Raw genomic sequence first — 72,089 nt, 5'->3', positions numbered from 1 at the left:
TCCCAATTGATCATCTTCGACCCTGATTTTCGATTGGTACCGATTGTGTATATCCGCCCAAGTTATTGCAGGGTATTCGATCAAGCTTTGTTTCAGCCGACGTGATGTTGTCGAACTCAGTCCGTTCAACCCTTGGGTGAAAGCTTGTACGGCCTAGTCGTCTGTGACTGGTGGCAAATCCATGCGTTCCATTTGAAACCGGGATACGAATTCCCTCAGTATTTCGTCACCCCTTTGTGTTACTTTGAATAGATCCGATTTCCTCGTTGCGACCTTTACGGCACCAGCATGTGCTTTTACGAACGAATCTGCTAACATAGCAAAAGAATCGATAGAATTCGGTGGCAAGTTATGATACCAGATCATTGCTCCTTTAGCGAGGGTCTCTCCGAACTTTTTCAATAATACGGACTCGATCTCATCGTCTTCCAAATCATTGCCTTTGATGGCACATGTATAGGAGGTGAGATGTTCGTTAGGATCGGTCGTACCGTTATATTTGGGAATTACGGGCATACGGAGCTTTTTTGGGATCGGTTTTGGGGCCACGCTCGATGGAAAAGGCTTTTGTATGAATTTCTTCGAATCCAGCCCTTTCATCATGGGCGGAGCCCCCGGGATCTGATCGATCCTAGCATCATATGTTTCGAATTTTTTGTCGTTGGCTTCGACTCGCTTTGTGAGCTCCTCGAGCAGTTTAGCGATTTCAGGAGCGGTTCCTGATTTTTGCTCGTTCGGTTTCACTGTGTCGGGCTCCGTTCTGGGGGTTACTTCTCGAAGAAGCGGATTGGAGTTTGGATTACTTCGCATATGAGTTTGGCTCTGCAACTGAGCTATCGCTACTTGTTGGGCTTGTAGCATTTCGAAAATCATGCGCAAGTTGACCCCGATTTTTCCCGTGTTGTGGGTGTCTCGGGCTATGGGTCGAGCGCCACCCTGAACGCTTTTTTCCTGCTCGGAGCGTTGATTCGCTTCTAGAGCTATTCGTGAATTGATATCTACTGGTACTTCGGCTCGAATTTCGGGTTCCTCGATTCGAGCCTCGTTGACATTGTTGGGTAGCCTTTCGGCCCCGGGCACCAAGTTGGTGGTTTCATCCTGAAGGCCGGCTTCGAGGTCGATTGGCAGAGCCATTGCTGACATGAAGTTGTAAGCTGGAGTGTGCTATATATTTGTATCAAATAATCACTTGTTATCCTTAGCCCCACGGTGGGGGCCAAACTGTTTACCCGAAAAATCGGATAAAGTTGAATTTATGTATGGTTCTAAGGGCAAGTAGATTCTTCTGATATGAAAATAACAATGCACGTATTTATGGTGCAAAAATAGAAGATGATGAACAAAGATATTAGGTGAGCTTTAGAAAGATAAACACAATGAATTCTTAATCCCAGTGAAAAGTGTGTTCTATTACAAACTCTCCTGCTCTTTATAGCCAAGGATTGCTACTTTATCTAAAGCAACATGATGGAATAAATACTCCTAGTGGAGGACCCATGATAGTATGTCTCCTCCTTAATTCCCGAAGAGATTCTCTCCTTTGGTGCGGTTGTAACAGCTTTTGTCTGTGAACTCGATACCGACTCTAGCTCGGTACCGAATCGGAACCTCGGCCTTGATTTCGAGCTAGGTGATCACTTTCGGGCATCGATGTTCGGGACCTGTATCGACCGATGTTACCTCGGTCGATTCGAACGTCCGGGCTCGACGCCCCCATCTCGGAATTCGCTCAGGGTCTCCATGAAGGTACCCCTCAATTGAAATTCCATCCTTGATCGGTCTTCACGACTGAGAATCGGTTTTAACCGTATACAGTTTCATAAAAATGGTCTGTTTAGTTTGGACAAGTTGAAACTCCATTTCAACTTAATTATTTGAAACTGTCCATTGTCATAAAGAAACTATTGCCCCTTATGCACCTGAACAAGTAAATGTTCTTGATGGAAGAACAATATAAAGGGAGAAGCCATGAGTTAGCTCCCTAAGCACAGAAAAACCTTCTTAATTACTACTCCATCTAGTGAGGATTTCTGAAATGCTTAGAAGACTCACCGGAAAAGAGACGCCGGAGAAACAGACACCAACGACACCGTAACAATAGTCGGAGGTATGTCCGATCTATATTTCCGATGCGCTCTTCTCTAACACCCAAATCCAAATATGAGTAGAAATAGAAGCGAGAAGTAGTGGTATTCGACCAAAGTTTAAATACTTTGCAAATGCTAGATATGTCTAAATAACAACAATAAAAGTGGATGTTGGTGCACTTTTCCCTTCATCTTTTTCTTGAGAAACTTTAACTGTTATATTATAAATTTATTTACCTTTGCTAATGAGATTATCACTTAATTAATTAATTATATTAGCATATATAAGTTACCATTTATATACAAAATAATGTATTAAACTTCATTTTTACCCATTTCAGACTTCATTCTTCTCTCTCTCATGCCTTTCTCTCTCACTTTCGTTCATCAATAGTTTATTTATTTCAGCTTTTATTTATTTTTTATAAGTATGGGTTGTGGGTTTTTTATTTGCAATTCTTTGATCGTCTCTGTTGAGAAGTTAAGATGGCCAAGCAATTCAAGAGCGCGGTCAGGGTTTGTGATTTGTTTTGAGTTCCTAGCTAAATAAGGTAAATATTATCCTAATACTTGAACCACAAAAAAGTTAAATTAGACAGAAACATACTTGAACCACAATTCCTTTATTTCCATGTAAGGTCATGTTCATAACACATGGGCTAAGGCCTAAATTTGCAACCAAATTGATGCAATTATTTTTGGCCAGTTCGTTTTTAATAGAAGATTTTATTTGATTATTTTAGTTATACAATCATTTCACAAGAGACCAATAAAAATAAAACATGAAACTTGTAATAAAATGCATGAGCTCTTCGTAGATTTATTTTCTACTACTCAAATTATAAGTGGATATACGAGATCATTTTCTCGTTTGTTAGCCTTAATCAAATTACATACATTGAAATAAGGCTCAGGCTCCTAAAGAACAGATCATCAACAACAAATACAACGAGAATTGAGAGAGAAAATGAATTTAAACAAACTAAGTAATCTGCTAATACAAGAAGTTGCTCCTTTTATTTGATTGGCAGTAAAGTGACAAGCACCACAAACTAGATGTTGTACCTTAGGAATAAATTGCAATACGCTAATCATTTTATATAAGTCTACCACATTACAGCTAAAACGAGATATATAATAGCACCATTTTTGTTTTTCCTTTTTGATACTACATTTTAAATTTTTAATGTAGCAAAGTCTACCACGTTACCGCTATAATAGGCCCAATTGTCCCCGTAATCGTCATAACAATTTCAGTCTTTTTTATATGGATAAAAATCTAATATATCTGCTATTATATGTGACGACGAATGAAGAGAGTGTAGATTCTAGAACGATAGCTTGTGTTTGTGCTACAATGAGCAGAGTTTTAACTATCGCCGCCGCCGCCGCGGTGGTTCCGTTCACCCACTACCCCAACTCTGTCCTTCCACGTCACGTACGCCTCTCGAATCTGCCTTCCTCTCTCACTGTAACAACCCACACTCTTACGTTTCGTGGACGATTCTTCTCGCCGTACAGTTCCCGAGCCGTTCCCGGTCCTGCCGACGCCGGTTTAACAGGTGGTTTTGATGCTATCATTGGAGATGGTGGCTCAATGCTACAGGATGCGGGAGCCACGGCTTTGGTCATCGCTGGTGCTTACGCCCTTGTTTCCACTTTCGATTTCTTATCCGAGCGCAAGCTCATTCAACAGGTTCCCTCTCTCTCTCTCTCTCTCTCTCACACACACACACACATGCACACCCTCTTATATGTGTGTGCGTATATGTATGCGTAGCCGTGTAGGTTATATGTAGCTGTAAATATCAATGTACAGAGACTCGTAATCAACAAAAATTGACAATCTTATCAAATCTCAGTGGAGGCAAAAAGTATTAGGTGATTTCTCCCCATCACCTAAGCCTTTGTTCACAAAGACGGGCGCGAGCCAGGATTTTCACCTCGGGAGTCCAAATATAAAAAAGTAAATACGCTAAGAAAGTCAGAGATTCCGGTGAAGGGGAAAATTTGACACCCCTTGGACAAAGGTGGCTTTGCCAATGCCCTCGAATGCTTGCCATTGCTCATAGTTACCCAATACCTGTGTTGGTGGGAGATTGGGAGGTAATAGGGTATCCGGTGGAGTAGTCGCCAGACACCACCGTCATAAAAAGGTTTGACAATCTTATTGTTTCATGAAAAATTGACAACCTTTTTCATGAAAACCTTATGCAATTTTTTCTTACCTGGAATCAGGATCCCTTAATAGCTCATTTAAACTTGTGGTGATTGAAACTATTTATAGAGAGGAAATCAGTTAATGCTGAGATTTCTAGAAATTGACTCTTCAAAATTTGGCTTATTTCAGATGTAGTAACTTGGTATCCATAAATAAACTGCCCATGTTCTTTTAAAGTGAAAGAGCATTACTGGTCTTTCTACGACACTCCACTTTCTTATTTTTAGCCATTCCTATTATTATTATTATTATTATTATTATTATTATTATTATTATTATTATTTATTTATTTTAGATATTAAACGAAAGCTCACAGAATTACAACATGCTCTGAATACTTAAAAACCTTCTTTCTGGGAAGGGGGAGGAAGAAAGAAAAAAAGGTAGAAGGATTGTGATCTTGTGAGACGTCAAACATTACAGGTTCTTATAACATATTATAATGGCCGTGTGATCTCTTGATTTTTAGCAGCTTTTGTTTCTTGGGATATTTATTTTCCTCTTCATTCATTGAAACAGAATTTAAGCAGAAAGCTGGTCCACATATTGTCTGGTCTGCTTTTTATGGCTTCCTGGCCAATTTTCAGGTATTATTTTGTCTTACGTAGGCAAAACCATATTTGAATGTTCTCACTGATGATTTAGATCTTAGATTAGTGCATCAAGATGGGCACGCTACTTTGCTTCTGTAGTTCCACTTACAAACTGTTTGAGACTTGTGATTCATGGCCTTTCTTTGGCTACTGATGAGGGACTTCTAAAATCTGTTACTCGGGAAGGAAAGCCAGAGTAAGTTCCAGAATCCCTTTCTACCTCTTTCAACGTATACATGGTATTGTTCATCTCTTATATTTCCGCCTTTTCCTTGCAGAGAATTGCTTAGAGGGCCTCTATATTATGTTCTAGTGTTAATTTTGAGTGCACTTCTCTTTTGGCGTGAGTCACCAGTTGGAGTAATTTCATTAGCAATGATGTGTGGTGGTGATGGTAACAGCTGAAGCTCATATTACTTAGTCTATGATTAGTTCCTTTTGTACTTTTTTCTGACTTTGTTCTATGTAGGAATTGCTGATATTGTTGGAAGAAGGTTTGGGTCCATAAAAATCCCTTATAATAAACAGAAAAGTTTGGCTGGTAGCCTCTCCATGTTTGTTCTCGGTTTCCTGGTGTCCATTGGGTAGGTTTTTGTCCCTTTTCTGTTTATGTTTAGAGATTTTGTTGTAAACTTTATGCTGATGCTAGACTTTTTCATATGGTTAAAGGATGCTCTATTACTTCTCGGCCTTGGGATATCTTCACTTGGACTGGGTTTCAACTGTAGAAAGAGTAGCTGTGGTGTCATTCATAGCAACTATGGTGGAGTCTCTCCCTATTACTCCAACGGTAGACGATAACATTTCTGTTCCTTTGGTAAGCATGGTTGTAGCATCGTTAGCTTTTGATTTATTAGCTTAGAATGCCCTCATCTTCCCAGCATTATGCTGTCCTGATAAAATTGCATTGTAAAGTGATGATTCCTGCTTTATCTTCTTGTGGTGCCTTTATCTGTATCCTCAAGTGGTTCCTTGATGCCCAAACATGTCAACTGGTAAAGATCTCACTGCATCATTTTTTATATTCATAAGTCAACAACTCATTGTGTCTCAATGTCACCCCCTCCCCCTTCTATCTGTTTTCCTCGTCAATACTGGTCACTTAATGGATCAATCAAGAACCACATTATCATCTATGGATGAATGCCATAGGAAGTCTTCTTTTGTAGCTAATGGTTCGTATTTCATTAAAGCAATTTATTGTTTAGCATACTATCCACCATCATCTTTTATGTTGGAATTAGATCTACAAAGACATTTATGTTGTATCTATTGAACTATAACTTGTGTAATGTTGAGCTCTGTTTCTATATACCCTTTTCTTCTGAAAATTTGTCTTTAAAGTTAAAGCGGTTCCACAGTACAAAGTTACACAGGTGTCACATTCACTGTTATGTCATTGCATTCACATGCATACTCCGCACTGGTCCATTGAAAGAGTGTTGTAAACAGAGATTTGACTGAAGAGTTTGAAGAAAACTAGCCGAGAGAATTGCCAAGAGAAGTAGTCTAAGTTCGAATTCATTAGATAAACCTTCTTCAAAGAGTGTTTACAACTTATAATAGCTAGAAAAGTGGAGAGAGAAGCAGGTGTGGGACATGCTCTGCTGATCTCACCCTGTAACCACTTGACAGGGACCAAATGGGAAGGACTTTAACAAGTGGGACTAAAGTGCGACAATTGAAAGTGCTGCTTAAAATTAAGCTCGACCAAATTGTAACTTTTAATATCTAAAACCCAACTAACTTGAGAATAACTTATTGTTCACGTCTCACTCCTCAAGCCTCATGTGCCACTACTCTTCAAAGCTTAAAATTCCTTCTGCACATTTCAAATTCCACTTGTTACATTCCATGCTCTCCAAAATTTCTTGTCCCCAAAGAAATAGTGATGAAAATCGACTGCACGTTAGTTAATAATCCTCCTAGGTTACCTGCTTTGGAGCTGCATCCATCTACTGAACAAGAACTTGAGTAGCAGCTTTGTTTCCACGCTTAATCATTTGTCTAGCTAGGATGGTGTAAGCATCTGCACAATAGGGACTGAAAATATCAACTACTGGATGGACGACCTTGGAATGAACCTCGTAGCAAGGGTTGGACTGAGACTTGGAATGTGGGGTGCACAATAACATGGTCAAGTAAAGAAAGTCTGTAGGTAACATGTCCAATTTTCTGAGGCTAGTTTGGTAGGGGGCATGATACTCGGAGGCGGATCCGAGATTTTAGGTTTAGTTTTTTTTGCGTATTAAGTTCTGAAATAATTATTTATATATAGTAAGTCGATTTCTTAATACAAGTATAAGGTTTGGGCAAAGCTATTGGGTTCTACCGAACCGATAACTTCAACAGTGATTCGCCCCTGATAGTACTTAGCCTGCTAGTTTTGTGTAGTGGTGGACAATCTTTTTAACTCTGAGGTTGTGTTGTTAAACTACTTGTATGCAAATGCAAGCTCTTCCAGGACACTCGAATATGCGAAACCTGCATGGGCAATCGATACTGCAAAATTTTGTTGGTGTTTCAATTAGCCGGAATATGCACACTCACTATGGTTTCAGAAGCAGTTATAATCCAAAACTTTTCAGAACCTTACAGTAGCATAGCCAATAGAAATTCAGAATTTAGCAGCCGGAAGATCGTTGGCATGTATAGCTAGGAGAAATTCTGAAGGCAGGTTCCGGTAGTTTTCTCTCTTTTTTCCCCTGTTGGTATAATATTGCCTATTTGATTTATCAGCTTTTTAACTCCCCCATTGTAAATTTTGCGTTGGGGATTTTATACCATTTCAAAATATTGTTTTTTTGTTGCTTTTGGGATGACTCCGAATATGAAAAGATTTTTCAGTCAAATGCACAATATTTTAGATACACAAGTTGGTAGTTTTTTTGCTATCCTTTTCTCACCTATCCAAGACATACTTTTACCAAAAAAAAAAATTACTTGAATGCTTATTATGTGCTTCTTTATGCAAAAGTTTTTGAAGCCTTATACTTTTTCTTTACTTCAATGTCTTGAAATTTTCCATGTAGACTTAATCTGCTATGTTGTCTTGAGGGATGTACCTCCAATCTTTTGTATGGCATTTGAGACTACAATTTACTCTCCAATAGTTAATAATCTTGGGAGGCAACGAGTTACTAGTTAACTGAAGTAATTACTCTAAAGTTTATGAACAAACTTGCAAATGGTTTGGGTAATTCTAGAATTCATAGCATATGTAACAGCAAGCTATACTGGGACACAGGATAAGAAAATTAGTATAAGGATTTAGGAAGAGTTGATTTGGGAGATGTACGCTTTATGTGTGCATACATATGGGACCTCAATGTTGCTCCAAAAGCCACACCCATAAATCATAATCCCTTTCGACAGCACATTGATATGATTCCTTTTGCGGACTTGCAGTAATCTAAGAGGGATGGATAACGATACTCTGCAATTAAGTTTTCTTTTTCCTACTTTTCTGTTTGTTTCTTTTCTCCTTGGCTTATCCAAAATGTTTCGCTTACTTTTCATTCACTCGTCTGCAAGTAAGTTTCAATGCACAATACTCACGCTATGCAAGTCTTTTTTTCCTTCCTTTTTCGTTCTGGAGAAACTTTCTACCAGTTTTTGTGATATCGATATTGAATTTTAACTTATTTCGTTCCAAAGAAACTCTTCTTCAGCTCTATCACATAGTTTAAATTAAATAAAAGATTACTCGCTGGTGATCATTGGTCAAATCATTGTGTGGTTAAAGTGAGCAACGGTCTATCTTTGGTGTATCAATGGAAGAACAGCCGCAGGTATGAGATTTTGGACCTTAGCCTATTAGCCTTGAACGATACAATTATCAAATTTCATTATTAAAGCTAAATGAAACAATATGGGAGCAGTTTGTATTATTGGTATATCAGATGTAATGCTCCATTTAATCTTTTAATACGGATCCTCATCTCTTCAACTTTGCGAGGAGTACAATAAGACATCGTCCCTTTCTTTCAGAGAAACTTTCTCCAAACAGAAAACAGCTCCTTTTTGCACGCCGTGGTCCGCAACCTAGGAGGCTAGGACTAGCTATGGGTTTACCCTCGGTCTTCAAAGCATACACTACTTATTCGACAAATAACCTTTCCTACCCCCAAAGGATGTGGATTAGAAATAGCCAGATTTACAATTGATAATTGAAAAATAGTTACAGTTTCAAAAGTAATTGAGATTTGGCTATTTTTTTTATGTAAAGATAAAATCTGAACAAAAACACCATTAAAAATTCGGAAAAGTTTATATTCAGGATTTTCATAATCCAGCATATTATGTTGGAATTTTTCGTGTTTCAGCAAAATAGTGGCTATTTTTCAATGACTTTACAAACGTTGGTTATTTTTCAATTACCAGTGCGAAAACTAGGTAGACCATCACAAAATATGGATTGAACTAGAGGTGTCTAAGGGGTCGGGTCGACTCGGTAAAAGATCGAACCGGTCCAGCCGGTAAATAGGGTGGAGATGAGCTATTCATCTCTTAACCGAGGAATGTACCGTTTAAATTTTGGTTACCGGATCACCGAAACCGGTAAACCTGGTAAGAAATTACAGTTCCTTATCGGGTTTCCCGTCCGAAACGGCATGATTCAATGGTAATTTTTTTTTTTGAATTTTACATTGTTGGCAGTGGTCAAAATTTGATTTGACAGTTGCCCAACGGCTATTTTTCTCAAAGTCGATTATTTTGGCCTCCAAAATTAAAAGAGCTCTCACCCTTAAAAATTACAAACTTACCTATTTGAAAACTATAAATAGTCCCCTCTTCATTTTTTTCCACCACTCAATTCTAGTTATTCGCTATATTTCTCTTCAATTGCTATCAACTATTAGCTCTCAATTGCTAGTTTAATTTTATTTATGGTAGTAACTACCAAGTACCAATTACCAAATGTAAGTGTGCTATTGTGCGAGTTTATTTTCAAAATTTATTTTCAAGTATTCAAATTAGTTTGGCATTTTGGTACACTCACTCCATCTCTTTTAATTCTCCTTTATTTTATTTTGTTATTTTGATTTATATAATTTAGTTATGTTTAGAGCAGCTAAACGAGCTTTTACTAGTAGGATAGTAAGGATAGAAAAATAAGAGGTTCTACTTGTAGTACTAATAATGCAAATAGTTATACACATATTTTTGAAATGTTACCTGATATAAATTTAGACTAGGAAGAAGATTATGGTATAGATGATGATTTAGATAATATTGATAATGTTGATAATACTTAGACACGGCCTCAGTGGCGGAGCCAGAATTTTCGATAAGGGGTGTCAATTTCTATTAGTTAATACAGCATACAACAACAACAACAACAACAACCCAGTATAATCCCACTAGTGGGGTCTGGGGAGGATAGTGTGTACGCAGACCTTACCCCTACCCTGGGGTAGAGAGGCTGTTTCCAAATGACCCTCAGCATCCTTCCCTCCAAGAACTCCCCACCTTGCTCTTGGGGTGACTCGAACTCACAACCTCTTGGTTGGAAGTGGAGGGTGCTTACAATCAGAGCAACCCACCTTGTCACTTAAAAATAAACATATCAGGAAATTAAGGAGAATCAATACATAATATATTTACATATAATTTTTTTTACCTAGTTACACATTATATTTTTCCCGTAAAGGGGTGTTATTTGACACTCCTTTGTATAAGGTGGCTCCGCCACTACACGGCCTGTTATACCTAAGAGGAACCGTAGAAAGAGAAGTAAGTGTTAGAATTTTTTTTAAGTCAATCGTAGATACTAATAGGGCGAATGTGATATTTGTGGAGATGATTTTAAGCATGTCTTAGTTAAGAAGGGATGAGTTCACTTAATAGATAAATTCCGTTCAACCCGAAAACTGGCAGGTTTCATTGTAAATATGAGATCGGGAAGAACGTAGAGCTTCTCTCTTTCGGTACACATTAGCTTCCACGAGCTTATCGTGCGCCCACCATGGGTAGGACTGTAGGAGACTAGGAGGGCGAAACCACCAGCGAAGACGGATCCTACGACACAGAAGACATACAGAACTAAGGCTACTGCTCATACTGTTGGACGATTGATTGATGAGATTAGTGAAGGGGAAATTGAAATCGGGTGAGTAGATGAAATTATCCATTCTACAAAAAAGGAACGTAGCCAATCATGGGCTGACGAGGTCGAACAACAAGAGAAATCCTCATGTCGAGCTTCTGTATGGGATAACTACGATATAACTAAAATATCTTTAAGCTAGGGTATGTGAATCCAGAAGTTAGTGGGAATCATCAAATTAGGAAAATCGAGACTAAAATGGAATACCAGAAAACAACATTAGTTTGTTATATATTGGGGGCTCATCCCCCATTTCGGTCCTGAATGGATTTATTCAAAGGATGAGGGATAAGATTGATATTGCGATAATGAAGAATGGAATTATGTTGGTGCATTTTGAGTATGAAGAAGGAAGGAATGAGATGCTTCAAGGGTAAGCCTTGAATCATGACATGGAGTTCTCAAGAGAGAAATTGTATTCAACCCCCATTTGGGTGAGGTTGCCTGGCCTAGACTTTAAATATTGGAGCGCTCAGAGGCTTAGCAAAATTGGGAGTTTGGTAGACAACCCACTCATGGTGGATAAAAATACTGAAAGAAAAATTTTACTCTTGGTGAAAGTGAAGATAGGCGCAACACACCTATAAGTGATTTATTTTAAGAATTAAAGGCGCAATATTATCGACCAAAAGTTCACTTATAAGTCCTGCAAACCATCTTTGTGTACCATACTTCAGAAATGCGGGCATATTGATGATGTCTGTAGAAAGAACAATGTGAAACAAAGAGAGGAGACTAATGAAGATGAAATGGTCCAACTTGCTAAAGGAAATTTCTTAGGAAATTGAAACCACTGTCAACACTATTCCAGTTGTAATGTAGTATCACAAGGTCAAGGGCCTAACAATGGAAATATGGGGGCAGGTCCTTCTAAAGTGACTTCTCAACAGATCATGAAGCAAGATGCAATCATAGGGGCAACAAGAGGGGAGGATGCATGCGGTTGGATTTAACCTGCAAAAACTGGGTGGTCAAAGAGGTAATACCAGTGACTAATACCTTACATGAATTGGGCAAGGATGGTAAGACAGGGGGTGGTGGTTAGAAAACAAATGAAGTCTGAAAAAGAGATGGTACTTTGGTACTATCCTCTAGTAATAGTTAATATCCTTAGCTGGAATATGAGGGGCCTAAATGGCCCTAGTAAATAGAAAGAGATTAAACTCCTCTGCAATAAATATGATTGTGGACCTTGTGGGACTCTTAGAAACTAAGATCAAGCAAAATATGATACATTCTATAGCACAAAACTTGTTTTGGAGGGGAGATACGTTATAAATTATGCTTACCGTTATAATGGTAGAATCAAGATAACTTTGAGATGGATCTTTATGAAGTGGAGTAGATTATGAGCTCTGCTCAAGCATGTAAGCAATTACATGCCTGATAAGTTCATTCTCCTGCAACTAGAATTTTTCACTATTATCTATATTTTGAGAGGAAAAATTTATGAGAATTTCTGACACAGTTTCGTGTGAGATGTTCTATGCCATGGTTGGTTCTAGGAGATTTCAACACTGTGTTGAGAATGGAGGATACAATGGGGGGCATCCAGTTGTATACTCTGAGGCTATTGACTTCTTTGACTGCTTGCAAGGATGTGAGTTGAATAAACTACCTAGTACATGATGCCAACATACTTGGAGTGATAAGTATAATACTAACATGATATTCTTAAAAATTGATTGGGCGTTTATAAATGGAGATTGGTTGGATAAAGTTGATCGTTGCTTAGAAATTTTCTTACCAGAAGGTGTTAGTGACCACTGCCCATTGAGAATGGCATTAACACAAAAATAGAGGTGGAGTAAAACAACATTCAGGTACTGCAATATTTTGGGGGAGCATTCTTCTTTAAAGCAGATTTTGCAAGGGGTATGGATGTTCCAGTGGAGGGATATATAATGCAGAGAGTTGTGAGAAAACTTAAAATGCTCAAACAGAAGCTTTTATCTTCTAATAACTAACTTCGAACGCGACGAATCGTACGTAGACAACTCGAAATGGAATCAAATCTCAAAGACAAGTCCGATATGACAATACGAACCTATAACCAGGCTCAAAATTCCTAATGGGATCCGACATCACCAAAGTCCACTTCAAATTCAAACTTAGCGAACTATAAAACCTTCAAAATGCCAATTTTCAACAATAAGCGACGAATCACTCATGCATCGCCCAAAACTCGATCCGAACATACATCAAGTCTAAATCATCATACGAACCTATATGGACCTTCAAATTCTAATTCCGAGATAGTTTACTCAAAGTGTTGACTTAAGTCAAAGTTGGCCACCTTAGACCACTATAATGGAATAAAGTATTCCGAATTTAACCCGAACCTATCCAAAATCAAACCAATATCGTTCAAGAAAATCGATCAAAATCGGTCGAAAATATAGGAAAACCGACCGATTTTCGACCGTTTTAATTCGTCAAAACAATAGTGGTCGCTAAGGTGTGGTGACCGAAGACGGTCACAATTTTCGACCGAAGTCGGTCGGTTAATTCAACCAAAGTTTGACAACTATATCTGACATTTTTTATTGGAAAAATAAATACACCGACCGAAATCGGTCAGTAATATGTAAATTGTTTTTTATTTATTTTTCAAAATAGCAACCGATTTCGGTCAAAATTATAATTATTTGATAATTTTGCATTTCTTTTTAAATTTTAACAGATCGACCGAAATCGGTCGGAATCATTAAAAAATAAATAAATAAAAAAGGTTATTTTCGACCGACATCGGTCGGTAATTTCAAATTTCTACAGATTGCACATTGAAATTACCGACCGAAGTCGGTCGGAAATTATGAATTTCTAGGTTTAAATATGAGAATTCCGACCGAAATCGGTCGGAAGTCGGTCGGTTTTCTGGGTAAAAACCTAGCAGAATATGGTTGTTTTTAAGCTACACCACCTGCCAATTACAACCAATAATCATCCTATAATGGCAGCATTACATTGCTGCCATTCAACCACAATTAACCAACCCTGTAGCGCCGAAATGATCTCTCTGGAAGGCCGTATGCTATCTCCTTTTTAAGACCATCGACAACATCCAACCATATTTTTTGCGCTTTTTCGTCGGAAATGGATGGTCACTTGCCTTGCTCATTCGGTGGCAAGCTCTGAGTGTACTCCTCCACATTAATCTTGTAGCGACCATTTATTTAGAAGATAGAAAATTATTAACTATATAGTATTATAAACATTAATTTCAAGTTATAGTAGTTATGAAACTTACATATGTAGTCTCCGCCCGGTCCTCGACCCATCTAGTTGGATCTGTCGGTGCCTTCTTCTTCCGGATGTGAGTCTCCATGAAGAACTCATCATGAGTCATCTTCCTCCCATATTTTTTTTCCTACAAATATAATAAAGTTCGATAAAAATTGAATTAAATATTTTAAGAAATTACCAGTAGTTTTCTCGCAATCCCCATGCTCATTGCACCCACACAGTGCAAGGAGCCACCCTTCTAAGAGGCTCGGGCCTTCTTTCCCTGTTCATTCCTCTTCTTGAATCTCTCAGTAGTCCACCGCCTTAGTCCACCGCCTCAGCAAATCCTCTCATATGTGCGGTAGAACCCATGAAGGCTTCTTGCTCTTCTTCCGAGCAGAACAGAAGGAATCAGATAGTCTCTTACGGTATTTGAACTCAAAATTTACAAGAATGGTACTGTTATGCCGGTCCTCCCAGGCACACTTAGTCTGCAAATGAAGTGTGTAACATTAGATAAAATTATTATTAATATGATGCTTAAATAGATAAGAATTGTATTAAAACCTTAAATTGATTGAAAATTGCTTCACGAGCTCCGGTGGAAATTCACTCCAAGTCGCATAAGGTGCATCATGTAACCGGCCAAGAGCTTCAGTAATTATCTTTGTAGTATGATGACTAGGTATGAACCTGCAATATAGCAATTACATTATATAAACAAGACTAGCTATTATAATTCAGCAAAAACAAAGAAGTAATAAATAAATCTTACTCATTACCCTCAGGCCTGATGATCATCCTATGATAACGATCATACCGCACTTCCTCTGGATCATCATCCTCCGAGGAATCTGAAGCGTGCTTAGAAGGGGAGGCATTTGGCTCAGCGCTACTATCCCGGAGGTGAAGTCTAGAAATGCTAAGAGACGAACTCGGTGGAGAGGGGGACGAGGTCGCTGATGAAGATGGATGCGATCTAGACCCCTACTGCGATCCAGACCACTGTTGCGATCTGGGTGGCTGAAATCTAGATGGATGCGATCCAGCTGGTGGTGAAGCAAATGGAGCAGATGACGGGCGTATCACCACATGGCCCTGTGACTGCTGACTCGATGGACCCATGTAACTATATGTAGGATCATGTCGAGGAAGCAGGGTATAGCCCTGTGGTGGATAATGGTAAGAATACTGCTGGGAGGGCGAATGGTAGGTAGTCTGATGAGTAGATGGATGTGGTGAAAAAGATGTGTGCCTAGAAGACTGTTGACGGCCATCAACAGCGGAGGGATGCAAGTATGAGTGGAAGGAAGCGAGGGTGTAGCACCATCCTCATGATCAATAGGCCTCTTATCCTTCCTAGACCTTTCTCGACCCATACCGATCATATGCATAAATTAAAGAAAATATTAGAACTGAGAATATAAATCTATATAAGCTGAGAGCGCTTGAAAAAACTAACACGCTAGTCATCTTCGAAGTATCCTTCCTCGTCCGAAAATTCTTCCTCTTCACTTTTTTCATTTTCATCAGCTAATTCTTCGTCCTCATTTTCTATGATTGTTATTTCCTCCATATCAACTTCTTCTAATATGCGTTGAGGATGCTCCAAGTCATTTTCTAACTGATCATCCACCATTTGGTTAACACTTGAGGTATCATTTTGGTAAGCAACATATAGCATATTCTCAACTTCCCGCCTACCAACAGGCTTAGTTTTGATTACAACCAACCAATCAGCCTTATCCCTTCGCAATGGATATGGAGCATATACACTTACCTAACTTTTTCTGCAATTATAAAGGATCATAGTGATCATATCTCTCTTTTTATTAACCTCAATTATGTTGTACTGTGAGTGTATATTTATACCTTTTCTAGGTGTTAGGTCAAACCACTTGCATCGGAAAAGTATGATCTTCTTATTTGGCCAACCTGAATATGATAATTCTTGAATCTCTTTGATCACACCATAATAATCATTCTCCCCAACCTGGTTGCCTTCACCACCTTTGACACGCACCCCACTGATATTGCTTTTTTTTATACTTAGAGCATTTCTCGGTGTGAAATTTGTAACTATTCACAAAATACTTAGACATAGTTGTAACCGTAGGTGCAGGTCCCTGATAAGTGGGGATTTTGACTACTTATTTGCGCCTTTTGACTTTCGTTTTAGTTCAAAAAAGTTTAAAGGTATTCTCGAAAACTGATGAAATATGCTTACTTGCAGGAGTATTGGAAAATAAGCCAAAGTGATGAAATTCAACTCAAGAATGAGTGATTTTGAAATAGGACAAAAATCAAGCAAAAGGGGCTAAAGTGAGGACAACAAAATTTTGTCTGCGGCCGTAGAACAAGAAGAAAATTCAACAGAGCTTCAGTGTAAAGTGCGGACCGCACAATAATTGTGCGGCCACAGAAGTCAAAGTTCAAAGAGTGTCAAATTCAAGCCCAACAAGAACTGTGGACCGCACTATAATTGTGCGGCCGTAGAAATCAAATATGCGGTCGCACCCAGAATTATGCGGACTGCAAAACTCAAGAGATGCGGCCGCAATCCAGAATTGTGTGGCCGCAGAATCCACTCATGTCAAGAGCTGAAGAAAAGTGCGGATCGCACACAGAATTGTGCGTCCGCAGAACCTCCTAAAGGGCAATTTTGTCCGAAAATTCCAGCTTTGTATAAATAGACTACTTTCACGAAATTAGGTCAAGTTTTTGAATATCTGAAAGTTGGTAGCCGTTTTTCTTTACTGTTTTAGGAAACTTTATCATAGCTTTCAATTTTACATTGGATTTTCATCTATTTATCATTAAATATGAGTTTAATCATCTTTTCTTCTTCATTTTCTTCATCACCCACTATGAGTAGCTAACTTTTCTAGCTAGGGTTGTGATCCAACCCTAGTGTGGGTACCTAATGGGTGTTTGATTTAGGAATTATTTATGGTTGGGTGTGTAATATTTAGCCTAGTTCTTGATATAATTGTAAAATTAATGGTTGCAAATATTGATTCAAGCCTATTTGACTTAGTCTCTACTTGAGAAAGAGAGACTTAGTCTAGGAAAATTTGGCTAACAAAAATTTGGGATGAACTCAAGAAATTGATAGTCTCAATTAAAGGGTTGAATCTAGAGATAGTAAAATCCCGACTTGAGCATCTATCAATTGTTTTGTGCATTACCCATTTGGACTTGAGAAAGCCAAATTGGGCAAAATCACTCTATTACCGAGAGGTATTGAGTGGGTAATTGCGTGTTGATTGCTATAATATACCCCGACCAACAAAACCCGCTCTAAAGACCACAACCCGTTAGGCAAATACCTAGGTAGAAGTCACAGCCCTAGATCTTTTACATACTTGAAAAACAACACCAAAAATATTTTTCTCTAGCTTTACATTTACAAATTGTAGCATAATTTAGAAGTATAATCAAAACACAGTTTGTGGAAGTGCATCTTAGACACTTTACGTGCTTAGTCCGAATATATACCTAATCTCATCTACGCTCCATGTGGATTCGATCTCGACTCCTAGTTGGGTATTATTATTGCAATCAACCACTTCACAACCCCAAACTGAGGTGTGATTTGGGCGAGATCAGTCCCCAAGATATATCTTCCAAATATTGATTAACACCGTTGTTTGGATTATTGACATACATGTAGTGTTAAATAAATCACAAGTGAGCAAGTATATTCACAAGTGATCTAGTATATATATTCACACGTGAGAAAGTATGTAAGATGCACTTACACACTATTTAAACCATGCCTCAAATGTAGAATATACAGCATCATGGCCAAATTGACTCAAGAAGTCACTGAGCGACACATTGAAAATTGTGTTAGTTGCATCAACCGAATTAAATAGTAGTCCATGTAAATTAATCTTACGTCAACACTTACTTAAGAAAGGGTTGAACTTCCGGACAATTTAGCAACACATGATTTGAAGCTGATTTGTACTCCATACTACTTAGGCCCCTTTTTGATCGATCTTTAGAACCTCGTCCTGGTTGATTGAATATGGACATTGGTAGATATAATGGATCATTCTCAATCACGATATTGTGCCGATTGGGCCTATTTCTAGCACATGGCATATGACTGTCGAAGTAGTAAGAACAAAAATTGGCAGTTTCCTTTGCAAGATAGGCTTCGCATATGGATCCTTCAATCCTATTTCTCTGTTTAACAAATCATTTACACTTGCCGATAGTCCTGCACATTGTCATATTAGACGATAACGTTAAAGAAAATTACAAGAATGAATCAAGATTTGATCATTACTTCTCGAATGGATACATCCACCTGCATTGAACCGGCCCTCCAAGTCGTGCCTCGTGTACAAGGAGAATTGGAAGGTGTTTCATTACATCAAAGAAACCACATGGAAAAATCCTTTCCAGCTTATTACTTATTGCAGGAATGTTCCGATTCATTTGAAATAGGTTTTCTTCCCTTAATGTGGTAGAACATAAGTCTTTGAAGAACAAACTTTTCTCTGTGATGGGTTTTTAGATATTTTCAAGGAAACCACAAAATGCAATAGGGACTAAGGTTTCCATGAAGATATGACAGTCATGACTTTTCATATGAGTCATCTTTCCTTCAACCATATCGATACATTTTCCCAGGTTCGAAGTATAGCCCTCGGGCATCTTTAGGTTTGTAACCCACTAACAAATATGTCATCTTTGTTCCAAAGTGAATGTGTATCTGGCCTTGGGCTTGAACAACTTACCATTGTTCGTAGACATCAAATGTAATTCAGGTCGCCTGCAATATTCTTGTAAGTCTAGTCTAGCCTTCGGGTTATCTTTTGTCTTACTCTTATCATCCATCACTATGTTGAATAAATTGTCAAAATAGTTCTTCTCAATATGCATAACATCAAGATTGTGTCGGAGAAGATTATCCTTCCAATATGGCAACTCCCAAAATATGCATTGTTTTGTCCAGTTATGAGTAACATCATATCCAGGAAATCTAGAAGGTGGGGCCTCGGTAACTATAGTGAAGTTCTGAACCCTCCCCCAAATTTCCTCACCGGACAAAATTGGAGGTGGCAAATCATGTTCAATTGTATTCTTTTTGAATGCATTCTTCATCCTTCTGAACTCATGATCAACTGGCAAGAACTGACGATGATAATTAAACCATGACTGCTTTCGGCAATGTCTTAAAGTGAACGCTTTACCATTTTCCATGCAGTAAGGACATGCTAACTTTCCAGCATTCATCCACCCAGAAAATATTCCATACACAAGAAAATCATTAATGATCCACATTAAGTTAGCACGCAAGTTGAATTTTTGCTTAGTTGATATATCATATGTCTCAACTCTATCATACCATAACTGTTTTAGCTCATCAATTAGAGGTTGCAAATATACATCAATCAAACTCCTTGGATTGCGGGGACTGGGAATAATACAATTTAAGAAAATATATGGACTAGACATACATATTTCAGGCGAAAGATTATACAGCGTAATAAAGACTGGCCAACATAAATATGGTGTTGCAGTAAAAGAAAATGGCGTGAAACCATCAGCACACAGACCCAACCAAACATTCCTCAGATCACTAGCATAATCCATATACGTCCTGTCAAAATGCTTCCAAGCTTCCCCCTCCGAAGGATGACACATAACACTAGGCGACCTTCTATTTTCATAGTGCCATCTCATATGAAGAGTGGAACTTATCAATGCGTACAACCTCTTTAATCTAGGAATAAGAGGTAAATAATATATCGACTTCACATCAACCTTCTTCCAGGTGGAAACCCGCTTAAAATGAGGGTTTTCACAAAATTTACAACTTTCTAAATCTGCATCACCCTTATAATACAACATGCAACCATCTTCACAACAATCGATTCTCATAGACGAGAGTCCTAACTTAGAAACCAATCTTTTAGCCTTATAAAAATCTTCAGGTGTGTTGAAAGTTGGGTCAACTAGATCACTCATAAGGCCAATGAAAGAATCCATTCCCGCTTGAGAAATATTGGTATCTGATTTGATACTTAATAAACTAACCACAATAGACAATTGAGAGTGCATACTCCATTCACTTAGTGGATGACAAAAATATTTTTCCTCTTCGTTAGGAGCTTGTTCAACACTTTCATGGGGTTCAAACTCGAAATGCATCCCAAAAGAATCCGCAAACATTTCATGATGTGTAGGATGTTGAATGTTATTCCCTACCGACCTACTACTTTCACCAACAACTATGTTATGAATTACACCATCACTACCATCAACCTCTCCATGACTAGTCCATACAAAATAATTATCCATAAACCCTTTTTTTATAAAGATGAGTCTTAACATCCTCCGATCTAAAAAAATACAAACACTTTCACTTCACACAAGGACACCTAATCATCCCTCCGATTTGAAATGGTTTAAGTGACATTGCATGCCTAATAAATTCATTAACCCCTTCTATAAATTCCTCCCTAAAAAATCGATGGTTAGGATAATTTATTTTATACATCCAACTACGATATTCCATCTACACAGAGAACAAATAAATTGCATGTTTTATTAATTTGAAAGTTCACATATATCCCTAAATAAATTCTTTTAAAATTCAATTAAAAGAAGTAATTTGAAAGTTCACATATATCCCTAAATAAGTTCTTTTAAAATTCAATTAAAAGAAGTAATTTGAAAGTTCACATATATCCCTAAATAAATTCTTTTAAAATTCAATTAAAAGAAGTAATTTGAAAGTTCACATGTATCCCTAAATAAATTCTACTTTAAAAGGATTTACAATCTAATTATCTTTGTGTCACGACCCAAAATCTGACCAGTCGTGATGGCACCTAACCCAACCCATTAGGTAAGCCAATTAACTACAATCCAATTTAATTAGGTTTATTGAGGAAAATAAATGATAAAATAACTGAACCTTTCTACTTTTCCCAAGGACTGGTAGTACAACTCATGAGCTTCTAAGATTTAGAATTTGCAAAGCTGGTATGAAATAAAATACATCATTTATTTGAAATATACATGAATAAATTAATGATTCTAAAGCTACCAAGAGCAAGAGGCAGCTATGACCGGATTGCGAAAATATCTTCAATGCCAGCTCCCTCCATACACCGCAACATCAGCATCCAAAATTTGCACACAAAGTGCAGAAGTGTATGAGTACAGCCGGCCCCATGTACTCAGTAAGTATTTTGTCTAACCTCATCGAAGTAGTGACGAGGATTTTTAGTAAAAATATACTCACTGTTATAACATGTGCAATATACTAACAATAGAAACAATTATAGAACATAGTAGATAAGAGTACAATGAAACAACTATGCAAAGCACGAAAAGATTACTAGGAGAAATCACAATAGAAAATTCATAACTTTCCTGGTGTGAGAACTTTATTCAAGATATCACATCAAATGGCACGGTAACACGTTCGTGCATTTATCTCATTAAATTCATAACTTTCCTGGTGTGAGGAATATATTCAAGATATCACATCGAATGTGTAACGACCTGACATGTCGTTTTGAGTATCACAACCCCGTTCCCCCATTTACTGCTCAATTTATGCCTCATAGTTGATTTATGACTTATCGGGTTAGTTGGTTCGGGTCCGGAAGGATTTCTGAGTGAAATGAGGCACTTAGTCTCATAATTGAAAACTTAAGTTGTTGACCGGATATTCACTTATGTGTAAACGACCTCGGAATTTAATTGTAATGATTTCAATAGCTCTGTATGGTGATTTTGGACTTAGGAGCATGTCCAAAAAATTATTTGGAGGTCCGTAGTGGAATTAGGCTTGAAATGTCGAAAGTTGAATTTTTGGGAAGTTTTGACCGGGGGTTGACTTTTTGATAATGAGGTCGGAATCCGATTATGAAAATTGGAATAGATTCATTATGTCATTTATGACTTGTGTGAAAAATTTGAGGTCAATCGGACTTGATTCGATAGGTTTCGGCATCAAATGTAGAAGTTGGATATTTCATAAGACTAAAGTTTCAAGTGAGTTCGCACAAGACCTAATATCAAATGTGTATAACTCTCATGATACGAAGTTTTATATGGTGTATTACATATCAAATGGAATATCTTTGAGTCTAGTTTCTAACGCTTTAAACCGTTCGTTATTTGGACGTTCATACAAGAAGTTATGACCAAATTACCAAAGGCTGGAAAAATACAATTCTGCGACCAATTATGCGATCGCACAACTGCTTCTGCGACCGCAAAACTGGTCGCAGAATGGACCAGAAGAGCCCAGTTTTGGGCGCTGATTTTGCGATCAATTTTGCGGCCCGCATACCCATTCTGCGGTCCATTATGCGACCGCAGACCTGCTTTCGGAGGGTTAATTTTTTTATTTTTATAACCCGACCCCATTTTGATAAATAGGCTTTGGGGCTTATTTTGGGGCAATTATCTGATAATTTTAGAGAGAAGTGAGAGTGTTCTAGAGAGAGGAAGCAGATAAAGTGTCTTGTTCATCAAATTCTTGTCTAAGGCTTGAAATCCAACAAGAAATCCCTCAAGTTCTTCATCAAAGAGGTAAGATTCTAACCCCTAATCTTCAATTTTGAGTTTGGTTAATGATGGGTGATTAAGAGTATGATTCTTGGGTGTAATGGTATTATTTATACGTATCAATAAGGTTTAATGGAAAGAGTGTTGAGTTCAAATGGGTAAAGATTGAGATGAAAATGGTAGAAATCTTCAAAGACTTCAATTGAAGATTTGTGGGTCGAGTTGATGTCGGAATTTGATGAAATTTATATGGTTGGACTCGTGGTTGGATGAGTGTTAATATTTTGTAACTTTTGTCATGTTCCAAAACGTGGTCCCCACGGGCGATTTTTGAGTGTAATTTCGGATTTTTGGAAAATATTAGTATTTTTATATGGAATTAATTCCTATAATTTTTGTGGGCTGAATCAAATTAATTTTGACTAGATTCGAGCCGTTTGGAAGTTGATACGCGCAGAATGGAATTTTTGGAGCATTGCTTAGCTTGCTCGACATTGGATTTGGCTCTTTCGAGGTAAGTAACTCTTCCAATCTTGGAGTTGAGGGTATGAACCCTGAATATATGTATTTCGTGAATTGTTGGGAGGTGACGCACATGCTAGGTGACGGGCGTGTGGGCGTGAACTATAGAAATTATGACATAATTATTTCTGTGGAATTTTGTAGTTAAATAATCTTGGCATTTTCCATGCGGTTTTATGAGTTAAAGAAATTGAGCTGAAAAGCATATTAAAAATCATGTTGAGGCTATGTGCCAGTATTATTGGAACCCATAGAGGTCATATTGCTGTGAATTATTGGTTATGTTGAAAATTCATACTCAGTCATATTCATTTCATTGCATATCATATCTCACTCTCTGTTGTTATTTATTGATATATCATATCATCATTTTTGGGCTATTCTCATGACATTGTGAGCCCATGAGAGAAAGACTGGAGAGATTGATGACTGAGGGAGGCCGAGGGCCTAATTGTGATGATATTTTTGGGATCGGGATGCATGCCGCAGCAGGCCATGTTGGCTTTATATATATTATTACTATTATATGGATCGGGGTTGCCCGCCTGCAGCAGGCCTTATTAGCTTATATTATGGCACGTGAGTTATCCGTGCAGCATATGAGTTGTCCGTGCTTATAGCGCTTGGGCTGTAGGAGCCCCTCATGAGTCTGTACACACCCCCAGTGAGCGCAGTCGACTATAAACAGGGATCGGGCTGTACGCCGCAACAGATATTGTATAGTGCTGAGTGATTGAGTGAGCTGAGCACAGTTAGAGAGAATGCGAGACAGTGAGATTGAGTACTCTAAGAGTGTGAGTACATGAGTACAATCTTTGAGATACATTGTCTTGACATGCACACATGACATATATGCATAGATATGTATTTTCCTCATGCTGTACGGTATGACATTATTCATGATTTCTCACACATGTTGACGGATGGGCATAATGATGCATTTGTTTTACAATGGTTATCTGAAAAGAAAATGAGATATTTTATTTATTATTGAAAGGATTTTGGAAAAATTTCTGTTTTAAAACTTATTCACATTTTTGGTAACTTTGGCAAAAGATTTGGGTTTTCACTGATGTACTTGAAAGGAAGAACTATTATTGCTGAAATCATGATGTGACTGAGCATTTTATCTCTGAGTTACTTCTGGTATTATTTGCTTTATGTCATTATTAACTGTTGTGGATTAGTGGATTTGGATCCGACCTTGGTAGAAGCTCGTCACTACTTTCAACCTAAGGCTAGGTTTGTTACTTACTCAGTACATGGGTGCGGTTGTACTGATACTATATTTCTGCACATTGCGTGCAGATATTGACTGTTGTTGCTGTGCTCGATGGTTACGGGATTTGAAGATGTACATGCATTCCTGTTGTAGCTGTCTCTTGTTCATGGTAGCCTTAAATTTATAAAAGCTATGTTTATGTACTATTCAAATAGACTATGTATTTATTTCATTTTCACTTTGTATACTCTATTCTTAGAAGCTCATGATTCGTACTACCAGTTCTTGGGTAATGTATAAGGTTAAGATAATTATTTACTTAAATTTCTTTAATAATTGTTATTGGAATTGAATAGTTAAAAGTTGGCTTACCTAGCGGGTTGGGTTAGGTGCCATCACGACTAGTTGGATTTTGGGTCGTGACAGAATGGCACGGTAATAACTTCATGCACTTGTCTCATTCTCACCCAATATATATGTAGATCAAATCAATTGTCACGGCAACACCTTTCGTGCATTTATCTCTCTCTCTCTCTCTCTCTCTCTCTCTCTCTCTCTCTCTCTCTCTCTCACCGAGCATACATATAACGATACCAACTAGGTAGGAGAAATGCATATAACAATAAAATAAATAAGGTGGGAGGCACACAGGAAGCAACAACGAACGAAACATATGGACCACGGAAACAGGCTGGGAAAAAGGCATAGAAATTATGATAGCAATTAGGAAGAAAGAATATGAATTTCACTAATTAGCATGGTAGAAGGCCCAGATGCAAATATAACAAACAAGAAGAAAATCATAATATTTGCAAGTTAGACAAATGGAAGGCATGGATACACAACAACACTTGGTAGTAGAGGACACAGAAAGAACAACGACTACAAGTCACATAAAAAAATATATGTGCACAATAACAGCACAAGATAAAGGCATGAATGTATACACAACGAAAAGATATCACAATGTAATGTATGTCTCTTATCCTCGCCTACACGGAAACACCCTTCGTGCCATGGACATATAATAATATAAAAATAATGGCACGGCATCACCCTTCGTGATTTTACTCTCATCCTCACATGATAATGTAAATGAAATGGCACGGTATTATCCTTCGTGCATAATAATGTATATGAATGGCACGATACCACCCTTCGTACTTTATACTTTTCCTCACATGATAATATATACGAAATGGCACGACATCACCCTTTGTGCTTTACACTCTCCCTCACATGATAATGTATACAAAATGGCACGGAATCACCCTTCGTGCTTTACACTCTCCCTCACATGATAATATATATGAAATGGCACAGCATCACCCTTCGTGCTTTACACTCTCCCAGACATGATAATGTATATGAAATAGCACGACATCACACTTCGTGCTTTACACTCTTCCTTACATGATAATGTATATGAAATGGTACGACATCACCCTTCATGCTTTACACTCTTCCTTACCAAGCATAGGTATATCATTAACAAACAAGGTAGGAAACATAAATAACAATAAGGAGAGTGTTTAAACGAATATTCCAATTGAACATCAATCACGACTTTCAAGTCAATAACAATTTAATAAATATCAAATACTTTATTATTCAAGTATTTCAAAAAGTCTCAAAAATGATCTTCCACTCAAGTATAGAATTCAAAATCTCAAGAATAACGGTCGTAGCATCGTATTTGGGATTAAGTATAATAACGACCGGATTTAGGTCATCAATTATTTCACAAAAGTGCGTCAAGTTTTAATCAAATTATAATAAGCCAAATCATGGTTTTTAGCATTTAATATCATATTCATAAAAATCTATAAATCAAAGAAGACATGAAACAAACATATCACATAATTCTACAAAGCACAATAAATCGTATAATTTACCCCCGAGCATGATTAACCATGGCACATGCATATATGCTCGTCACCTCATATATGCATCAACCCCGCATGTAACAAACAATGGCAATTTGTAGGAAAAATTCCCTCAACAAAGTTAGGCAAAACACTTACCTCGAAGAAGCCACATTGATACACTAGAAGCGCCATCCCGCTCAAATCATCCTCTGAATGGCTCGAAACTGAAATTCGTCCCTTAATGGTACTACAACGATCCACTATAAGCAAATTCAATCTACAATATCAACATAATTCAATTGGATCAATATTAGTAAAAATTTCCAGATTTTTGATCATTTAGGCATTTTATCAAACACCTAGAGTGCATAACATCTTACTACCTCTAGTAATGGTGTTTCTTCATCCAACAATACCTCCTTCCAACCAACAAGAGATACTAAACCATCCTTTGTTTATAGGTTGCCTTCTTTAGCACCATTACAATCATCAATGAACTCACATCCACCCAATTACTACTAATTAATTCATTAAAAAATCTCTATAACACCCAAGTATCGAATTTAAGTAATTATGGCTTCCAAGCACCATCCAATAAGTGCTAATACTTAATTCATACTCATATTCCCATAATAAATCCATGAATGTAAGTCTAAGTGTCACGACCCAAAATTCGACTAGCCGTGAAGGCACCTAACCCAACCCATTAGGTAAGTCAATTTATAATTATCCAATTCAAATAACATTTAACTGACTCTAATACACTCCCCAAGGACTGACAGTACAAATCATGAGCTTCTAAGATTAGAATTTACAAAGTTGATGTGAAATAAAAATACATCATATGTTTGAAATATACATGAACAGATTATTATTCTAAAGCTACTATGAACAGGAGGCACCAATGACTGGAACGCAGATACATCTTCAGATCCAGCTCCCGTCATGTACATCAGCATCAACATCCAAAATATGCACGCAAGGTCCAGAAGTGTAGTATGAGTACAACCGACCCCATGTACTCAATAAGTAATAAACCTAACCTTAGGTTGAAAGTAGTGACGAGCTGGAACAAAGGTCAGGGTAACACAAATAGCCAACAACAATTCATAAAAATATAATAGAAGTAATAAAAGAAGTAGCTCAGAGATAAAATACTCAACTCGTTCACAGTTCTGGAAAAATAAACATTTTCTTTTCAAGTATGACAGTAAAACTCAAATCTTTTGTCGAAAGTCACCGAAATATGAGTAAGTCTGAGATCTGTGATTTTTCTCAAAGCTTTCAACAGGTAAATGTTTCATTTTAAAATGGCATGAGAAAAATATATCTCTATGCTTACATGTCAATATGTATGAGAAGTCATGAATGACGTGATACCGTACAACATGAGGAAAAATGCATCTCTATGCCTGTATGTCAAGTGTGCATGTCGAATGTGATGCACTCAATGATAAAACCATATGCATACTCTCAGAGTATCAATTCACTCAGTCCTCTTAATCACTCAGTCCTCACAGTTACTCAGTCCTCACAGTCACTCAATCTTCCCAATTGCTCGACACTCGCACTCAGTAGGTACATGCGCTCACTAGGGGTGTGTACGGACTCCGGAGGAGTTCCTTCAGCCCAAGCGCTATAATAAGCCAATCATGGCATAAATCAATAAAATATGTTGCGGCGCGCATCCCCATAAATATTCTCACCATCAGGCCCTCGGCCTCACTCAGTCATCAATCTCTCTAGTCTCTCGGGTACATAATATCATGAAAATCAGCCCAAAATATGATATGATGAATCCATAAATAGCAACAGAGACTGAGAGATGATATGAAATGAATGAACATAACTGAGTATGAAGTTACAATTTAAAAAATAATTCGACTGCAGAAATGACCTCAGTGAGTCCCAACAGAATAAGCATGAAGCCTAGACATGGTTTTTAATATGAATCACAGCTCGATAACTCTAGTACGTAGATATTTCATGATTACATATAAGTTTAGGTAACTACACAGTACCACGGAAATAACAGAGTCACAGTTCACACGGTGCACGCCCACACGCCCGTCACCTAGCATGTGCGTCACCTCAACACCAAACATATAATACGAATAATCAGGGTTCACACACTCAGCTCCAAGTTTAGAATACCTCGAACAAGCCGAATCCAATGTCGAGCAAGCTAAACAATGCTCCAGAAATTCCATTCTGCGCGTATCAGCTTTCGAACGGCTCAAATCTAGTCACAATTAATTCGATTCAGTCAACACAAATTATAGGAATTAATTCCATATCAAAATATTAATTTTCCCACAAAATTCGAAATTACACTCAAAAATTGCTCGTGAGACCCACGTCTTATAACCAGATAAAAGTTACAAAATCCGATAACTCATTCAATTATGAGTTAAACCAAGAGAGTTTTCACAATTTTCCAACTTAATTCACCAATTAAATGGTAAAAACAACCATGGATTCGGGAAATTTGACCAATATTGAGTTAAGAACACTTGTGCCATTGTTTTTCTTGAAACTCTCCGAAAATTCGCCTCTTCCCGAGCTCCAAATCGGTAAAAATGTTCCATTTTCAGAACTTAAACTCTTTGTCCAGTCATTTCTTCTATACGATCGCGGACCAAATCCCGCGATCGCGAAGCACACATTTCCACTGCCAAAAATTGACCTTATGCGATCGCGGATTAGTTCACGTGATCGCGGAGCACAAAAGAAATTGCCCCCAAATTTGGCCTTCACGAACGCGGATCACTGATGCACAAACCTACGCGATCGCGGACTGATCCACGCGATCGCGAAGAGCAACTTTTCGTGACCCCCTAGTGCTCCACTTCCTCTTCGCGAATGCGGCTTTGCCCATGCGTTCGCGATGCATTCTCTCTTCCCAGCTACGTGATCGCGATTCTCCCCACGCGATCGCATAGAACAAAAACTCACCAGCCCCAATTAACCCTACGCGATTGCGGATCTTTCCACGCGATTGCGTAGAAGGAAACTAGACAGTGCACTAGAAAAACTTCAGCAAAACTCCAAGTCCAAAATTCGATTCGTTAACCATCCGAAACTCACCCGAGGCCCACGGGACCTCAACCAAATATACCAACAAGTCCTAAAACATCATACGAACTTAGTCGAAGCCTCAAATCATATCAAACAATGCTAAAAATATGAATCATCCCCCAATTCAAGCCTAAGGAAAACTAACAATTTTTAACTTCTACATTAAATGTCGAAACCTATCAAATCAAGTCTGATTGTCCCCATATTTTGCACACAAGTCATAAATGACATAATGGACCAATAAAAATTTTTAGAAGTGGATTCCGACCCCGATATCAAAAAGTCAACTCCCCGTCAAACTTCCAAACTTTCAATTTCTATTTTAGTCATTTCAAGCCTAATTTAACAATCACCGTACTGAACTATTGGAATTATCAAAATTCTATTCCCGAGATGTTTACACATAAATCAATATCTGGTCAACCTTTTCTACTTAAGCTTTAAGTCTTGGAACTAAGTATTCCAATTTATTCTGAAATCTCTCCGACGAGTCATAAAATTATAACTGAACACAAGATAAGTAGTAAATGGGATAACGGGGCTGTAACATTCAAAACAACAGATCGGGTCATTACACTAAGGTTGTAGGATTACCTTTTGGAAGAAATCATGCCAAAACCCTCTTTTGAGTTCTTGAAGATCTAAGGATTTCGTGGAGGATTGAGTTAGTTTTAGGGTGGAATTGATGGAATGAAACACCAAATTAGTAGGGATTACTCACTTTGAAGATGGGGGGAGTTGGAGGTCTTGAGAGAGTGGAGAAAAGCCCCAAAATTCAGCCAAGAGGAATAGGGAAAATGAACCCCCGAATTGACTTGAAAAGACCTTGGCTGGGGGGCGCCCGGTTTGGCGAAGTGAGCCTCACTTCGCTGTCCACTGCATGCAAGTTAATACATGATCCGCGCCCGGTCTGGCGAAGCGAGCTTCACTTCGTTGTCCGCCAAAATAACTGAGTGGTCTAACTTTAGTAATTTGATCATAACTTTTAGTAGGAAAGTCCAAATGACGAACAACTTGATACGTTGGAAATTAGACTCAAAGAGCTACACTCTAGGCGCATAATTCATGAAAAGTATCTTCACATTATGAGAGTTATACCCGTTCAAAGGTAGGTACTGTGCAAATTAAGACACATTTCCAATTAATATTTCCAACTTTGGCCAATTAGTGCCGAAACCTTCTAGACTTATCCAAATGTAAATTCGGGCATACGCCCAAGTCGAAAATCACTATCCGGACCTAACAAAACCATCAAAACTCTGATCCGAGGTCGAATACTAAAAAGTCAAATTTGGTCAATTATTTCAACTTAAGGCTTCCAACATGAAAACTATTCTTCCGAACATGTTCCTAAACACCTGAAAATAAAACCGACGATTCATACACGTCATAATACATCATATGTAGCTATTCAAGATTTCAAATAGTTGAAAGGAGCGTAAATATTCAAAATAACAAGTCGGGTCATTACACTGTCTTAAGTCATGCATATAACTTTGTTCTTAAAATAAAAAATAAAAAATTAAATATTTAACGAAATTTATCATAAGTTGTAACCCTAGCATAATCTTAATCTTCTAACATAGAAATTCTAGCATAAACATAACCAATATGAGTAAACACTAAATTTAATTAAACATTAACTAAACGCTAATTTATACAATTAAAATAATTAAAATTACTTAAATTCAAAAATGTAGATAACTAACCTTGAAATACTATGAGATGGGATTTGATTTTGGGTGGCGTAGGATGACCAGTGTGCTATGGTTGCCGGCGGAGCAGTGGTGGCGGAGGAGGCAGTGGGTGCCGGCATAAAAATGGAGGGGGAGGGGGAGGAGACTTCTAGGTGCTTTGTTTTTGGATAAGGAGGGAGACATGAGTTGATTTTGGGTGGGGATTTGGGAAAATCACGACTGTAGGGAGGAGAAGAAGAGAGATGGAAGAGAGATAGAGAAAAGAGGGAAATGGGGAAGAACTCGTCTACAACAGATCTAAATTGGAAATTTCCGACCGAAATCGGTCAGAAAATTTGGTCGGTAAGTTTAAGTGGCCTTTGATAATTTGACCACGACCATTCCGAATTTTAAATTTAAAAAAGAAGTTATTTAATTTAAAACCCGACCAAAGACGGTCGGTTTTAGCCAAGATACAAATTAATTATAGGTACTATATATATATATATATTCTCCAATCGTGTGATTTGACCTAGTATATATTGTTGTTGCTACAACTCAAGTTTTAATATAGCACTACATCTTATAGCACTATACATTTTATTTTTAAATGTGTTATAGCGTGTTGGATGCCGATACTTAGACTCGATCGCTCCAACATTAAAACTCAATATATATTTAATTTACTAAGACTATCAATACGCCCGAAGTCTATCGGTTTTAGCCAAGATCCAAATTATAGGTACTATTTAATATTTAATTAATTTTGTATGTATATACATACACACACACACACACACACACACACACACATATATATATATATATATATATATATATATATATATATATATATTTTCTCCAATCGTGTGATTTAATATAGCACTACATCTTATAGTACTATACATTTTATTTTTAAATGTATTATAGCGTGTTGGATGCCGATACTGTATCCGAACAAAGTACTAATAAGGTGATCGAGAATAAAACATTCAAGACCGTGTCGATTGTACACATCTTGGAGCATCTAGTCACTCATTATACCTGAGCATCTAGTCACTTAAACTACAAGATTTGTTTTCTTATTTAGTCACCAATCAAGCATCCGAGTATGAACAATTGAGAATAAATCATCAATGCTAGTCATATGTATATAAGTATAAATTATCATAAATGAAATAAAATCATACACTCTATTAGAATCTATTACACGTATACGGATATGAAGTGTAATTTATACGAACACACACACACACACACACACACATATATATATATATATATATATATATATATATATATATATATATATATATATATATATAGAGAGAGAGAGAGAGAGAGAGAGAGAGAGAGAGAGAGAGAGAGAGAGAGAGAGAGAGAGAGAGAGAGAGAGAGAGAGAGAGAGAGAGAGAGAGAGAGAGCGAAATCGGTCGGTATATTCATAATAATTTTAAAAACTTATTTTTATTATGGGGAAAAAATAATTGAGCCTGAGCGGGAAAAATTAAATCAAAATTTTCGTCCGAATTCGGTCGGTATACTTGAATTTTTTTAATTAAACTTTTTTTGGTAGATAATATGCAAGTCTGACCAAGTTCTGGTCAAATATTGACCAATTTTCGACCGACATCGGTCGAAATTTTTATATGTGTCAGACAAAGCAACGTTTCTTTATTGTGGGACCACTTTTTCCGACCGAAAGTGGCTGGTATTTTTTAGTAAAAAATTTTATTTAACTTTTGCGAACAATCTAGATATTTTTCGATCGATTTCGGTCGATTTCCTCTTCCAACCGATTTCGGTCGGTATGGTTTGGACGGATTTTGACATATTTCTAGTAGTGTTGGTTTTAGGTCTTTCTTTTGACCCTTAATTATTCCCAACTTAGTTTTGTAAGCCCGGATTACTTCCTACCATGCATAGTAATTTACGGGGCTTTAGGAAGCGAGGAATAATTAGTTTTATGTGCTAGAAGGTTGAAAGATACGTTTAAGCAGATTAGGAATATATGAAAGTGTTTAGGAGTCAAATGGAAACTTTAGAAAAAAGAAAAGGTGGAAGATAATACAAGGGGATTTGAGATTTTGACAAACGTGGCCTAAATTAAAAAAAATGACTCAGTGTAGGAGTATTTTAATAATGATTTTTTAGAATGAAAGTGTATCACTTGAACTCTAGTTTCCTACAATTAGCTTATTAGTTTGTCATTCTCCTAAACCCAACTTATAATATGTATGAAACAAACTATGTTAGCTATACAAAACTTGAAAACAACATCCGGAATCACCACAAAACCTACTGCAAGTCTCCTACTAATATTTACATTGAAAGACTACATTAGTCTAGTAATTTTTTATTTGTCCATCGTCTAATAATCTACTACTATAAGATTGCGTGACTAGTATAAACATTGAAATACTATACTAATCTAGTAGTGTTATAAATAGTATTGTATTTAAGGTGAATATCTATCTTTCACGGAGATTTTAGAATTTGTTACTCTGTGACTAAGTCACTTTTCTCCTATAAATAGAGGGGTTCTATTCTATTGTAATTGATCCCAAATCAATAAGAATTTTTTTTTCCTACTTTTCTCTCAAATACTTTTCTTCTTCTTTTATTGTTTTATAACAAGTAGTCTTTTATTTGGAAAGTTTACATAACTACTAACTTTATAGATAGTATATTTTATCATTTGCAACTATTTATTGATTTACGTTTTATACAATTTTATAGGGGTGTACATGGGTCGGGTTGATTCGGATTTTCTAATTACCAAACCAAACCAATTGTATCGGGTTATTAAATCTAAATACCAAACCAAACCAATAAAAGTCGGATTTTTTAATCTCGGGTTTTCGGTTTTTTTTTTTCATAAAGTCTTCATAGCATAAAACGTAAAATTTGTGCTCCAAATATTTCTTTAATCCTAGTAAGATAGAACTATATAATGTGTTTTTCAATAAAATAACATAAATATGAGAAGAGTCATGGCATTGTACTAGAATATTCAATAATAAAATTGCATAAAATAAATATTATTAATAAGTCACAATGAAAACAAACATAATTTAAAATTATGAATAATAAGTACTATTATTTACATGACTAGCCACTAAAAGAAAAATAAGTTATACACTTTATCTAAACCATAGAAAAACTAAAAAATAGATATCCAACACTATTTTCATTCATAATACAATTGAATTGAATGTCTTTTATTAATATTAGTATTGATTTGATTTTGGCTTATGATTTATTTGAGTTACTAACATTTATGAACTTTAAAACTTATTGGAGCATCCAAAAATTATAAACCCAAACTTGAAATAATACGTTAAAAGATAAAACTATGAAAAAAGCTTTAAAATATTTATAAACTACACTACCATAAATATTTTTATATATTAAATATATTTAAAACTTCTATTCATATAATGTCGGGTTGGTTTGGTTTCGGTTTGACTTTTTAAGTTAAAACCAAACCAAATTAAATATGGTCGATTTTTTTTTCCAACACCAAACCAAATCAAACTAAACCACAGTTATTTTTTTTTCTCGATTTGACTAGGATTATCGGGTTGGTGCGATTTGTTAGTTTTATTTATACACCCCTATAATTTTACGCAGTTAATGAGATCTTCTCTCTTCCAGAATTTTAGCAAAATTTAATGGAAACTTATCAATTCCTAAATTTAAGCCTAAGCAAATTGACTACAATTCAAATAAAATTATTTTTTTCCTAAAAAAGCTTTACATCCCTAAAACTTAGACAAATCGACCACAATTCAAATGCAATGAATCGTTTTCTGAAAATTCTCCTTCGGTTACCATTCAAAAGTAGGTGAGAGATGTAATTTATAGTATAATATAGGAGTATTATATAATATATATGTACATATTCGTAATATTATATTTATATAATCTACATAATATACTATATAGTGTATATATGAAATTTGTTATAGCATACTCGTTGTATACTAACATATGGGTATTTAAGTATATTAATATATTATATTATTCGAAGTATATTTATTTTTTGTATAGATTATTTTAATGTATAAAAGAAATATAATAAAAATAAAAGAAGTAGAATTTTGATATACTATAATAGAGAAGGAATAATATAATACAAATATATATGTAACGTTCTCATTCTATTTATATTATTCCAGTATATGAATATAATACATATAAAAAAATCCGTTATACCATATTCACCGTATACTAAATATGTAATAACAAATATGCCATGTATTAATAAAATATTAACATACTAGTATAATATATGGGTATTTGAGTATACTAATATTTTATATTTATTCAAAATATATTAATGTAGTTCGTTACATATAATAATCAATTAAATATACTAAAAGCATATAAACTTGGAAAGTTAATAATCTACATATGGATTTGGTGAGAGATATTTGAATTTAAGAGATTATATTTTGGTTGGCACAATCCCTATTTTCAAGTTCCAAAATAAGATATTTTAGGGATATCAAAAAGTTGTATATAATTTAATTAAAAAGTTAAAATATTATAATAAATTGTATGTAATGTAATTTTTTAAGAAAAATTGCATTTTTTATAAATAACTCTTTAATGTTTGTATTCCAGGTAAATTTTTCTTTTTATTTGACCATAGTCTATAGTCTATAGTCTACTACTCCAAGAATACACTATAATATGTTGTGGACCAAACAGGAGAATCCAAAGGCTAGTCTAATAGTTGGGAGAGCCCGTTTAGCTATGGTTTGCAATAATTTTTTTAGATATGAAAAATAAACTGTAATCACAAACAAAATATGAAAAATTAATCTTATTGATAAACAATGTAAGTATAATGTGTTAATTCCTTGAATCTTCTATCTAAATTGTCCTCCGTGATTCCAGGGCCTAAGAAGCATATTTTTAGAATGATGCTTACCTCCTTGTATTTGATCTCTATGAAAGTTGGGTAGTACTTTGAATCGATCGCGCGAAATAATTTGCCTTTATCGTTCCTTCTTGTTTCCTCAATCGAGGGCCAACATGGCATATCTCTCAAGCAAAAGAATTATGTGGACTTCGTGCGGCCGTATTTCGAGTTGGTCTTGAAGAAGACTGTCTCTTGATCACTCCCACTTTGAGAAATATAATATCTGATGTCTTGATCTCATCACAAGCACTTACAACTTGTTTGGATGGTCGTTAGTTGTTGTATTGTTACTTTAAATACAATGTTTGTTTTGATTGTTACTTAAAATTTATCGTATCGTATCGTTAAATCTGTCGTTACGTAACGACGAAAAATGTCGCTTTATGGAACGACCGATTTGGTGTGGTTGCGTCGTTACCTTATTTTTTTCTCTCATCTTGCCCTTCTGTATTATTAAATATTCCTATTTTATCCTTCAACCTACATTTTTATATAATAATTATACCTTGTACTTTATTTTTTCTTTATTATATTGTAAGTTTATTCTTTATATTATTGGTGCATGAATCATAAAAAACGACAAACAATACAATCTATCCAAATATTATATACATCAAAACGATACAATATAATACAATACGACACATTATGAAATAATACATAACAACCATCTAAACAAGCTGTTATAGGAAGGAAATATGTACTCTTTTTATAGACATTTTAGGGTAAAGTAGCCTTCAAGAAATCCTTAATAGACTTTTTGGCTTGAAAACAACAGATCCAAGGGAAAATTGCGTGACACATAAATTATTTACACTGTATTTATCATTCGTATCTATACTTTTAGCAAATTTACCATTTGTAGCTATATTTGAATTTTATAACAAATCCATGAAATAAGAGATTAATTATTTTGAACTGAAACAAGAGAGCAACAAGCTCTCATAGCTCAGTTGGTTAGAGCGCATGTTTAGCTAGTTCGATACAAGTTGTATCCTTTGTATACACCATTGTATTTCGCATTGGTTACAATTGATATATATTGTATTCGTCGCACGAATGAATACAATTGCGCAAGCGAATACAAGTAGTATTTATTGCGCGAACGAATACAGTTGACATATATTGTATTAATTACGCGTTTGAATACAAGTGATATAAAGTTAATAACAACTGAACAATAACTACAAATAGTAATTAAGTAAATTATAGTTATTAAACTCTAAACTATAGTGGTTTATGAAAATTATTAACAATTTTTTTGGTTGATGAGAGACAACTGACACACAACATAATAAGAGATGATAAATGGTCAAGATCATGCAAATAGGGATGGCACTGATTGTGAGAACTTCATACTTGATAGTCGTCCCTCGTCAATCAAATTACAATTTATAATTTCTATGCCTGAAATATTCAGACACGCGTTTCCCGCGTTCCAAAATCTTGTCGCAGTAAGTAAAATATACTACCGTAGTTATACACTCAGTAGTAGGCATAGGCAAGAAATAGGACACAAATTTTACTATGGAGAAAACCCTTGCCTTTAAGCAAACCCGCTAAATCTTGAAAAAAATTATTAATGTCTCCAATGGACCCTTTTACGATCACCCAATGGCAATTAGGTTAGTACTTTCCACTCCATCTCCTTTCCCTTTTTTTTTCAACTTTAATCGCTATTGATACTTTTTCCCTTTCGGGTCACTCTTAATGCTTTTTGAGTGGACCCATTTCATTGATTTTAATAAGGAATTGGGTGGTGGTGCTGAATTGTTGATTAGTGTCAGTTGTTATAGAGATTTGGTTTTCTGAGCTATGGGAACTTCTGGATGGTAATCGCATGGTATCGTTTCCTGTTGTTTATTTTTCCTCTTATTTTGACGGATGCTACTTACTTATTTCCGCTCCTGATTCTGAGCATGTATTGGTTCTAGTGTATTATTTGTCTGTGATTTGGTTGCCAATTAGGGCCTAGGCCATAAACCCAAATGTGAAGTCATTATTGTTGGTTTACTGGAGCTTTCTTCATCTTTTCCTTTTGCTAAAATATTATGTGTGAATTGTATCCAGAGGTATATTAACTTTTTTTTAATGCTATACTCAAGGTTCTTTATTTCCTGGGCAGGTAATTCTTCTAGAATACTGTTCTTAAATATCTAAGGAAGGTTAACAATACCCACCAAGTTTGTCGGATAGAATGGATTTTAAGCCTTCTTAGACATTGCAGTTACTCATAAAAAGGGAAAGAGGTCCTGAAGTTATTTTGGTAAAAAGATTTTATGGGGAGTGATCTATAGCCTATTGTCTTGTCGGACCAATCTGAAAGATTTGGATGCTAAAAGCTACTAAAATCTTTAAATAAGGAGCTAAAAACTTATTTAACTATCAATATCAAATAAGAAGAAACTATGGTTTTTGAGTTTAAAGCAACTGATCCAACTTTAGTTGTCTGGTAAAATAAGGGCAAGCCTCAATCTGCAGACAAACTTATTTGATACCAGTGAAGCAGCAGAGGCTAATGGATTACTTTGTCCTACTTTCTTGTGCATATTTATGGACGTCGAAATAAATTGTCCAAGTACTTGGATATGAGTTAAAAGTATCATTTCGTAGATTCTAGGAGTTTGTTTGTGCAAGCATAAACTTCAGTTCTCCTACCCAGGTTTCTGCTTTTAGAACTTCATTACTTATTGCTATTACATTTAAATTTGTTTTGTGTTTTGCACTTATCTTGTAGGTGTCAATCTTTTTTGCTCTGGTACATTTTAGATCTAAGGGACAGAACAGTTAACTTGTCAGTGAGTCAACCATGAATTTCTCCCCCTTGCTGCGATTCAAGAATTTGATTATCTGGCTTGTCTTTATGTTTAAGCAGCTTCAATTTTGTTTCGTGGCACATAAAGATAATTCATTCTTAGTATGAAATGAGTCTGAATTCCTCTCCTGTTAGACTCACCTGGCACGATACTCGCCAAAATTCAACTTAATCATCTTTTCTTGAGTAATTGCGCTAATTGTTATAAACCTTGTTCTTATCCCTTCTTTCTGCAGGTAGTCATTTTTTCATGAATAGTTTGATATATTATCTTTAATAAGCTAGAATAAGTGGGTATCTGGTGCTCAAAATGAATGGCTACAGCTCGTTGGAGCATACTCTTCGGAATATACTTTGCGCTATCAATCCGTTGGATGAGGATTGGTCTATGAGATTTCAACTCATTGATGAACTTCGAGCCATGGTTGAAAACATAGAAAGCCTGAGAGGTAATTTAAAGTGGTGATACTTCGTTATATATCCTGATTAGTGGAACTTCGTGGTTAGGTTACTTGTTTGTCACTGTAGAGACGATTTTTCTTGATTCTCAAATCAGGTAAAACATGATGTACAATATTGCGGGTTGTCATGTAGGGGGTGTTTCTATGTACTGACAACTCAATGGACGGTGTTTTCCTTGTAATTTAACAGCTCATCCCTACATCCTTTTTGATTTTGGAGTTAGAAATGATTATTCTCAGCTTTGGAAGACCATAGTTGCAAGTTAAGGTTAATTTTAATAGGATGAACAGCTTTATTTAGTCTTCTGAATTTTTAACCTGTAAATTAGATGCTAATTTGGTGAATTTCTAAGTTCCTCTTCTGGAATTACTCTTCTTTGGGTCATCTTGGTACGTTAAAGGTGAAGACGTAGATACTGTTTTGGTTAACAATCACAAAGTTTACTATTCTCAGCTTCTACTTGTGACCAGGGGCAACTGTAGAGCCATTTGGATCTTTTGTGTCAAATCTTTTTACAAGATGGGGAGATCTTGATATTTCCATAGAGGTTCCCAATGGATCATATATCTCATCTGCTGGGAAGAAGTACAAACTAAGTCTACTAGAGGATGTACGAAAAGCTCTGAGAGCTAAAGGTATGCTCTCATGATTAATTCCCTTTGATTTGCTTAAATAAATTTTTTCTTTATTATGAAAATTCTCCACTAGTAACAAGGATCAATGGTCAAGCAGTTTGAGATTTTCTCGATGAAAATCAAATATGCTCGTAGCATTTGATGGGCCTGGGATATTTTTAAGGGGTGCTGAAATTGAAGATAAATAATAGGAAATTTTTTCTTTGGCAACTGGGAAAGGGCTTAGAACTGTTAAATAAAGGAAGCTGCTGCAGTTTATTGCAAACAAGCTGAAAGAATGGTTATCGGTGTCAGATATCAATTTTAGCTCTTTAGCAGCTCCTGAAGGACTACCAACTGCTGCTTGGAGCTGGACTTGTGGCCCTCTTTTCTCAAAATGAGTCAACAAGCCTAGTATAATCCCAAGAGTGGGGTCTGTTTTCTCAAATAACTTTGTCAGACTTTTTAAATATCTTATCCAGTTGCCAGCTGTTAATGAGGAAATAGAATTATTCTCCTGCGGGGTGAGGGGGATATGGATGTTCTTATTCTATCATAGCAGGACCCAACCTTGTTAGGAACAAGAGAAGCACTATGTTAGTATGTAGGATTGAAGATCAGTAGCTATCATCCATTTTTTGTACATACGATTGTTACAGATGCATTGAGGTACATGCGTTCATTTCTTTGCTTTGTTTTCCTTGTTATCTCATGGAAACTGATGTTCTGAGAATTAAGTTCTGGATCATGTCTGAAGTACCTCACTTATGTGACAATTTAACTTGAGTTATCTTTATGTCATGGAATGCCTTCGAACTTTCCATGAGTTCAACATTAACATCCTTAGTAATAGGATTTTGAAAAAGACATACTCCCTCTGTTTCAATTTTATGTGAACCCATTTGACTGGGCGTGGAGTTTAAGAAAAAAGAGAAGACTTTTGAACTTGTGGTGTAAACACAAATATTTTGTGTGGCTATAAATCATTGCATAAAGGTAAATTGTTTTCAAATAAAGAAAGGGGTCATTATTTCTGGCATGAATAAAAAAAAAAATAGGTTCACATAAATTGAAACGGAGGGAGTAACATTTTGTTACTAAAGTTACCTTACAACAACAATAAAATAAAATCCAGCTTAATCTCATACGTGGGGTCTGTGAGGGTAGTGTGTACGCAACCCCCCTTCTCAACGTAGAAAAAGATCGAGAGGGGCCCGAAAGAATTGGATGGCAGGTACAATTCTTACTAGTTCTCCGCACAACTTTTGTGCAGTTGAAGACTATCATACCTGTTTAATGAAAAACTGGCTGGCTTTGACTACCTTGCGGAGCAAACAAAAGATCCCAAAATCACACTGCCTGTATGAACAAACAAACTTTGCACAACCAGCTTACGTAGAAAAGATTCCATATTCTATGCCAATAGATTCGTGACATCCATGTACTGAGTCGTCAAATGAGCCACGTTAAGAAAGCCCAAGCTTATACGCATTGGCCCACAGGGTGCCCCAATAGGGCCCGAGTGAAAGATCAAAGGAGGACCACAAGCTCGGGGCTCGACGAAACGAAAAGTTTCAGCATGTTGAAACTTCTTGGGGTTAGTAGTGAAAGGTTGTTCTTAACCCCAGGCACATTTCCGTTCCCAATAATCTCCATGAAAAGACTACCATGATTTCCGAACGAACCGATGGAGAGTCGAGGCATGAAAAAACTTATCTATGATCTGCTTATTTCCAAGTACGTATCATCCGCTGCCTTATCCGCCGTCTCTGTGGCCGCCAAAAGCCTACGCTCTCTCGGATATTGAGTGGGTTGACCCTTACCCCTACCCTATAAAGGCAGAGAGGCTGTTTTCGATAGACCTCAGCTTAAGGAACAATAAAAATAAAGCAACAAGCAATAACAACAGTAATGTAATAAGCTAATGAAAGCGAGTGACATAACAAGTAATAGAGAACCAGGAATAAAAGAATACAAGAATAGTACTAGTACTGTTGGTAAACCTAGGAGAAGCTCATAACTACCTGTCAACCTACCACCTTAATCCTCAACCTCCACACCTTTCTACCGTGAGTCATGTCCTCGGTAAGGTGAAGCAATGGCATGTCCTGCCTAATCATCTTTCCCTAATACTTCTTTGGCCTACCCCTGCTCCGCCCTTCCTCAAGCCCGCCATGGTCAACTTCTCACACGTCCTGACTGGGGCATCTATGTCTCTCCTTTCACATGCCCAAACCCAACCTCGATTCCCGCAACTTGTCCTCCACAGAGGCCACTCTCACCTTGTCCCTAATAACTTCATTCCTAATCTTGTCTTTCCTGGTATGTCCGCACATCCATCTCAACATCCTCATTTCAGCTACTTTCATTTTCTGGACATGGGACTTCTTGACGGGCCAACACTCAGCTCCATACAACATAGTCGGTCTAACCACTACCCTGTAGAACTTGCCCTTAAATCTAAGCGGCACATTCTTATCGCATAAAATCCCCGAAGCTAGCCTCCATCTCATCCACCCCGCTCCAATGCGATGCGTAACATCCTCGTCAATCTCCCTGTTACTTTGGATTATAGACCCAGGATACTTGAAACTATCTCTTTTGGGAATGACTTGAGTATCAATCTTCACTTCCACTTCTGCTTCATGCCTCCTCCCATCACTGAACTTGCACTCCAAGTATTCAGTTTTCGACCTACTTAACTTGAAACCTTTGGACTCCAGCGTCTGTCTCCAAACTTCCAACCTAGCATTAACACCATCTCGCTTCTCGTCAATCAGTACTATGTCATCAACAAATAGCATACACCATGGCACCCCCCTTGTATGTGTCGTGTCAGCACATCCAACGCTAGGGCAAACGAAAACGGGCTAAGGGCCGATCCCTGATGCAACCCTATCTCCACAAGGAAATATTCCGAGTCTCCTCCCGCAGTCCTCACCCGAGTCTTAGTACCTTTGTACATGTCCTTAATCACCCTAATGTACGTACGCTACCGGGACACCGCTAACCTCCAAACATCTCCATAGCACATCCCTCGGGACTTTGTCATAAGGCCTTATCAAGGTCAATAACACCACGTGCAAGTCCTTTTTCCTCTCCCTATACTGCTCCACCATCGTCTCACAAGGTGAATGGCTTCTGTAGTTGACCGTCCCAGCATAAATCCGAACCGGTTCTCATAAAGAGATACACATGTCCTCACCCTCCTCTCCACCACCCTCTCCCAAACTTTAATAGTGTGACTCAATAGCTTGATACCCCTATAGTTGTTGCAGTTCTAGATATCACCTTTGTTTTTGTACAACGGAATCATCAAACTCCACCGCCAATCTTCGGGCATCTTCTTCGTCCTGCAAATGACGTTAAACAAGCTAGTAAGCCACTCCAAGCCTGCCCTACTCGCTTCCTTCCAAAATTTCACCGGGATCTCGTCAGGCCCAGTCGCCTTACCCCTGCTCATCTTCCGTATTGCCACATCAACCTCCTCACATTTAATACGCTTACAAAACCCAAAATCTCAGCAGCAGCAACAACAAAATAATAAAGGATTGTAGAAAGGAAGTTTGCTCAGACTAGAAACCCTGAACACGATATGTGTAATATCCAAGTGTGTTGATAATTTTCCAAGCCAAACTTAGTTGTTTTTATCCTTGTCTTAATTGTAATTTAATTTTATGGATGCTGCTGTTAGCATTGTTGGAGAAAAGCTGGAGAAGTCTTCACTCTAGTTTGTTTGTTTCTTTCTAGAGTGTGTTGGTCTAATTCATTGCTAGCGCTACTTCACAGGTGGATGCCAAAAGCTGCAATTTATTACCAATGCAAGAGTCCCAATCTTGAAGTTTCACGGAAATTACAATATTTCTTGTGATATATCAATCAATAATTTGAGCGGCCAAATGAAGTCCAAAATATTATACTGGATCAACATGATTGATGGAAGATTTCGTGATATGGTTTTACTGGTATGTGCCCATATAGGAGACAATGAGGCTACCTTTGAATAATGTGACTCGATTCGATGATTTCTCCTTTGTGTGCAGGCGAAAGAATGGGCTAAGGCACATAATATCAATGATTCGAAGGCTGGAACTTTGAACTCATATTCTCTCAGCTTGTTAGTTGTGTTCCACTTTCAGGTAGTTTTCTGTTGCATTAGTTATACTTGGGCAGTTTCTAGTCTCACATCCCAAAGTATTGAAGAGTATGAATCCTATTGCTTATAGGGTAATATAACTCTTGATTTCACAGTACAGATTTCATTTCATCTCATCTAAAGCAAATATATGATCTGTAGATCCTTCTTTTACCAAGAGAATTGGAGAAGGAAAAGGGGGGTAAAAAGTAAAAAAGACAAGCTTTTTATATACTTTTATCATTTAGCTTTTACATTTTTATACTTAAAAAAAAAGTGAGGAAGCATTTGGAAGAAGAGTTAAAAAAAGAAGTGGAAGTATTGGGAAGAAGATAATAGAAAAGAAGTGGACTCCAATCAGATAGTAGGACTCAGAAAATACCTGTCAGAGATGGGTGATTTTCAGGGAAAACTGTTAAGCAAAGTTACCCCCATCAAATGATTGGCTCATAAGTAAGTGAATAGTGAAATAAAAAGATAGGCTGGAAAAGGAAAAGAAGGAAAACATAGGTAATGTTACCTGGATGTCTAATTTTCAACCACCGTTGATACCAACTTATCTGGACCTGAATGTTTACAATGTTGTTACTTAGTCATGTTCCTTTTTTAAGACTGTTGCAGTTCTATTAAATTTCTCTCCTCTTTTATAAATAACAACTTTTTCTTTTCCCCTGGTCTTAGTTAGCCTACTTCTTTTTGCAGACATGTGTACCTGCAATTTTACCACCTCTTAAAGAAATATATCCAGGAAATATGGTTGATGATCTTACAGGTACTTAAATGATTGTTTGTTATTGATGTTTGAATAAGCTGGTGCATCTTTCTGCGTCAAATTTACTGTTATGTTGTTGGGGCATGAGCTCTTCACTTCCAGTTATATAGTGGTTATCTGCGCAAAGAAATTAGGTGGCATTTGCTTGTGGAGCTTCTATCTTTTATTTAAACCAAAAGTTGCAAAATTTGTTGCCAAATGACTTTGTTGTTTAAAGGGTCGTCTCCAGACCCGTTTCTCGGTCATAAAAAAGTGTCTTTGTTTAAGTTTTATTAAGAAGTTTTTGCAAGACTTCCCAAAAAACCGGGTTTGAAGAAGTTGTAGGACATTTTTAAACGAAAAGTTCTTCCACTCACAAATCCTCAAAAAGATTGTAACTAACTAGTCACATGTTTCCTTTTTATTTCCAAAAAAATTTCAATAAACATTTTCCAAATATTGTTCCAATGCGTCCATAATAGTTTAAAGATACTAAGTGAAGATTATCGTCAATTGAAGTATACACTCTTCAGACGAGATAGATTAAGAATGGCAATAATCAGTAGTGAGAAGGAGATGGGAGAGGTAAAAAAAGGTGAGGAATTTAAAGAGTTTGAAGTACTCTATCAATTATGAATCACAAGGGAAGCACAGGGAAGGAGGAGAGAGGAGGTGGAGGGGAGAAAGTGTAAGGAGTTTACCTTATGGAGGTTAAGATAAATTTTTTCTTTTCCAAAATTTGGCCATATGACAAGCTTTTGTCATGGAGAAGACATCAAAAGCAAGTCGCGGAACAAATACTATTAAGCGTGAGGCTTTGTGAGGGAGATGAATGACCCGTATAGAGGAGCATCGAGGTTGTTGGTTGAGGGAGTGAAGATCAACATTTGTCACCGCCAAACTAAAAATGGAAGAAATTCCAAAGTTAATGATTAGAAGCTTGGGGAAGGAAGTCGGGGAAGAAATGATATGGTTCCGACTAGAAGGAAAGTTGGAGGGATTGTGGTGTTATGTGAGAGGAAGTTGAAGCTCCGACATATGAGAAAGAGTGGAAGTTCTCCATTGCTCAGAATATTTAAAAACATGGAAATACAAATTAAATGGGATTTTGTGGAAATTTATGTGCCAGTAGAAGGGGTTACAAAAAAGGTTTTAGGAAGAGATCTAGGCTGATGTTGGTATGGAAGGTACCATAGATGTTAAGAGGGGATTTCAGTGCGATGAGATTATCGGAGGAAAATGTGGGAGGAATTCCCTGATTTTATTAACTTCTCCTGATTTAAGTAGTTAGTTATTTGGGCAGGCATGTGAAAGAGGAAAAGAAGGAAAAAGTCCTAATTCAACAAGGAGGTGAATTAGGTTGTCTAGAAAATCCTGAATGTTGTTATGTCTGTTAGTGGACTTTAATTCGAGGTCTCTGCAATTGAGATAATCAAGCTAAGTTAGAAGCAAGTGCCGAATAATTAAAGCAAAAATAAAAGAATATGAAAACAAAAGTGCATCTTGCACGTTTATGGGGTTTAATAGAGCTGCTATAATTGTTAATTCAGGTTAATGGTACTGATTATGCTGGACTGGTAAAGGCTCAGGTACATACATATGAATATATTATTCAGTATAACTTTTCCTTTATGTATAGACAGCTCTTTTTGAGCAGCCCCATCGGGATGACAAGATCGAAGGCATCGGTACGAACTGTTAATTGAAAGGGAGGAACAAAAAATAGATTAAATAAGTGGAAAAGTAATTTTGGCCATAGTATAAAGACTCTCTACTCTTTGCTTTTTTAGCAATTTAACAGTGATACATATGATGACTTTGTTTAGAACAACAGGTGTTTCTCCATTTTCAATTAGAAGTAGTTAATTTTTTAGGCAAAATACATAGATAGTCACTCAAACTTTGCCGCAACTGTTGGTTTGACATTTAAACTTATCCAATGATCAAGTAAACCTTTCAACTTGACACAGGTATGTCTCCTGGACACTCGGATCTGACCTGGCACTGTGTGGTTGTCTTCACATTTGAGAGCGTGAGATGTTATTCCAACTCATTTCCACCTGAAAAAGTATAGCAAAATTCCATTTTACTGTTATAATCTACCTCTATTTCATTTGTAATGCCCCTCTCCCATCCTTCTCCATATTTTATTCTTTTCTCTTGACACTCACATCCATTCCTTGCCTTCATTGTCTATTATTGTTACTCTTGCAATTCGTTTGGTGAAGGTCCAACAACCCTATGCTAGCCAGCAATCCCAGACCTTTTGTTTCATTTTCTTACCTTTTGTTTCATTCGTTTTTTCTTTTCTCAAAATCTATCTTCTCAAATCTCTGCCGCTTGATATACTTTTTTGGCCAGAAATCATCGCTAACGAGAAACGCATCTTGGATTTCTCCCATTTTTATTATCTCTCCCATTTTACAGACTTTAAAGAACGCAAGAAATAAAGACATTGATTCTATGAAATTGAACTAATAAATCAATTCCTTTCTCTACTAATTTGCATTCCAATCACAAAAGAGATATTGAAGGAATGGTTGGACAGAAAAGAGGGTGGTGCTTGAGATGGAGAGGGGAGAACCGATTAATTGGTGGTCAATAATGGTGATTTGTGGGTGAAAATGGCTGAGGAAGAAAGGGTGGATGGGAGGATTTTTCTATTTTAAATAAAAAAAAGTTACTTAAAAATTAATTAATTTATTTTAAAAATATATGTTATTTGTGGCTTGAAGTATTTTCTTGTATTTTTAGGAAACCCTTAATCCCTATAGGTTTGGTAAAACTCATTGTTCCAATATATTTGGGAAAGAAAAACTTATTGTCCTTGTCGGATTGGGAAACCTTTCTCTTATAGGTCTGGGACCATTTGGGATCCATCTATTGTGCTTTTCTTCTCATTCGTAGTGGAAAATCCCCTACTTTTGCCCCGAGGATTAGACTTAGCCGAACCTCGTTAAATCTTTGTGTTATTGTTTTCTTCTCTATTTGCTTTGTGTGTGATTGTGTGTTAGTTAACGTACGATCTTCCGCAACAATCGGTATCAGAGCAAGGTTCAAGTTTCTATATATAATCAAGGGTTAAGATGTCTTCTTCATCTTCAACAAAGTGCGAAGTAGAAAAATTCAATGGGGGTTCTAGTTTCAGTCTATGGAAGATTAGGATGAAATCGTCCCTGGTGTTACAAGGGTTATGGAAGTCAATTGATGAGGATTTCCTGAACAGATGAAAGAGACAAAAGGCAGACCTGAAGGAAAGAGCTTTGAGTGCAATCTTAATGAGTGTTGAAGAAATTTCTGCGGCAACAACATGGAAGAAGCTGGAAGATCTGTATTCTAAGAAATCGCTGACAAACCTCCTCTACCTGAAAAAGAGGGTATACAATCTCCGTATGAACAAAGGTACACCTGTTAAAACTCACCTTGGTGAGTTTAATTCAACTAATTTTAGTATACGTGCGTCGCACATGAATTTTGCGTCTATCAATAAAAGTGCATAGAATATTGAACAAAAAATAAATTTTGAATATAGACTTGAACTCATAATAAGTAATTGTTTTTCACCTCATAATAAGAATTAAACATTTAGGAAAATTTATTAGTTTATACATCAACATTACAATATACAGTAATTAGTTCACATGAGTTGGACAATATACCCCATTATTCTTCAAAGTTTACCCGATATTTAAGTGCAATTTATTTATAGATTTTTTTATAATACCAAACAAAAGTTTATTTACAGATTTACATATTAATATCAAATATAGATTAAAAAACAATTGAACTAAAAATAAGGATTGAGCATATTAGAAAATTTTATTTCCTAACGACACAATATACATAAAAAAAATTATAAGTAGTTTATTTATTGTTGTCTAAATTTAATAAATGGGATAGAACTTTCAAAACACAATTTATAAATTATTTTCGTGCGCAAGGTAATTATATTAATTAGCAAACTTTTATATTATAAGTAAGACAACAAAATCTTGCACCACACCTTAAAATTAATATTCCGTGAAATAGTTATGATGACGAATGGGAAATAGTCCAAACGGGAATAATAATTTTTCATGAGATAATGAAAATTATTTGCCTAAATGGATGAATTTGTAAAATAATTGGCTAGATGTAAGGACGTCAATTGCCAATCTATATTCTTCAATTAAGACGATTATTAATAAGATCTTTAATTGAGAGCTAGAATGCCTAATCATTTTTTTGTTACAGAATGCAATTACTCTAACAATCTCTGTAAAATTTATAAATACGCCAACCTTTAAACTGATAAAAGTATATGAGATATGTTAAACAAAAATCACAATTGACAACTTTTTAATTCACAATTGTCTATCAAAAATAAACATACATATGTTATTATATAACTTCAAGAAAAAACTAAAGGTTAGAAAATTTACCTAAAATCACAAGCAACTCCAAATAATGATACTATTAAAAGTTTACTACAAGAATAATAAATGCTTGCTCTTTTATAAAAGTATTCAACTCCTACTTCTGAATTATTTTAGTTTTATATTCTAGATTAATTGTTGAATCCTAAACCTATAGAATCTAATTCTTCTGCCTTTTTTTATCCAACGACATTACATTAATTATGAATTGTAAACCAAAAATGATAATTTGAATTGAAAGTTTTAAATAAAATATTTATAAATAATTAATTGGTTAAAATTTAATAACAAACAAAAAACTCCTAAACCTAAAAGGAGCTCAAAGTGCTCCAAAGTTTCCTAACAGGAAACTAACGTGATTTATTGTAATAAGGAAAACTAACGTGTTATTATTTTCCTTTTACAAATCTGGTATATTACCAACTTCTAATAAGGAAAACTTTAATAACTCAAATTTTAGTTAATTTTATAATCTTAAATATTAAAAGAATAATTAAATGACTATTTTATCTAGTGTGAACTTTATTTTTAAAGGGTAAAAAAGGCGAACGACATTTCGCTAAGGGCCTTCGTGCTTTTAATATAGTATAGATTATAATGGACTTGAAGAATGCAAATATCAAAATTGAGAGTAAGGATCAAGCCTTGATTGTGTTATGTTTACCACCGTCTTATGATACTTTTGCCGATACGTTGCTATATGGGAAAAACAGTGTTTCATTGGACAATGTTAGTAATGCACTAAAATCTAAAAAGTTGAAAAAGAGCTTTCCAGACAACAAAAATGAGGGCGAGAATCTTGTGAGTAGAGGAAGAACACAACAAAAGGACTTTAACAGGAAAAAGTCAATCACCAGATCAAAGTCTAAAGCAAGGAATCAGAACTGTTATGAGTGCGGGGAGCAAGGTCCTATAAGAGAGATTGTCCTTAGCTGAAAGAGAAAAGAGGGAAGCAAAAAATAGATAATTCGGCAAATATTTTTGACACTTCCAATAATTCTGATGATAATGACTATGCAGTGGATTCTAGTCATGGGCAGAATTCCTAGGTTCTTAATTCTGGGGCTACTTTCCACATGTGTCCACACCAAAATTGCTTTGCAACTTACAAGCAGATGGGTGAGATTGTCTACATGGGAGATGATAATCCATTACCAGTAGAGGGGATTGGTAACATCAGATTGAGAATGTTCAATGGAATTATCAGAAACATTGAGTGTTGGCATGTTCCTCGGATAAAGAGAAATTTGATTTCCCTTTCGACTTTGGATGATCAAGGATATAAGTTCTACTCCGAGAATGGAATACTTGAAGTGTGTAAAAGCTCCATGGTACTCATGAAAGGTAAACTACATTCTCAATTGTATCATCTTCAGGCCGGTGTAGTTGGAGGGGAAGCTGTTGTAGCTTCTGGAAAAAAGTGATCTGAATCTGTCTCAGATGTGGCACTTGCGACTTGGTCATATGAGTGACAAGGGATTATCTTTGTTGAGTAAGCACGATTTCCTGGATGGGTACAAAAATCAAGTTTTGAATTTTTGTGAGCATTGTGTGTTTGGTAAACAAACAATAATGGTAAAATTCAGCAAGAAGGCAGAACACAAGGCTAGAGACAAGTTATATTATATACATTCAAACTTGTGGGGTCAAAATAGAGTTCCCTCCAAGAGTGGTGCCAGGTATTTTATGACTTTGATTGATGATTCCTCAAGGATGGTGTGGGTGTATTTTCTGAAAACAAAAGATGAGGCATTTTCGATATTTGTTAAATGGAAGATGATGGTTGAGAGGCAGACGGAAAGAAAAGTTAAGCGTCTTCGGATTGATAATTGGTTGGAATTTTGCAATTTTGAGTTCGATAATTTATACAATAGAGGGCATAGTGAGACACCGCACTTGTGTCAGAACACCACAACAAGTGGTGTTGCATAACGTATTAACAGAAAAGCTTTGTGATAATGCACGAAGCATGCTTTCACACTCATGTGTTAGCAAGACTGAAGCAATCAATATGGCTTGTTATTTTGTCAACAGATCTCCATCCACAGCTATTGAGCTCAAAACTCCTTTTGAGGTATGGTCTGGTTCGCCTGTTGATTATTAAAATTTGAGGATATTTGGTTGTCTTGCTTATGCTCATATGAGGGATGAAAAACTTGAGCCGAGGGCAAAAAAGTGTATATTTCTTGGGTATGCAAATGGAGTGAAAAGTTATAGGTTGTGGTGCACAGATCAAAAGACTCCGGGGTTAATTATTACTAGGGATGTGACATTCAATGAATCTGCCTCATTGGACAGTTAGAGGGAGAAGGCAATAGCAGAAACAGATCGTGGTGTCAGCGACCGCATAGAGCTAGAAATTGAATCTCTACTAGCTCAGCCTAGTAGTTCTAAAGTAGAGGAAGTAGAGGAGGTGCAAAATATTGATCGAGATGATAATATTAATGCACGTGTGCAACATCAACCATAGCATTGCAACATGTAGAGAGAAAAGTGTGATCAACCGACCGCAAAATTTTGCAAACGTAGTTGATGGGAATCATCTTGGATATGCGAATCCAGTGGGATTTGCTTCGGCAGTTGCAGAGATCATTGATGCGTTTGAGTGTAATAGACTATTTCTAGTACAGAACCAAATCGACAAATTTGTGCTATAGTTAAAGAGATAGGGTCCCTTAACAAGTTTAGGCATTGCCTAGACTTGATTGGTGTGTGCAGTACTCAATAGAGCCCTCGCGAGGGTTGAGGACAAGGTAGAGAGATGCTCCTGCTGATGAAGAGAATTCAACCAAGAGGAACATTTGTTATTTGCGGCTTGAATTATTTCCTTATATTTTTAGGAAACTCATTATCCCTAAAGGTTTGGAAAACCCATTGTTCTAATAGATTGGGGAAAGGAAAACTTATTGTTCTTGTCGGATTAGGAAACCTTTCTCTTATAGGTTTGGGACCATTTGGGATATGTATATAGGGGTTGTAGTTGGAAATTCTATAGATTGTATTGTGTTTTCCTTCTCATTCATAGTGAAAAACTCTTTCTGCATTTGCCCTAAGGATTAGGATTAGCCGAACCTCGTTAAATCGGCAAAAATCCCTCATAATTTCTCATTTTATCTTTGCACGCTAGTTAACCCACGATCTTCCGCAACATATACGTGCCTTTCGCTAATCTGTCCATTTGACACGTCACCTGTGATTGGACTTCACGCGTGAAGTCTGCTGGACTCAGGTGTCCACGAGACACTTGTCAAGTTGAAGTGTCTACTTGATCATTGAGTTAGCTTAAGTATCAAACTGACAGTTGGGGCCAAGTTTGAGTGTTTGTCTATATATTTTGCCTTCTTTTTTTGTAACCGAGAAATCCACAAGGGCTAGTGGTGCATGGTTCAAAATTCAGTGGATAATTGGCGCATTCTTCTACCCTTTTTCACTTAATCACTAGGCTTTTCTCTGTGGCAGGGTTCAAATATGTGACATGTGCCTTGCCCACACTTTTTGAGATGCGCTATTACCACTAAACCGAAGCCTGGGGGCAATCAGAAGTAGTAATTTAGTTTCTTTGTTCCTGCTGATGCTTATTTCTGCAATGTTTTGCTTTATACTTTGTCTGTTCATATTAATATGACAGTTTTCATTTTGGACATTCCGAAATGTCTGACACCATTGCATTTCTATGAAACACTTACAACTTTCAAGAATTCGAATTCATTAAACTGTTTAAAGTTTAAACATTGTGTTGATATATATAAAACTCTATTTCCATTTAAATACCTTGTCATAAAATGAAAGGGGAGAGAGTAGTTCTTTGAGGTACTTGAGATGCTTGTTACTTGCTTTTATGACTTTGTGCTCCATAGATTTACATTAAGCAGAACTTTTCTGGGTTTCAAGGGCGGGGGGCAGCACTCAGAACTATAATTACACAAGGTTGCACTCCTGTGTTTTCTAAAACATAATGCTTAGGAAGTATGAGAGGAATAGTTTACTACTGCAATGGGTTGTCAAATGCATGGGTGGCAACTGTTAAATTCATTTGTGAATACCAGGTACCAGATTAAAATGGACAAGTAGGAAGTCCAAACACATATTACTTGGTTTATACACAAGGACTGCTATGGCTGACTCATCTGTCTTACTACCACTACCTTCTCCCTATTCTCTGTTTTAGACCTATATAACTAAACGCCTAATGTTCAACCAGTCTATTGGAAAATGCTTTTGCAGGTGTTAGGGCTAGTGCTGAGAAGTTCATTGAAGAAACATGTGCTACAAATATAAATCAACTTATGTCAAAAAAGTCACGAGCGTTTAATAAGAGTTCTTTGTCTGAGCTTTTCATCTCATTCATTGCAAAGGTAGCAAGTTGTCCAAGGCTCTATTGTCTGTCATGATTGTCATATGATGTTGAACCTGTGGACTATTTTGATATTTTCTTTCTATGGATATTTATTACAACCTTGAAACTTAACAATGTTGCAAGAAAAATTAACTGTGATCCTCTATATAGTTCTGCGACATCAGCTCAAAAGCCTCTGCTCAAGGAATTAGCACATTCACTGGCCAGTGGGAAGACATTGAGGGCAACATGAGATGGCTGCCTAAGACATACACAATATTTGTAAAACCTCTCTCTCTCTCTCTCTCTCTCTCTCTCTCTCACACACACACACACACACATCCCATGCGCCCACACCCTTTTTTCCCATCATGCACCCACCTTAAGAAGCAAAAGAAAAGGATAAACAGCAGGTCTAGGCCTTTTTGATTTTGATTTTTTTTTTTATATTTTTGACATTCAAGTTTCTATATATCCAGGTTGAGGATCCCTTTGAGCAGCCAGTTAATGCAGCGAGGGGTGTAAGCAGTAAACAACTAACAAGAATAGAAGAAGTATTCAGGAGGACCCACTTTATGCTTATTTCTTCGAATCAAAATCAGAATGAAGTTATTTCTACTCTTGTTAAGCCACATGTATCAAAGTCTGTGGCAAGAACTCCTACTGGAAACCAAAATAACTACAGTAGAAATGGCCTTAGGCCGCAAGTGCAGGCGCAGAGAGCTATAAAGCCACCACGACAAGTACAACATCAGCTTCAGGCACAGAGAGCTATACCGCCACCGATGCGAGCACAACATCAGCTTCATGCACAGAGAGCTGTACAGCCACCAATCCAAGCAGCACAGAGAACTGTACAGACACCAATCCAAGCAGCACAGAGAACTATACAGCCACCTATCCAAGCACCACATCAGCTTCAGGGACAGAGAACTATGCAGCCACCTATCCAAGCACCACATCAGCTTCAGGGACAGAGACCCATATATCCACCATTTCAAGCACATCGGCTTCAGGACAAAAGGTTGGACAGGAATCAGAATTCGTCGGCGCAGAGACCCACCCAGGCTAATCGTGTTCAAACACAGCCAATATGGAGGCCAAAATCTGACAGATAGGGACGTGAATTTGACGCGTGCTGCTGAAACTAAGTGTCCTTTCAAGTGCGTACTATTTTTGTTTTGTTAGGGTAAAATGATGGCTTGGTCCAGAGAGATTAATGATTCTTTTGCCAGTTTTAGAGAAAAAGACAATTGTCCCTTCGAGGGGACATCCGATAGAATTGGAACGATACATGAAAAAAAAAATTGATAATACATGTTGCCATGTGCTATAATTCCAGCACTAGTGATGGAAGATGCCTATGCACAATACTTGAGATATAATGATATATTCTCTTAGAGGTGTTCCAACGCCCTTCCCACCTTTCCCCTGGCCTGCTTGAAATTATTATGGTGGTAGTCTATTGTATAATGATCAAATAGTAAATATATCATTAAGTAAGATCAAAATCATACATAGATTATAGCAGGGTATTTCGTGAAGTACTGAACCGTAGGTTAACAGAGTCTAATACAGTACCAAGTTCGCTTTGCAACTAGATAAATTTATTTTAACTTTAACCTTAGTTTGAATTATCGACATTGAAAGGGGACTGAAGTTAAGATTTGCACAATATGTTAAATACACTACTCTCAACAATGTCTTCTCTTGGTATTAGATTTAGATGTACCTATAAAAGTAAAAGAATAGTTCGATGTCCTATCAACACTTGTCCTACAGCCTCTAATCTGAGTACCACAGAATCCCTGAATTTATCAATTTGTAGAACACACGCTGTTGTCTCATGACGGTTGTGGGTATACACAACTTTTTTCAATTTAACAATTACAAGACTCAAACAAGGGAGAGCAAAAAAATTTGGCAAACGAGTTCCTGTGGCCTTTTCCACGAATTGATAACAAACTAGCAAGAGTGGTTTACTAGAAAAATATATAAACATGCTACAGTCAGGAAACCTTGATGCACGGGGGAAAACACAAAATTATCTGTTGTGTACCATCAAACATAGAAAGGTGCATTCTTCAGCAGAGGTTATAATATTGGTCAACACAAACATGTTGCTCCTTCAGATTAATCTAACTTCAGTACATCTGCTACAAGTGAATTTAGAGCTGGATACATATTCATCATTGCAATTACGAGCTGCAAAAGCAATGACTGGAAAGAGATGGTGGCATTATCAATACAATGATGCAAGTAACTTCTGTGCCTATCATAATAAAAATGAAAGTAAATGAAAAAAATTGATAACTGGAGAGTAAATTTCTTTGAATGCAAACCAAAAAATGTTTTCACCAGTGTGGGCTAGCTGCACATGAACTGCCTCATTTAGGCTACGTGGTTCTAAAAACAGCATGTGTTACGTAGGGCAGCCATCCCCTTCAGCTCCATTTATTGCAGAACGATGAAGCTCTGAATAATCAGTCTATCCACATCACTATATATTAATGGAGTTGAGCAGTTAGTCCCTAAACTTTACATACTGTTTCCTGTTCTTCCAGTGAAAGCGCATGACCAGACATATTGTTTGATTTCCCCTTTCAACCATCAACTCAGGCTCGTAAAAGACGTTTGTCACATGTCAAAATCCTGTAACTTGCATGAGGACCCTCAGATGTGTCCCTCAGAGATACGTGCCAACCCATGGCTTTTCCAACTTCCTGAAGTTCATCCATAACAGCAAGAGAATCACGGATGTATATCCGTCCACCAGGTCTTAATAACCGATCCATTTCAAGCATGATTGCGGATGTGTTGCATCTGAAACACCAAAATCAAACAGAGTCATGGCAACATGTTCTTAATATGCTACTCTAAAGAAAGCCCAACTTCACTACAGTGAGACCCCATGAACTTGGAGTCGGACCACAATATTATATTGGAGCAAATTTTAAAAAGGTTAATAGTGTACCTTTTCCTTTCAATGGAGAAGAGACCATGTGCATGCAATAAGTCATAGGTTCTTGGGTAAGTATCAAATGGTTCACACCTGGAAAATGGCACAGCGATTTATATGTATCCAGCCAGATCTTTCTGCCTCGAGATATCACAGATAAAAAACAGAACATCCAAATTTGCATTTCCTCCCACCTACTTTTCCAAAGAAATGCCTAAAGATTTGCATGTACTATAAGCCAGAATACTGTATCTCATAGGATGGAGGATGTTACTACAAAATCACTCAGCGAGCATCCTTTCCTTTTTCATCTTTTTATTTTCCCCTTCCTCTCAAATCATAGTGGTGTTGGGAATGTGTAGAGACTAGAGACAAAGAATTGCATGGCTCAATGAAATTATTACAATATAAGGATACGCTGTACCTATAAGCACGAAAAATATAGACTAAGTACAAGATGAGCAATTCTTACCAGTCATGCATGACTCCAAGTAGTCCACGGTCATATATGATGGGTAAGGTATTTTGGCCACTAACAGGGACAACATTTAGAACCCAGCAATCCAGTTGATTTTCAATCAATGCTGCTGCAAATCTGACAAGAAGGCAATTGATAGGCATTCTTTCCTAAAACTTTAGAAGAACAGTTTTACGCAAATGCATTAAAGTGAATAACCACAAAGAGGAAAACAATAGAGATGGAACAAATACCCTCCAAAACCAGCTCGCATATCCAACACATTTCTAAGTTTGAAGTTCTTCCAGTGCAAGGCACGGACATAACTTTCAATTATTTCTTTCCAGAATCTTGACTCTGCCCTGAAAAGCTCTTTTCTAGATATATATGCATCAAGTTGTATGCTCTGGAGCCTCTCTGGTGGATCGTGAAGCCGTGAAGGCCATGTGGTAATATTTGCACCATATCCTTCTTCTGGTAGTCTCGTAATACAAGCTTTCAGATCAACATACCTAAAAGTGATTTTGCAAAAAAGTCATAAAGGGCTAGAATGAAAGAAAAGCATGAACAGAAAATGAATCATGCGACTACAAGGTATTCACAAGCTTTTGAATCAGTTCACTAATATTAGGTACTGCAATCTTTTGAATCAGTTACTGTCGGAGACGCTCAAACTTAGTAAATGCCCTAAGAATTTTCAACAACCATCTATTAGAAAATAAGTTGCTATTTTATAGATGGCAGTACCTTTCTATGCTGACTAATTGGCTACAAGCTGCTAACAGTGCAAGTTAACTCCATTTTTATAACTTGGAAAAGAAAAGGCAAACAAAAGACAGTTAGATTAAAGAGTAATTATCATTTTTGATTTAACAGACATGCCCTGAATTAACTCACATTTTGAGAATAAGTTGAATCTAATGGGTACTCCACAATGGAAAGCACCACCTACGGACATCAATTCTATTTAGTCTATTCCAATCATATGGGCCAACAGAAAATTCCTAGGCGAGTTTTAATAAGGATGTCCTAAAGAACAAAGGTCCCGATTTCAGTTGTATACTGAGCACTATATGAGATGAGATAGATGCAAAAAATATAATTTCTCATTCTGCAATAAGATATGGTATAGTCATATGCAGAAGTGCTTGTGATGATAATGTATGCCAACACCACTGTGGTGATCTTTAGAGCAAATAAAAATAACTTCTAATGTTGCTTAACTAATGTTTTCCACAGCCTACATAATATTACTAATTGCTGTGTTCCCTCTCAGGAAAGAACTTGTCCTTCCCACTAAAAAGGACTCAGCGAACATGGAAAGACTGAAGCATTGATCTCCACGCAAGTTACTAAAACTCCATCGGCATGTGGCACAAAACAATAGGGGGCATCCCGAACCAAAAGACACCATACATCAATTACTTCTAAAGATATTGGAAAAATTCATCCACTGGTAAGTGGCAGAAGACAATGTGTTAGCAATCAGCTAGTCTAAGTGTGACAACATTTTTAGATACAAATCTCTATGTTTTAAAATGGTCGTAAATTTTGCTTCTCGGGAGTCGAACAAAGTAATTTTGCATCATATTAAATGTATTCTTCCATCATCTTCACATGGAAAAGAGTTGTGACCAACATTTTATTTTAGAAAGTCGCTGATATCTGAATTTTCTTTTCATAAACATAATCTACGTCCAATTTAGCCCAATAATCGGTCAAATTGATTTTCACTAAGCAAGAACTGGCAAGCAAAATGGACATGAGGGAATAATTTTTAATCTAAAACAAAGGTACAGGATCAGGGAAAGAAGATTGAACAAATAACTACATCTCAGTGCAATGATTTCTCTAACTTTTTCTCGTTTCTAGTTAGATGGGTGACAGCAATACAACGGGTTGCATGACTTCACCAAAGCGTTTCATCCAAATAACTCCTCCTATGGTCTTATTAGTAGTATATTTATAATGTATATTTTCTCCATCTCTCTGCACATGCACAACAGATCAAAAGCCCCAATTGACGATGAGGAAACTCAAATCTTTTTATTCCTTTATTCTGTTTTGGGTGAGGAGCACCAGTAGGAAGTTCCATATACTCCGTAGACCATATATGTGTACACGTAAAGGTATTTCTAAAATATCGTTTTCAGGGGCCATGACTTCCCCCCCCCAAACCCAACAAATAAAATAAAAAATCATGCATTATAGTCATGGTGCCCGTGCTTGTACTAATTCAAACTCTATTTTTCTCTCCCCAATCTCAAGAATGTACAGTTTTTTGATAATCAAGTAAATTGCATCTATTGAATGCAGCTTTGATCAGGCACAATTGCTGCACAGATGTTCACCCCTTTTCTATGCCAAAGATCTGGTTCAGATCAATCTCGAACCTATATGCAAGGATGATTTCTTTTCAATTTACAACACTGCTAATACTAAAAGGCATCACGAGCCAATAAGAAAAAATTAATATGCTATGACTGTAAAAGTAAACCCTTGCTAAAGAACTAGTAAGTTGATTGGTACATTAGTAAGAAACTCAACAACTGGCTGAGGCATTGGATGAAAAAAGAGGAACTGCATCCAATTACTTTTTCTACTAAGTGCAAAACAATACAAATTAGCATATGCGTTACAAATGGAGGACCAAAATCAGGACAACTGCGAAGAGGGAGATAAATTTGACAATGTTGATGGGAAAAAATAAAAACTTAGATAAGCATAACCAATATAATCCTCACCAAACATTGTCTGGATCATCCTGTGGATCACAAAACGGCAGTTGGGTTCCTTCTTCGCGGCTTAAATAGCAACTGTTGTTTAAAGGCTTCTGCCATATTGCAATATAACCTTCCTTCTTCACAAGCTTCCAGCAAAGACGGGTTGTTAGATTAACCATCTCTGGTAGAGAAAAGGAGAAAGCAAAGTGTTATGACTTGTGCAAGTTTTCAAGAACTAGAAGTGCACATGTAGTTTACAGGGTTTTAAAAAAGGGCAATTATTCTTTTTAAATTCTTAAATTGGAGGATAGAGTGAGAGCTTGCTTGTACAAAGCAAGACTACACTTTGTTAATTTAATCCAATTATATTTTCTTATACTTTTTCTTTGATGGCATTGTCCAGACCAATTTGTATGCATCTCGACTAACTGACTGGCAACCTAACCCACAAGCATAGATGTTAGGCTGCCACCAAGAGTGGAGCAGATAGGCTCACATTGAGAGTTGCAGCTGGAATTAGAACCAGGGATCTCCATGTTGTTACTCCTATGCCGACAACTTATCTTTTCTGATTGTTTGCTTCAGCGCTTTAAGCGTGAAGCGAAGCGAGGCGGCCACTGTGTCGCTTCTGTAGGGTGAAGTGTAGCAGGAAGGTTGAAGCGTCCGCTTTTGTCAAAAAAGCGAGAAGCGCTCGCTGAAGCGACGGAAGCGCTCGCTTTTGTTTTTTAAGTCACTGATAAATAAAAAGCTCAGTCTTTTTTTACAAAATCAGCGAGCAACAGAGGTACTTCTTCTTCTTCTTCTTCTCAGTCCTTAAAATAGCAGCGAAATGCTGCCAAACTTTTTTTTCCCCTTCAGTTCTTCTTCTTCTTCTTCTTATTTTCGTTTCAGTCCTCCTCCTCCTCCCTTCCCCCCTATTTAATGACAAACCCATGCTCTCCCCCAAATTATTATTATTATTATTATTATTATTATTATTATTATTGTTGTTGTTGTTGTTGTTGTTATTTTCGTTTCAGTCCTTAAAACTGCAGCGAAATGCTGCCATTTTTTTTTTCCTTCAGTTTTTCATCTTTTGTTCTTAGTCTCACTGCCAATTTTTTTAGTATTGGTAGTTACATGTGTTGTATGTGTAACATGTGTTGTCTATGCAATATTTATTTTAATATTTTTCTTAATTCCGCTTCACTTCAAAAAAGAGAGCGATTCGCTTCTCGCTTCACGCTTTAAGCGAAAAGGGGCTTGTCGCTTTTCCTCGCTTAACGCTCTTCACAACACTGATCTTTTCTTATTGTTTCGTTCATGCTTAAATTTTATTTTATTTTTCGAGTAAGAGAGTAATAGTTTAATCACTTAAAATGGGGAGAAAAAGGAACATTAGCTAGAAGAATATGATTTGTTCAATTCTCTTTGGAAGCTCCTTTCCTTATTAGCAAAAAAGATGAGCTATCTACTGATTTTGACTTGACCACTAATTTTCACACATCATTAAAACATTCAATGTTTTTGTTGTGATGCTCTCTAATAGAAGCATAACACCAACTGATAAGTAAAACCACAGGGAAATGGAGAATTGCTCACAATAATAGGAGGTTAACTCTTTATTGCTATTCAGAAGATCTGACATTGCCATACAACATGCCAACTTTTAATAAAGTTACCTTCCCATTGTTCTTCTAGGGCAGCTTCATGCTTATAAACGGGTTGTGCAGCCCAAACAAAATATCCTCCGGCACGGAGCATCCTGTTCACTTCCAATAGTAAAATCCCATCTTCATAAAATCAGAGGATCAACGCACAAATTAGAGATTTACCATATATGAGCAAGACAGGAATCACAATCTGGTTATTTAGACTTAAAAGATGGCAGCATTTATTAACAAGTTCAATAACAAAGAAGTGGAACTAGAACACACATTATGAAACTATCAGTCTAATACAAATTCTCTTTTCATGTAGGACACTTGAGACAGCTTCTAACCAAAAAATCTACATATTAATGGACAACAAAGAGCTAATAAATTAAAGCCAAAAGAAAAAAAGAAATTATCACCCTTAACAAATGAAAGAGAGAAACTAGGAACTCCCCGAGAAATTATAAGTGGAATATCTTCAACTGCATCCATGAAACCTTAGAATGCGGGAGCGACTACGCATCAACAGAAATGTTTATAAGTGTTTCTGTTTTTTTTCCTCGGGACAGAAAAAGGGAGTTTTCTCTAATGCCTTCCAAGACAATTCTGCCAAAAGACTATTCCTGAGCATGGGAATCTGTCTCCACTCACAAAGATTCACAACTATTGGTAACAGCTTATCAATCCATCAAAATAAAAGCAGTAAAAAGAAAAGTTGCAAATTATCAGATCCAGTATACATTTTTTTAACAATAAGACTTCCACCATTACCCTTAGAATGCAAGATTTGAAGCCAAAGTTAGCTCAAATGCAACAATTTCAAAAAACAAAAATAAGAAAACCATCTTAAAACAATAGGAAGTATAAGCTCATCACGATGGGATATTACTAGGATATAGAAAAGCATACCATTACGAGTCCAATTGATTCTACACCTTGAACAATGGATTAATTCAAATGCCTGGCTCGGATACATTAACCGATGTGTTGCAAATGCAGCCACCATTGCAGGCACCCCGCGCTCAAGAGCAAATTGAATCTGGTTTTCATGAACGTCTTTTGGAGCAATTGACAGAGTGAGCACATTCCGTGATAGTAAATAAGCACCAAAGCTTGCTACACCACAACCAATATCCAAAGCAACTCGGGTATGACGACCAAATGCAATTTCAGGGACCATCTAGGGAAGACATGGTCCAAAGGAAAAGTTAAATTAAAAGAATACTAATTTTGTTTAATCTGTTGACTCACTGCTTTAAAGTTAATAAGAAGAACAAAATTATATACCTTCTCAATCTGATCCAAATACTGATCAGCTCCATGTATGAACTGGGTGCCGCCACCAGGAAATTTGAACTTGTCCTTGTCTATGGTGATCCAATTTTGACCCCCTTTATCTTCAACTAGACGTGCATGGGGAACATTGCTGAACCAAACCTGCAGTAGAGATAGTTGAGAATTCCCTAATTCTATATATTGTATCTAACATTGTAAAAATCCCGTCCCGTCTTTCAATTTGAATTTGAATTTTCACTTGATTTATTAGAAGGGGGCAAATTTTTGCGATTTTCTTTTTTGAGAAAGGTAACATTAACTTTTGTGATCATCATTATTACACTCAAGTTGGTGGAAAGCTTGATCACGGCTCAAACTATAGTTCTATTCAGACGGAGTACATGATCATGGCCACATAGAACAGAGGCCAAGGGATTCAATCGAATCCCCTTAATCGGAAAATTATACTGCGCAAACAGGGCAAAAATGAGTTTTTTTTGGGGGTTATATTAAAACTGTTGAAATGCTAGTATAGTGGCAAAGAGGGTTCAAAAATTGCTTTATGTCACATGTTCAAATTCCAAGTGTGACATTCTAGTATTTTTTTTTGAATCCCTTGCACAAGTTCCTGGCTCCGTCACTAATAGAACATTGTGCCAATGAGACAATAAATACTTCAAAAAAACTAAAGTTGAGCAACTTATCCAAAAAAAAAACTCAATACATGAAGAAATCAGCAATGTTTTTGGTAAAGAATAGCATACCTCATCCCGGCTCCTGGGCCATGGAATTGGAGTTTGGTAACCTCTAGGTGCAGGAACCAAGCAATTCAACCCCTTATCTTTTTCAGGACAATGACGTTCGAATTTCTCACCTTTCTCCGTCGAATTCAGCTTTTGGATAGCCTCCACATTGTCAAGGCACGGAATGTACTCCCTCATACTCTCAGGACACAGCCCGAATTTCTTAACCTTAACAACCTTATTGTTTTCCGACAAATCTGTCTCGTTTCCAACACCCGGCCAATTCTCCACAACATCCGGATCATAATCCCCCACCGCGAAATCTTCCTTCATTACTCCATTCTCGTCCAATAAACCCATATTCTGCACCGCCGGCGGTGGCGGTGGCGGAATTGAAACTTGCCCCGATTGCTGTTTGTTGGTGTCGTTAATGACAGTGGATAAATCAAAAGTTTTATTGAAATTGGAGGAAAGAGAAACAGCTGAAGGAGAGATGGGCTCAGATGGGTTTTGGCGCGAATTGAAGAAAAGGAGCTGTTGAGACGATCCATCAGACCAATGTTTGCCGAAGTAGAAGAAAGCGACGGCTAAGAAGACGAAAGCCAACACTTTGATAACAGTAGTGGACCTGAGTAAATCTCCACTCAACTCCTTCATGTTTTTTCACTTTCTCATACACAAAAAAAATTAGTGGGTTGTTGTAGATCTGAATCTCTCAATGAGAATTCTTGGCCTACTGTGCTAAAGAAAAAAAAAAAAAGGAAGACACAAAGAGAGAGTAAATGAAGTGTCGTATAGTTTGGACCGTTTGCTGAATTAAATGCGAGAAGGAGGCTATATAGTTTGAATTTGATCTGTAATGGACTCTTTACCTGCATACCTAAGATCAATTGCCTAAGAATTGATCTTCATGTTGAAGGCCCGCAAATTAAATACTCCTTTATATCATAAATAGTCCTTTCTTTATCCGTTTTGAGGAAAGGTGATAGTTTTTTGGTTAATCATATAGTTTAATAGAGAGGAGAAAATACTGAGACAAGTTAATTAAATATAGAAATAATTACATCATTCATATTTAATACTAGTACAGAGTTGAATTCTTGAATTTTTAAAATAGTATCAAATATTTTGGGACATTTCCAGAAAAAATGTCAAATAAACGAATAAAATACATTCTTTCCTTGTAATAAATAAATGGAAGTAAAGGTTTTTTCTAAGCGTGCGATTAGGGTGAATTATCTAACATGCACTACTAGCCAGAATGGGGCCGAAAAAACATAAGCAAGATTCTGATTACAGATGTAAGGTTGACGGATGGGCGAATAATAGGGAAAGGAACAATTAATTCACCGAAAGGGTGTGATAATCGATGGAGGAGCAGACTGTTCAATCCACATGAGTGGTAACTGATTCAAGGAAGATAAAATTAATGACAACTGAAAGCAATTCAACTCAATTAGTGGCAACACATCCAGGGAATGATTTGGGGGGGGGGGGGAGGGGGGGAGAAAAAAGTACTCTGCTGGCCATGGTGAAGGAGCAAACAATTCAATCAATAGGAGTAACGACTAGATTGGGGGAGCTTAAATTGATTACGACCAGAAGTAATTCCAGCTTAGTTATTGCTACAACAACATAGGCAGTAAATTATGTGATTACCCGTAAAACGGTACAGTTAAATTTGTTATACGGTTAATAGACAAGCGGATTGATTTGATCCAAAAATGATAAACATATGAGATTATTATTAAGATTAACAATTGAAATTAAAGAAGATGACAAGTCTGGCTTTGAACCCAGCGTCTCCGAGAGCACAAATAGAAATAACGACAAAGTGAAAGAAAGCTGTCAATTTAAGAGGAAAATAGTCAAATATAGCCTTTTTTGTATAGAATGTTTCATGTGTTTACAATGGTTGATGAGAGTGCTATTTATAGCTCTACCTAGGAAAACAATACCATAGGATCAAACTTCTCTTAAATGATAATAAAAGAGTCATTGATGAATGTGTAACGGCATGCCATGAATGCAAATAGTCTCTGCAACGGTCGCTCATTTAACGTTAGTGAATATTCTCTCATTGAATGCTATCCGATGGCAAATCCTTGACCTTCTCCCGTCGACTACGCTCTCTCCGGGATTTACCCGATATCGATTACATTCGTTGTATTCGGTATTGGTTATTCTCTGACATGCCCTTTGCTTATCTTCGGTTCCACGTGTCATGTTATCATTCGACCATCCGTTATAAATCAATTTCACCCTATACAGATAGTCTCCCTACTTTCTGGTGGCATATCTCAGTGTTACCGGGAAGTTAGTGAAGATTCCTTTTAATACCCTAAACACGTGTTGCCCCACGATTCAGTAAATATTTTCGCCGGTTTTCGAGGTAATCATGACCATGATTTTTGTCGTCTATAAATCCCTTGCTACTCAACATTTTTACTTCTTCACTTTTACAACTTTCAAAAGCCTTTCTTTCTCTTTGCATCTGCTTTGAAATTTTTCCATCTTCTTCAACTTTCTCAGCAAAAGTTTTACTGACCTTTTGTTACCATGGCTTCTTTCACTGCTTTCTTCGGAAACACTGGTCTTCTCTTCGGTGGAGGGGGAGGGGGGGGGGAGGCCCGAAAAAAATAAGGACAAGGAGGTTGAAGTCGATTCTGTACCTTCCACTGTTAGCACCATCATACCACATCATCTCAGCATTGCGAATGATTTTCAAGAGAAGGCTCCTTCTGCCTCTTCACGAACTTGGCCAATTAGCAGGTATCCCTCCTACATTCGCCCTTCCAGTATCCCAACTGTGAAAGAGGATTGCAACTTCCCCAATCTTTAAATCCTTGCCCCGGATATGGTAGAGCAGGTTATATTCTCCAAGGATGGGTTTACGTATGTCTATACGTATCCCTTTACATTAGGCTCATTTACCCTGGGTCGAGTGAAGGGCTTGACCCGATAATTTTGAATTTTTGCCACAGGTATCAGGTCTTCTTAGTACAAGTAGGCCTATCTATATGGCGGATGGTGGCCTGCCTTCGCCAACTATGCACGGATACCGGCGAAACACTAACCCTTCCAGACATGATGAACCTTTACTCTCCCAAAATTTTTCGTGGGAGAGTAATAAACTTCAGCAAGTGTGGTCACCACGCTCTTCTCACCAGCGCATATGATGACAATGATCATGGGTGGATGGAACAATTCGTCATCTTTTATACTAGGGACATTATCCCGGCCACAACTCTAAGTTTTCCTGAGTGGTGGAATCACTTTCATAAGTTTTTGGTCATTCACTTCCTTCCTTCGTGAAAAGATTATTTCCCGTTGTTACTGATTTTCTTGTTTCTTTTGTTTCAGCTACCCGATGGAAACCACCACGGTTCAAGGTCTGGACCAGTGGGTTCAGAAAATTCTGGAATCATGACTCCAGAATCCCGCCGGTGGAAGGAAATGGCCCCTAAATACGGGTGAAAGGCCAAGAATCATGGTAAGTCAAGCTCTCCTTTCTTTCACCCTTGTTCGAGCATAAAAATAATCATGAACAAACTACTAACTCTATTTCTTTGGCCTGACACATGACTTCCAAGGGGCTCCGTCATTTGCCCCGAAGTCGACATCTTAGTTGACCCCGGGGATGCCAGGAGGGTGCTGCAAAATGCCCTTGCCCGAAACGGAGCTCGTGGATCTGCTTTCGGTGAGGGTGCCCCTTCTCAGAGTCCCTAGCCCAAGAAACCGAAGAGAAGACGCTCCTTCTCGGCTTGGGCTCAAGAGAAGAAAGCAAGGAAAACATCATCTGAGCCGGCCACAGTGGTCCTCGTTGATGAAGGGGAAGCCAGTGACGAAGAGGCTTCCCTTCTAAGGAGAAAATGATCTTCGTTGACTCAACCAAATGATCAACCGGGGGAGCTGAAGAAACCCAAGCACTTTGGGGTGAAATGGACCTGGTAGAGAATGCTGATTCTCTCTTTCCAGCTCCCATTGTTGTTTTTGATCCAAGGAGTTTAGACCCTGGGCCTTTTCTACCTCCGACCACCAAGAAAATAACCATCAACACTTCTTCTGCCACCGTTGCTTCTTCATAGGCCAACGTTTTTGCTTCCGAAGGCCTGCAAAGGTTGATCCTTGATAAGCAAGGACTTGCTTCCGAGCGGGATCAACTTTTGGCTGAAAGGAACGGGTTTTCTGCGTGCCTCCCGGTGTTGGAGGCAAAAGTTGCTGAGATGGGTGATCTTGCGGCTCGGTTGCAGCAGAGCGAACAAGATAAAATGGCCCACAGATAGGAAGCTGCTCAATTACAAGAAAAGCTTCAAGAGGCTAAGGCTAAGTGGGCCGAGCTTCATGACGATGTACTCGCTGCTGCCAAGCGCGAGTCTGGCTTCGAGAAGCAAATCAATAATTTGAAGGCAGACTTACGCTCTAAAATTGAAGAAGCTAATGCTGCTGAGGAGAAGAGAGACCGAACGGAAGAGAGGCTTAAGAGGGTCATGGATTAGAACCGGATTCTCTCAACTACGAATGTTGATCTCGACTCTCGCCTCAGTGCCATGAGATCTAAAAGGGACGGCCTTTAAGCCGAAATTGGTAAACTCTGAGCTTAACTCTAGTATCAAGAAGATTCCCTTGTCTTCGAGAAAACCTATGCTATATATCATATGGATAGGAAGACTTTGGAGGAGGCCAAAGTGGGCATCGCCAACATAGACGATTGTATTGCCTAGGTTCGAGAACTGGAGTTGTCTACTCGTGAAAATCTTCCTACCCGACCCGCTGTAACTGACTCGTCGAATACTGGCTCCGAGTACTCGGGAATCGAAGGAGAGGCTGAAGAAGATGAAGGCCCCGAACCGATAGTGCATCCGCCTTCCTCTACCGGGGGAAATGTAGATCTCTCTCTTCCCTCGGGTTATGGCAGCAATAATGCATAACTTCTTTTTCTTTTCTTTTCCCCCTTTTTTTTTTACTTTGTAATTGTGCCAATCTTTTGCGGAATTTGGAACCTGATACATAAATAAAGAATTTTTCTCTTAAGTGTTGTGCAAAAATATTCCTTTTGCATTTAATCGATTAAAGCTTCAGGTATATTTTCATCCGATAGCTTTTGATTTCGGGTATAAATTCTTCCGGAATCTACCCTTTACTATGAGGGTTTAATAAGAGAGGGCCCTTATGTTTCATAAGGAATCTACCCTTATGCTCTTGAAGAGGATGTCTCCTGTTCATTCCGGCAAATGCATTTGAAGTTTTAGTTAACTTTCAAACGATAAAATTAACTCATCATTTGGACAAAAAATAAGATAAAATAAAAGGACTTTATTTTATTCCTTATATCTTTAAAAGTACATAAGCATTCATTTGCTAAAATAAAACTGCCAATACATGTGGCTAAATTTTACAACTTATTTCTATGGAGCTGATCATGCAGTCCCAGATCAGGATAAAACATTAATCCCGGTTCTTGTAGTCCCGGTTTTTCTGGCACTCCTAGTGTCGTATCAGATATTATTCCCCTCCCCCTAGTGTTCGAATGCGAAGCATGCAAATTCGAACACTGGAAGTCTTGCTTCATCGGTAGAAACAACTTATGAATGGTTAAATAATCCCTTTTTAGTGATGGAAGGCAAAGCTTGCCATCGAACCAAAGATTATTTAACCATCCATATAGCCGTTTTCCATCGATGTGAAAACTTTAATGCCTTGATGTCTAAAGGTCTTTCCTTTTTCCGATGACGCTCCCTTCGCAGTATACTTTTCGTTGCTGCCTCATTAAAAACCTTGTCAGAAAAACCCGATTGAGACAAAAACTGGTCGAAGAAAAAAAGAGTGCAGCATATACTTTCAGTATAGTAGGATCCGTAAACAATAATACCTTTTGAGGTGAGTCACCTTCCAATTGCTGGGTAAGTTGACTCTATTTTGATTTTCCAACTCGTACGACCCTTTACCGGTGATAGCTGAAACCCGGTAAGAACCTTCCCATATTGGTCCCAGCTTCCTGGCATTGACTTCCCGAGTGCTCTGGGCCACCTTTCTCAAAACCAAGTCTCCTACTTTGAAGTAGCGGAGATTGTCCATGCGATTATAATATCTTTCCATCCTTTATTTTAGAGCCACCATCCTCACGTATGCCAAGTCCCTGTGTTCATCGAGCAAGTCAAGCCTCACCAACAATGCTTCATTGTTTGCTTCTTCGTTTGTTCAAGAAAACCTTAAAGTAGGCTCCCCCACTTCCACTTATATCATAGATTTCGCGCCATACATGAGAGAAAAAAGTGTTTCCCCCGTGCTCAATTTCTCCATTGTCCGATATGACCATAGTATTCCTGGTAGCTCATCGGAAAATTTGCCTTTAGAATCTTCTAACTTCTTTTTCAGATTCTGAATAATTACCTTGTTAGTTTATTTCGCCTGTCCGTTAGCACTTGGATGGTATGGTGAAGATGTAATTCTCTTGATTTTCAATCCTTCCAAAAATCTAGTGACTTTTGAGCCTATGAATTGCGGCCTATTGTCACAAGCAATTTCCATTCGATATTCTGAATCGGCAGATTATTTGGTCCCATATGAAGTCTACCATTTCGCGTTCACCGATCTTTTGATAAGGACCTTCTTCAACCCATTTAGTAAAGTAATCAGTTAAAACTAAAAGAAATCTTACCTTTTCGGGACCCGGTGGTAGAGGAACAACTATGTCTATCCCCCATTTCATGAATGGCCATGTGGACAACATTGAATGCAAGAGTTCTACTGGTTGGTGTACCAACTGTGCATGGTGTTGACATTTGTCACACTTCTGAACGAACGTCTTTGCGTCCTGTTCCATCTGAGGCCAATAGTAACCTGCACTGATCAACTTTAGAACTAACGAATCTGCACCAGAATGAGTCCCGCAGACTCCTTCGTGGACTTCCCTCATAACATAATCTGCCTTCGAGGACCTCAGACACAAGGTCAATGGTCCTTGGTATGATCTTCTATGTAATTGTCCATCTATGAGGCAGTAACGAGCTGTTTTGGTTTGTAGTGCTCGGGACGCCTTCGGTTCTTCGGGTAATTTGCCTTGCCGAATATACTCGACGAACTCATTCCTCCAGTCCCAGACTAAGTTGGTTGAATTGACTTCACAGTAACTTTCCACATCTAATACCGAATGTAGAAGTTGAACGACAGTACCAGAGTCAGATCCTTTCATCTTCATGGATGATCCTAAATTAGCTAATGCATCCGCCTACACATTTTCTTCCCTTGGAATGTGTATGATTGACCATTGCCTGAATCGTGCAAGCAATGCCTGAACCTTTTTCAAATACTGTTGCATGCATTTTTTCTTTGTGTCGAAAATCCCATACACTTGGTTTACTAATAGCTAGGAGTCACATTTCACTTTAATGACCTCAGAGCCTAATCCCCGGGCCAGTTTAAGTCTTGTAACTAAAGCCTCATACTCGGATTCATTGTTAGTTAATGGAATAATTTTAATGGCTTGCCTCAGGGTTTCCCCCGAGGGCATGACTAGAACTATCTCGAGATCAGACCCTTTTACATTGGAAGCTCTATCCGTAAACAAGGTCCAAACTCCCAATGTCATTTCTGACACCAGCACTGCTTCCTTAACAGCCAAAGGCATTAATTCGGGATTGAAATCAGCCACAAAGTTAACTAAAACTTGTGACTTGATCGCAGTCTTGGGTTTGTGCTCAATGTCGAACTCATTAATTTTGACTACCCATTTAGCCAAACGGCATGGCAATTTAGGTTTGTGAAGGACATTCCTTAAGGGAAATGTTGTCACAACGGTTATCGGGTGGCACTGAAAATAAGGCCTAAGCTTTCGAGAGGCAACTACGAGAGCTAAGGCCAGCTTTTCGAGGTGTTGATAACGGGTTCCTGCTCCCGATAATATCTTACTAATGTAATAAATGGGAAATTGCGTACCTTCTTCTTCTCGGACCAGAACGACACTTACTACTACTTCCAAGACCGCTAGATATATTAATAACTGCTCGCCTTCCCCCCGTTTTGACAGTAACAGGGGTTGGATATGTACCCTTTTAGGTCTTTTAATGCCTGTTGGCATTCCGGAGTCCATTCAAAATCATTCTTTTTTTTAGCAATGAGAAGAAGTGATGGAACTTCTCTAAGGATCTAGATATGAATCTGCTCAGAGTCGCTAACCTCCCGGTTAGCCTCTGTACTTCCTTTACCTTTGTCAATTGGTCCGGGATGTCCTCGATAGCTTTGACTTTGTTGGGATTTATCTCAATCCCTATTTACGAGACCAAGAACCCCAAGAACTTATCAGAGCCAACCCCGAATACATATTTTTTCGGGTTGAATTTCATGTTATGCTTCCTCAGGATGTCGAAAGTCTTTTGGAGGTGTTTCAAATGATCTCCTGCATTCTAAGACTTGGCTAACATGTCATCAATGTATACCTCCATTGTTTTGCCTATCTGATGTTCAAAAATTTTGTTAACAAGTCTCTGGTAAGTGGCTCCGGTGTTAGCCCAAATTGCATCACATTATAGCAATATGTGTCAAAGTTCGTTATGAAAGAAGTTTTTTCCGGATCCTCCGGGTTCATCTTGATTTGATTGTACCCAGAGTAAGCATCGAGAAAACTCATTAACTCGTGTCCGGCCGTAGCATCAATCATTTGATAAATGTTTTGCAATGGGAACGAGTCTTTAGG

The 72,089-nt window shown here is 37.3% G+C and overlaps 3 protein-coding genes across 10 annotated transcripts; 2 read left to right on the top strand and 1 right to left on the bottom strand.

Moving 5' to 3' along the window:
- Window positions 1-3,296: 3,296 nt before the first annotated feature.
- Window positions 3,297-5,940, top strand: LOC107822915 (putative phytol kinase 1, chloroplastic). The gene is made up of 6 exons (XM_016649506.2): window positions 3,297-3,783; window positions 4,828-4,895; window positions 4,966-5,097; window positions 5,180-5,295; window positions 5,371-5,485; window positions 5,571-5,940. The coding sequence occupies exons 1-6, from the start codon at window positions 3,355-3,357 to the stop codon at window positions 5,761-5,763; spliced, it is 1,053 nt and encodes a 350-aa protein (XP_016504992.1). The 5' UTR covers window positions 3,297-3,354; the 3' UTR covers window positions 5,764-5,940.
- Window positions 5,941-37,404: 31,464 nt separating this feature from the next.
- On the top strand, window positions 37,405-55,015 carry LOC107778777 (protein HESO1). Of its 5 annotated transcripts, none has more exons than XM_075252224.1 (10): window positions 37,429-37,700; window positions 37,825-37,907; window positions 39,127-39,339; window positions 39,823-39,987; window positions 43,756-43,931; window positions 44,010-44,105; window positions 44,804-44,873; window positions 53,492-53,622; window positions 53,775-53,885; window positions 54,083-55,015. In XM_075252224.1, exons 3-10 carry the CDS (start codon window positions 39,201-39,203, stop codon window positions 54,719-54,721), a joined length of 1,527 nt encoding a protein of 508 aa, XP_075108325.1. In that variant the 5' UTR covers window positions 37,429-37,700; window positions 37,825-37,907; window positions 39,127-39,200; the 3' UTR covers window positions 54,722-55,015. The 5 variants fall into 5 exon arrangements, with proteins under 5 accessions (XP_016454568.1, XP_016454567.1, XP_075108324.1 ...); XM_016599080.2 differs by having other exon boundaries at window positions 37,825-37,918; XM_016599082.2 differs by lacking the exon at window positions 37,825-37,907 and having other exon boundaries at window positions 37,405-37,700.
- A 690-nt stretch (window positions 55,016-55,705) lies between these two features.
- LOC107778778 (putative methyltransferase PMT11) lies at window positions 55,706-64,440 on the bottom strand. 4 transcript variants are annotated; one of them, XM_016599084.2, is made up of 10 exons: window positions 64,267-64,440; window positions 63,416-64,135; window positions 62,664-62,813; window positions 62,286-62,556; window positions 61,404-61,514; window positions 59,764-59,923; window positions 57,274-57,531; window positions 57,035-57,157; window positions 56,578-56,655; window positions 55,706-56,426 (listed from the first exon to the last, which is right to left on the bottom strand). In XM_016599084.2, exons 2-10 carry the CDS (start codon window positions 64,049-64,051, stop codon window positions 56,219-56,221), a joined length of 1,995 nt encoding a protein of 664 aa, XP_016454570.1. In that variant the 5' UTR covers window positions 64,052-64,135; window positions 64,267-64,440; the 3' UTR covers window positions 55,706-56,218. The 4 variants fall into 4 exon arrangements, 3 of the variants coding, with proteins under 3 accessions (XP_016454570.1, XP_016454571.1, XP_075108326.1); XM_016599085.2 differs by having other exon boundaries at window positions 63,416-64,130; window positions 64,267-64,361; XR_012708856.1 differs by having other exon boundaries at window positions 57,035-57,195; window positions 63,416-64,319.
- Between the last annotated feature and the right edge of the window lie 7,649 nt (window positions 64,441-72,089).

This window comes from Nicotiana tabacum, chromosome 4 (assembly GCF_000715075.1).
Source record: "Nicotiana tabacum cultivar K326 chromosome 4, ASM71507v2, whole genome shotgun sequence".
Classification (NCBI taxonomy): Eukaryota; Viridiplantae; Streptophyta; class Magnoliopsida; order Solanales; family Solanaceae; genus Nicotiana; species Nicotiana tabacum.
The sequence above is the reverse complement of the archived record's forward strand: the minus strand, read 5'-3'. Positions and strand labels throughout refer to the sequence as shown.

Coding starts and splice junctions, on each gene's coding strand:
- LOC107822915 (XM_016649506.2), top strand. CDS start 3,355: ATGGATAAAAATCTAATATATCTGCTATTATATGTGACGACGAATGAA. Junction 5,098..5,179: donor ACTCGGGAAGGAAAGCCAGA/GTAAGTTCCAGA, acceptor TTTTCCTTGCAG/AGAATTGCTTAGAGGGCCTC. Junction 5,486..5,570: donor GGTTTCCTGGTGTCCATTGG/GTAGGTTTTTGT, acceptor ATATGGTTAAAG/GATGCTCTATTACTTCTCGG.
- LOC107778778 (XM_016599084.2), bottom strand. CDS start 64,051: ATGAAGGAGTTGAGTGGAGATTTACTCAGGTCCACTACTGTTATCAAA. Junction 61,515..62,285: donor AATCAATTGGACTCGTAATG/GTATGCTTTTCT, acceptor GATTTTATGAAG/ATGGGATTTTACTATTGGAA. Junction 57,158..57,273: donor ATGCGAGCTGGTTTTGGAGG/GTATTTGTTCCA, acceptor CCTTCTTGTCAG/ATTTGCAGCAGCATTGATTG.
- LOC107778777 (XM_016599082.2), top strand. CDS start 39,201: ATGAATGGCTACAGCTCGTTGGAGCATACTCTTCGGAATATACTTTGC. Junction 39,340..39,822: donor AAACATAGAAAGCCTGAGAG/GTAATTTAAAGT, acceptor ACTTGTGACCAG/GGGCAACTGTAGAGCCATTT. Junction 39,988..43,755: donor AAAAGCTCTGAGAGCTAAAG/GTATGCTCTCAT, acceptor GCTACTTCACAG/GTGGATGCCAAAAGCTGCAA.